Consider the following 72,089-nt stretch of genomic DNA (forward strand, 5'->3'; position numbering starts at 1 on the left):
TTTGGAGGGAAATTTCCCGCCCAAAGAGCTCCCGCTCAAAATTCCCGCCTCTGATTTGGCGCCCATAGTTTGCCGCCCTTTTGGTTTACCGCCCATTGCTTCCCGCCTCTTGGATTACCGCCTTTTGGCTTCCCGCCTTTTGGCTTAGAGGGAAAAATCCCGCCAAAAGTTGACGGGACGGTTGGGCTTCCAGACCGCGCCTATAAAAAGGGTCCTTGGCCATTTCATTTTACTCTTACGCGAAATAGCTTTCTCTCTCTAAGCTATTAAACTCTCTCACACCGTTTATTCTCTTGCTCTCTCAAACTCTCTCAATCACCAACAATGGGTCGTGCTTCGGCTTTGTTCAAACATATCATTCAGGTGGATTTTGAGGAGATCCGTCAAAACGGTTCGGTTGCGGCAAAGGAAGTTATTACCCGGATTTCCGAAGCCGGACTCCAATATTTTCTAGGCGGTCCTTTTGTTCTCTACAAAGAAGCGGTTGAAGAATTCTTCAAAACCGCATCTCTCTCTGGTGACAAAATAACCACAACTATTGGTGGCAAACAATTCGATATAACCGAAGAGTCGGTTGCGGAAATCCTACGTCTTCCAACAACATTCGAGGCGTCTTGCCAAATTCTCTCGGCAACAGGGGATCCGGTAAAAAGTCCTCACTGCGACCGGAATATATACCGCTTTGTGACATCTTCACTAAGTCGGTTCAAGCGAGAGGTGGAAATTTCGACAACCTCACCAAGGCCAAAATCGAGATGCTTATCGGTTTATTGGACGGTCTGAACGTCAACTGGGCAAAGGAGATTTTCGGCAATCTACAAGACATGGTGAAACCGGATTCCGCCCGGTCATGGGGATACGCCATCCCACTTGGGAAGATCATGCTCCATACCAACATCAACACCGGTCCTGGTGTTCTTCTCCCCTCAAGCAAAATAATTAGATCCCGCCAATTCCTGGAAAGGAAGTAGCCGGCGCCCGGCTCTACAGGTGGCCGAAGGAAGAAATCTACCGCCAAGACACCGGCTCTGGTAAAAGACAAGTCCGGAAACAAGGATAAGGAACCGATAGTATTCACGGAAACGCGCTCACAAACGCAAGATGAGGAAGACTCGGCTTCCACGTCTGAAAGAACCGGATCACAGAAAACCGATGACAATCCATCCGATAAAGAAGAAGGACCGATTGAAGAGGAACAATCGGCTACAAGTCCTGACAATGCCGGTGCGGCCGCAAGCCTTGAAAACACCGATGCCGGTGCAGACGGCCGTGGGGAGGAAGAGGTTCCCATTGACAACGACCAGAAGATAGCCGCGAACATTGTACGCAAAATCTTGGAGGAAATCGATCTACGAGCTCAAGCGGCTGTCGAAGTATACCATGAATGGTTCGGGTACCGATGCGACAAATTCTTCAAACACATGCTACCGGGCCTAACCGATGAACAAAGTTTCAGAAGGCTAAAGGAGATTGAAGAAGACGTTATCAGACTCACAAACGCCGAGGATCTTAACGAAGCCATGGACCGACACACAATAGTGAATCCGCGTGCTCGGCTACAAAAGCTAACCGTACACATACGAAAGCTTACAGAAAGGTATGTTGCGGGAACACCGAAGGCTAAGTTACAACTCCTGGTTTTGGAATTGCTTGAAGTCAAGAAAGGAGAATTCGTTGACGAGATAGAGCAGATTGAAGCGGTGCGCAGACAACGAGGTACATTGCACTCTCCGCGTCCTGAGACCGATGACGGTCAGAATCGAGGTGAAACACCTCCTTTAGCGGATCCGGTCATTAACGAAACCGACGAAAGGACATAACCTCCTTTCACCGGGCCACTTGAAACCGATCAACCTGGGGATTTAGAACCGGTTGTTACCGAAGAAAGAGTCAAGACTATTATTGAAGAGTTTTCCCAACAGAAAGGTTCGACCGTGGAGGAGGAAATTCAAGAAAGTCGCGCTTCAAACAATTACATTGGCCGAAACAACGAGGGATAATCTTGTGAAGGCAGAGGCCCGGATCACAAAAATCGAAGCCGACTACCGGGACGATACCATTCTGCACAATGAACATCTTCAGCGAACCGAAGACTTGGAAGATAAGACCTCCAAGATGGTGGATGACATGGATCGGTTTCAAGAGAAAACCGAACAACAGTTCACAAAGGTCGATGAGGATCTAGGGCGGTCAAGCGGCGAAGTCGGTTCGACAATTGACAGGGTCATAGATCTTAAAAAGAAGAATGCGAGTCTTGAGGAGCGCAACGACAAGCTTGAAGCCGACCTTAAGGCATTCACCGAACAGGTGGCTGAGTTGATAAATGCAAAGATTAATGCTGATAAAGCGGTTGAAGAGGCAAACGCTCGAGCGGCTAAGGATATTCAGGATGCTCTGGACGAAGAAGCGCAAACAGTAAAGGAGGCACCGCGATTGTCTGAAGAGGAAATAGCCGTGCGCGAACGAAACCTAGCGGCTAAAAATCCGGCACTTGCGAAGTCCATGGCAGCTCAAGCAGCCGAGGATGCAGATTGGTTAAATACTGAAAAACAAAGACTCGCCGAATTTGCAAACGCTCACAAGAAGTCCAAGGCGGCTTCTTCCTCTTCGGTTCCGGCAAAACGGAAAAGGAAAACACCTTCAAGGAAGGTTCAGGTAACCGGGATGCTGGAAAGGATCACCGATGACAAATATAGAAACTCTACCGCACCCGGCTTCCCAAACAGAGGACGAAATCGAAGAAAATCTTGAGCCGCGATCTACAAGAGACATCGAGTCTCCAATGCGGCTCCAATCAGCACGGTCGGTCAACCGCAAGCTGGAGGTTCATCTTCAAGAACGGCTCCACCGGATGAGGAACAACCAACCGATGATATGATGGAAGGGTTCCTGCCATCCGAATCAGAATAGGGGCTTTCTGTTCTTAATCTATGTTTATTTCGGTATCTACATATAATATTTTCCCCTTTTACGGTTACTTATATATATATATAAAGTTATTTTTGAAACCGGCCTATACTTGCAATCTTACATGGTTTTGATAATTTTAAATAAAATAATCAAAAAGGGAGAAATTGATAAGATAAAAAATTAGAATTCTCCAAATTTTTCTCAAAATTTTTCCAAATTTTTCGAAAAATTCTCCCAAGACAGTTTCAAAAATCCGGTGAAATAAGAACTGGCCTACGTTTGCAATCTTACATAATTTTGATAATTTTAAATAAAATAATCAAAAAGGGAGAAATTGTTAGATAAAATTAGACCGGTCAACAGAACTTAACAAAAATAAACCTTCCATGCAGGAACAAAGAACCAGACCAGTCAAAATAACCAACCGGTTTGAGAAAACCAACCGATCAGATAAATAAACCGGGTAAGAAGTTCAACCGGTCAAACTATCAAACCGACCAGAAACATGACCGCTCAAAGAAGGCCGAAAACACTAGACAACCGGTCACTCAGAAGCCAAAGCAATAACCGGAAGTCATCCGGTTAAGTCAAATGACTGACCAACATAAGAAGATACTTCGGGTATCTGTTGAGAATGATACCAAAGGAACAGACTGAACATTTCCATATTTATACAAGTCTGAGGAAAGTCTGTAGGCTGCAGAAGACAGTCCTACAAGATCTTTCCACTTCAGGATAAATCAGAAAGGCAATCTTCCAAGTACAGACAACTGTCTAACAGACAGTTACCACATTGAGTAAAAGACAAACCTAGCCGGTTTGTCCTATATACTGGAAGAACAGACTGCTAACTCTGTGAGGTTGACCGCTAGGTCTGAAAAGTTGATCGCCAAGTCTAAATCACTGAACCTCTGCTCAACCAATCAAATTCAAGGAAATGAAATATGACCGTTGGCATATTTCACCTATAAAAGGAGCAGCTGAAGAGGAGTAAATGTGGGACACAGTGAACAATTAATTTACAAGTGATAAGATTGTGTTCTCTCTCTAGAAAAGGCCTAAGTGCTAAAGTTGAAGTGTGTGTTTACAATTTCGGTGTAAATTGTACGGGTGTTATCGAGCAGGAAATAAGTCTCGATCGGATTGTATTTGTATTCCTTAGTGAATATCCTTCTCGCGGTTTCGAGAGGAAGGGGTGACGTAGGAGCTTTATCTCCGAACATCCATAAAAACTTGTCTTATTATTTATTTTCTGCCTGATTTACTTTATAACCGAGCTGTACTAACCGACCTACACCATCTTGACCGACTCTACACTATTTAAAACGAATCACCAAGTTACAAAAACCGACCCATCAATTTCCAAACATGTCCTATTCAAAACCGGTTATGCCTATTCTGTAAGTGTGCTGCTTCAACCTGAAACAAACCTCTTCCGCGCTTGAATATAGTTCAAGGGTTTGTGACAGTTTGTGTAGTATTGAAACCCCGGTGTTAATCTCTAACCGGATTAATCACCACCCTTTGAGTGAGACGCGCTAACCGGCCCAACCCCGGTCCCCCAACCGCGACCTAGATCCTAACAGGTACATTAAATCATTTTGATAATATTCAACCAAAAACCTATCTCTCAATAGGTACATTACATTTTTTTTATACGAATCAACCAAAAACCTATATCTCTCGATTTGCACATGACATCGTTTTTATACAATTAAACCAAAAACCAAACTCTCAATAGGGACATGACATAATTTTATTATTATTTTACCAAAAACCCTATCTCTCAATAGGTACATGATATCATTTTATACGATTCAACTAAAAACATATTTCTCAATAGGTACATGACATCATTTTTATACTATTCAACCAAAACCTAACTCTCCATAGGTACATATTATCGTTTTTTGATAATTCAATTAAAAACCCTATTTCTCAATAAGTATAAGACATATTTTTAAACGATTGAACCTCAAACATTATATATACGTAGGTACAAGCTGATAGGATCGGCTTTATCGATAGAGACCGGGGTCTGGCTAAGGATGAAGGATTATAAAAAACAGTTTGAAAGAAATTCTGTTAGGGATTTAATTCGCTTTTATTCTACGCAAACACTTGTAAACACTTGAAACAGATTCAAGGCAGAATTGTTTACTTGGGTTTGAAGCTCAAGAAGAAATATGAAAAGATGACAGAAATGAAAGAACACAACAATTTGTTTATGGATGTTCGGAGAAACTCTCCTACGTCACCACTTCTTCCAATCACCGAAAGGATTCACTATAATATGATTCGAATCAAATACAGTTTACACACACTTAGCTCACTATTGAACAGAACATTTTCTGTTCAATTACAAGATGAAGAATATCACTCAGCTAAAGGTGTTTTTGATTCTAGCTCTCTCTTGATTCACACACAGTACAATCAGAAAGCAACTTCACAATATGAATATTCAAAAGCTTGAATTCTCTCAAGATCGGCAAATTCGTAAGGTTAGCAGTTTTTATAAGGCAGATTGTCCGTTGTCCTTGAGATTTGTTAAATACTGAGAAGGAGTTAACGGTCGAATCTTTTATAATGATATGTGGCACTCTTCCATAAGAAAGCCTCCATTGTACACAGCAGGTTCTAAGCACAAGGATCGTGGTCGTACCTCACTAGTAGTGCGTCAAATATTCCATCAGGGATGTACCGCCTGGTCTAATAGAATTAGACTTACGTCTAACTTTCCAATAACCGTTAGAAGGTACGTCTAACTCCACTAAGTTAGACTACACGCCGAATTCCGGTTCTACCTCAGACTTGTCTGAAGGAGTTAGACGCACGTCTAACTTTCACTAATTAGACCACACGTCTAATTATCCAATAACCATTAGACGGTACGTCTAACTCCACTGAGTTAGACTACATGTCTAATTCCGCTTCTACCTCAGACTTGTCTGAAGCAGTTAGACGCACGTCTAACTTTCACTAATTAGACCACACGTCTAATTATCTAATAACCATTAGACGGTACGTCTAACTCCACTGAGTTAGACTACACATCTAATTCCGGTTCTACCTCAGACTTGTCTGAAAGAGTTAGACGCACGTCTAACTTTCACTAATTAGACCACACGTCTAATTATCCAATAACCATTAGACGGTACGTCTAACTCCACTAAGTTAGACTACACGTCTAATTCCGGTTCTATCTCAGAGTTGTCTGAAGGAGTTAGACGCACGTCTAACATTCACTAATTAGACCACACGTTTAATTATCCAAACATATTAGACTATTCGTCTAATTACAAGTCTCTTAGACTACACGTCTAACTCCGATGAGTTAGACTTTACGTCTAATTCTATGTATTAGACTTACGTCTAATTCCGTATATCTATTAGACTATCCGTCTAATTACACGTCTATTAGACTACACGTCTAACTCCGATGAGTTAGACAGTACGTCTAATTCTATGCATTCATTAGACTACACGTCTAACTCCGATGAGTTAGACTGTACGTCTAATTCTATGCATTCATTAGACTACACGTCTAACTCCGATGAGTTAGACTGTACGTCTAATTCTATGCATTCATTAGACTACACGTCTAACTCCAATGAGTTAGATTGTACGTCTAATTCAATGCATTAAATGCCAAAATCAGTGTAAGGACCCTCATTAGAGCCAAGTCTTATGAAATATTGTTTCAATACACCTGCATCAAAACTCATAAGTCATTTCATCATCAAAATCTCAGTGGTTAAATTATTTTAACACTTAGTCTAAATAATCTGACCCAACAATTTCCCCTTATACCAAAATATGCATTCATCATATAAATAAACAAAACCCTTGTTCACTTACATCATACATCCAAAACCAATATTTTGATAAACCATCAAAAAACATTGTTCGATAACAGTATAAGAAAAGAGATCATTGTTCTTCCCTTTTAACTCGAGGATCGGTTGGACTCATTTCTTTACTGGGAAGCATGTTAAGATAAGGAGGATAGCCGCGACCACCACGACCTCTTGTACTTGATCTTCCACCGCGTTCACCACCACTGGCACGTCCACCTTGATCAACATTGGATAGCCTACTCCGGCCACCACCGCTTCGACCTCCACCTCTCTTGGTTGGCCTAGGATTGACATCGGTGCTTGGGGCTCGCTTGAATCTAGTGCCGGTTGACACACCATCATTTCTTCTACTTGACTCGCCTTGAGCGGGTCGAGATTGAGCACCTTCAACATTGGCCATTGCATTCTCCTTTTCTTTAAACTTCCTTGCAATGGAGTCAGCAAACTCTTGTCGTTCATTACCATTCCTACTCAAGCAACCCTGAATTTCCACCATCTGATTCTTCACTAGACAGAATTCTTCTAAGGTTTCCTTGTGACGTTCATAATTGAATTTCCTTTCAATGTCTAGTAATTCAGTTTGACGGCTAAAGAGTTGCTATTCAAACTTTGAGAAGTTTTGATTTGCAACATGACTCTCATATGTGTTCTTCTTCAAAGTTTTGTCCAATTCAGTAATGACTTTGATAATCTTGCAAAAGCCCTCTCTTTCTTCTTCCTTAGAGTTCATGGCTTGTGTCATGGTCTTCTAAATCGATGAAAGCATAGACCTCATAGATCTTAACACCTTGTTTCCTCCGGCAGAGGATTGTTCATGAGATGAGACCTCTTCAGACTCTGCTTCCATGCTCTGAATTGGCTCAAAGTTTGTGTGAATCTGCAAGGATTGCTCCGGTTGATTCATTCCGGCTTTCCTAGCAGCTTCATCTCGCTCTTCTTCTTCTATATTTCTTCTTCAGCTCTCTGAAATCTCTCATACAGATTTCAAATGTAGTGAATAGGAATATTGATGTTTTCATGAATATTTCCCACAATGGTGTCGGGAATAGACGGGGCTTGATAAACGTTGCTTGTTGATCCTATTCCTCCTCAGATGAGGAACTTCCTTTTTCAACATTCTTCTCATTGGAGGGTTCCCCCTCAGATCTGACAATTTCTGGCTGAGTAACCTCGGCCACTTTCTCCTGAATAACCTCTGTTCTCGCAACAGGGGTTAACATCTCATTTTCTTCAATAGGAGCTTTAAAAGCATCCTTAGTCACATCTTCTATAAGAACTCCTTCTTCATTTATCTCAAGAGCTTGTTCAAGCTCTTGGACAATTACTTCTTCTTCATTAGGGATTTCTTGAATATGTTGATCTAGAATGCGTCTCTTTTCGGCAGAAAGATTTCCGAATTCGATCAAGAGAGCAGCATCTAGCTCATCAGCATCATTCTCAGCATCTGAAATGTCCATAGCTTCATCATCATTGAGAGGTTCTGCGCTAGAGCAATCGGCGCCATGAATGTATCGAGAAGCTACAGAGACATAACTATCCAGAATGTCGTTCATCTTTTTCAACACCTTCATTTCCACTTCAGATCCTTTCTCAGCAGGATTGAGATTAGCTTTCCTAGCTTCAAAAATTGGAAAAAAGAGCTTTTCCAAATATACAAGCTTCCACTAGTTCTCTTCTCTTCAGAGCCTCAGCAACCTCTGAAGTTCTTGCTCATTTCAGAACTTTCTTTTCGTTTGCCACCCGCTTCTTCCATTCTTTTGTTATAGCAAAGTTTGACTAAGATTCATTATACTTGGAAGATAGTCTCTCCACGGACCAAGATTCATAAATTTCCAGTTTCTTAGCAGTAAGAACTTTAACTTGCTCTAATATGAGGCCAACAATCCCTGTTGCCTCTGATACTCTTTCAGGAACTAGAGAAGCAATATCTTTACCTTTTACAACAACCTCCACGGGTTTTGGAGCAGGTCTTGGTTCACCGATCACGATTCCACCTGTCTGTCTTCTGGAACGCATAAGTTCAAACGCAGATTGAGGCTTCTTACAGAGCTCAGCAGAAAGCTCTATACGAACGACTTTCCCAGCTACCAATGAGTCTTTAGGAACTGGAATGGAAACTTCTTGTTTTGCAGATTAACCAGCAACAAGGGTAAGAACAACACTTTGTTCTGGTTGAGATGAATCTTTAGCACCAGCGGCTACAATATCAGTTTGAACAACAGGAGACTCAATCCTGTCAACAGTTTTATCATTTGGACCGGCTGACTCAACAACAGGCCCTTCAGCAGATTCTCTCAAGGGAGAGAATACAGATTCAGCTTGTTCCACTACGGGAACATTAAACATAGGCACAGCGACCAAAGATTTGGAAGACTTTACCTTTACAGATTTAGACGCGCGGGGAGCCTTTGTCTTCTTCTCCTTTGAGGCACAGGACCTCAAAGGTTTCCTCAAAAAGGTTGAGGGAGTGGATAATGAGGACATTGGAGTTGCAACAAGTACGCCTGGACCTTGCTTCAACCTTGAATCGACAGATTCAAAGTCCTTTTTGTTTGGACTCTTCAGACTGGAGGAACTGGCCTCCGATTCATTCACCGTTTTCGTTCTCTTTGCTCCTGTTGACAAAATAGAAGCAGAAGGCTTGGATCGCGTAGAAGGCTTTCTACCGGTTTGGTAACTCGATGCACTAGATGCAGATTCAAGGTTGCTCTTCAACCTCATCAGTGTTTTAGCCACTGTAAGAGCAGTAAATACTCTTGCAGAGTTGATCTGCACCGGTTCACCAACAGGAACCCCCAAATGCTTCAACAGATGACTCAGTTGAGCCGCATATGTTATGCTCTCCTTGTTCGTTTGACAGATTGAGAAGCACAAGTTCTGAAAGAGAGTATGAGCCCAGTTTACCTGGATTCTCTTTGAGATAGCACACATATAGTCAAAACGGTCTTGACTATAAAGATGGAAAGAGCCAGATTTCCCTTGTAGTGCCTTTGCCACCACGTCGTTTAGAAGAATGAAATGCGGTTTGAATGCCTTCTTGAGTCCATTCACATGGATCATCGAGCCGTCGACAGAAAAGGTTGTCTTCATCTCCTCAATGATTTCTGAAGAGAGGATCAAGTCGAATAAATGCCCATCCGTCGGAAGTTCAAAGAACTCCACATAAACTGCTTCATCGAAAGAAAACACCATTCCGTTGACGGTTGCTACGATGGAATCATCCATCATAGTTGCAGTTTTGAAGAACTCGCGAACTTCTTTTTCGTAGAATATGAACGGTCCGCCTAGATACTTCCTTAACCCAAAGTATTCTAGGGTTTGGAACATCTTCACCACCTCCGGTTGATCAAACGTGTATACAGATGGAAAATCCACCTTCAAAGTACAGTGACCCAGAGTGATTTTCTTCACCATTCTCGAAAGAATATGAAACGACACAGGATTTCAGAGAGATTTAGTGAGAGAAATGCGAAGAGAACTAGGGTTCTTAGGAGTTTCGAGGGATTGAAAGCTTTCAAAATTCATGCACTAATGTCCTTATATAGATGGAAGAGGGAAATTAAGAATAACCGTCTATTCTAGAGGTATGGCCCATTAATAAATGTTAGACGTCCTTTTTCAAGAAGTCATCATTAAAAATGAGGGTATATCAGTCATTTTCTCTAAACTTGAAAGACACGTGTCTTCATGTTAATAAGAGATGACTGTTTGATATTTTGAGCGGGAAAAGTAAATAACTCTCAATCGTGGGACTACTGTCCTTGATCAATCTAATCGGCACGTAGTTAGACGTTTTTCTTACTCCAAAAATCCATATAACAAAACGTCTATAAGATGGGTGAATCTATTAGACGCATACGTCTAATTCCGTGTCTAATGTCTATTAGACGTGTACGTCTAATTCCTCATAAACATCACGTGTTAGACGTGTGTTGATTAGACGTGAGCAACCTCTTGCTCGTGATGTAAAAACGTCTAACGTCTATTAGACGTGTCCGTCTAATTGTGTAGGTATAACACCTCAACATATAGACTTAGATGAATGGATTTTGAGCAAAAATACGTCTAAGTACACACTGTTTCTTTTAGACTCTCTTGTCTAATTAGACCGATTAAGGATATTCGTCTGGAGAGTATCTTTACTTTCAAAGTAATTTTCCCTCTCAGTATGTATATGGACATAAGAATGTAATAAATAATTTTTGTGGTCCAAAGACCAAAAATATTTTTAACAAATAAAAATATTTATTCCACTAGAATGGTAAATGCCACTGTTGATCTTCCAGGCTGTGTACGCAGATGAGTACTCTTCTAGCTTTCTTCCTGCAATCCTCCTGCATCACCTACAAAAGAAACTATTTACACATTTTGGTTCCCATACTCAATTGGGTCCTCAATCAATTAGTCCCTTAGGAATCCATATCTGAGTTATTCTGATGGACTTCCCATTTTGTGTTGTGATTAATGCATAAGATTTTGACTTAGCAGATGACTTCCTGCTAGCTACTGATCCTTTAACTTTTGAAGAAAGTTTTCTTTTAAAACTCCTTGACTTAGAGTCAGGTTTTAAATTGCCAGACCAGTTAGCTGCTTCTAGCTTATTCATAAGCCAACTAACAGTTGGCGGAACTTAAACTATTTCATTTTTGAAAGACACTTCTTCATGAATGGGATCAGATTCAATGTCAGTCACACTTCCTTTGACAAAACTTATTGGCTTAAGTTTGTCATATGGTTTTGACTTTTTACATGACAGGTTAGGGTGATTGCTATCAAATCCCAATCCGAATCTAGATCCAGCAGCTTTGAACATGCTGATCTGATATTTGACAGTATCTCCAGACCTTGTCTATGCACAAACAACATAGTTTAACCTTTTGTTTTCAGATGAAAGGGTTTAAATCTGTTCCTTGAGGATATCATTCTCAGATGACATCTCTTCAATCTTCTTTTCAAAATCATTTGACTCTTCACCTTTAAACAGATTTGGTTTATTTACATCTGATGAAGATTTAGTATCATTTAGGGATTCTGCTAGCTTTCTGTACTCGATGACCATGTCATCTAGTGCAACTACCAGTTGTTCCCTTAAAAACCTTTTGAAAGATAAGTCAAATACCTCAGTCTCCTGAGTTCTTTCTTCATCTTCTCTTGCCATGAAGCATGCCACCTCCTCTTCATCACTTTCACTGGATGAAAAATAGGAGCCATGGTTGCTTCCTCTGTTCTTCCCATCACCAGCCATAAGAGACTTCAGCTCTTTTCCATCATCCTTGGTATCTTCACGCTTTGGCTTTCGGCATTCCGATGCATAATGACCTTTAATACCACAGTTAAAACAAGTAACATTTGCTTTAGATTTTCTATTATCATTAGAATTTGTAGAGTTTGAGTTAGAGTTGCTCTTATTCATGAAGTCGCCAAACTTCTTCACAAAGAGAGACATGGCATCGTTGCTCAGCTTCTTAGCTTCCATATTCACATCCGGAGCGGTTGGTGGCTCTTCAGTAGTCACCAGCGCCTTGGCAATGATAACGGACGTGGGTTGATCTTCTAACATCCTACAGTTCAGCTCGAACTCATAGGCCTTGAGGTAAGCAAAGAGATCAAAAAGAGAGATCTTGTTAAGATCTTTGGATTCTCTCATCGCCATAGTCTTTATTTCCCATTCTCTTGGAAGAGCACGCATGACCTTGATAGCATGCTCCCAGTTGTTATAGGTCTTTCCTAGGATAGACAGAGAGGAGACGATCTTGCTGAATCTGGTGTCGAAATCGTTCATTGTTTCACCAGGACGCATCTTGAAGCTGTCAAACTGTTGAGTGGAAACCATGATCTTGTTTTCCTTAGTTTGCTTGTTGCCCTCACATAGTTGAGTGAGTCTGTCCCAGACCTCTTTGGCAGTATCGCATTCGATAATGTAGTTGAACATACTGTCATCGAGAGATCTGTATAGAACATCAAGAACCATGTTGTTGAGGTTGTTCTGCCACTCTTCATCAGCGGTCCAGTCAGCCTTCTCTTTATCAATCTTGATAGGACCTTCTGTGACAACTCTCCACATGTCATCATGAAGAGAACAAAGTTAAGCACGAACTCTTTTCTTCCAAACAATGTAGTTTTCTCGAGAGAAAGTTGGAATGGCTGTAGCACTGGCATCTTTGGATATGGTCGACATATTTTAGGAAAGGCTTGAGAATAGAAACAAGGCTCTGATACCAATTGATAGGATCGGCTTTATCGATAGAGACGGGGGTCTGGCTAAGGATGAAGGCTTATGAAAAACGGGTTGAAAGAAATCCTATTAGGGATTTAATTCACTTTCAATTCTACACAAACACTTGTAAACACTTGAAACAGATTCAAGGCGGAATTGTTTACTTTGGTTTGAAGCAAAAGATGAAATATGAAAAGTTGACAGAAATGAAAGAACACAACAATTTGTTTATGAATATTTGGAGAAACTCTCCTACGTCACCCCTTCTTCCAACCACCGGAAGGATTCACTATAATATGATTCGAATCAAATACAGTTTACACACACTTAGCTCACTTTTGAACACAACACGTTCTGTTCAATTACAAGATGAAGAATATCACTCAACTAAAGGTGTTTTTGATTCTAGCTCTCTCTTGATTCACACACAGTACAATTAGAAAGCAACTTCACAGTATGAGTTTAGTAAGCAAGATGATTGAGTAGTTTCTCTCTCTGCAAAATCAGATTGCTTGTTCGTTGTATATCATAAATTTGTGAGGTAGATTGTCCGTTGTCCTTTAGATTTGTTAATTACTGAGCAGGGGCTAATAGTCAAATCTTTTAGAATGATACGTGGTACTCTTCCATTGGAAAGCTTCCATTGTACACAGCAGGTTCTGAGCACAAGGATCGTGGCTGTACATAACTGGAAGTGCGCCGAATATTCCATCAGGGATGTACCTGCAAAACAAGTAATGTGAGGAAAATTCCCTTACGTGGCATTCCTTGGTTGGTTACATATAGCTGTTGTACTAATCTTCACTAGAAAGTGGAGCAGGAGTAGGGTACAGCTATAGCACGTGGGTAGGTGAAATGTTAGCTTAAAGCGTACTACTTAAACTAAGCATTAGACGTATTTCAGTTAGAAGGATTGTAAAATCAGTCTAATGAAATCACACATCACCTTTAAAATAAACACATCTATTAGACCGCCTGGTCTAATAGAATTAGACTTACGTCTAATTATCCAATAACCATTAGACGGTACGTCTAACTCCACTGAGTTAGACTACACGTCTAATTCCGGTTCTACCTCAGACTTGTCTAAAGGAGTTAGACGCACGTCTAACTTTCACTAAATAGACCACACGTCTAATTATCCAATAACCATTAGACGGTACGTCTAACTCCACTAAGTTAGACTACACGTCTAATTTCGGTTCTACCTCAGACTTGTCTGACGGAGTTAGACGCACGTCTAACATTCACTAATTAGACCACACGTCTAATTATCCAATAACCATTAGACGGTACGTCTAACTCCACTGAGTTAGACTACACGTCTAATTCCGATTTTACCTCAGACTTGTCTGAAGGAGTTAGATGCACGTCTAACTTTCACTAATTTGACCACACGTCTAATTATCCAATAACCATTAGACGGTACGTTTAACTCCACTGAGTTAGACTACACGTCTAATTCTGGTTCTACCTCAAATTTGTCTGAAGGAGTTAGACTACAAGTCTAACTCCGATGAGTTAGACTGTACGTCTAATTCTATGTATTAGACTTACGTCTAATTACGTGTATCTATTAGACTATCCGTCTAATTACACGTCTATTAGACTACACGTCTAACTCCGATGAGTTAGACTGTACGTCTAATTCTATGCATTCATTAGACTACACGTCTAACTCCAATGAGTTAGACTATACGTCTAATTCTATGCATTCATTAGATTACACGTCTAACTCCGATGAGTTAGACTGTACGTCTAATTCTATGCATTCATTAGATTATACGTCTAACTCCAATGAGTTAGACTGTACGTCTAATTCTATGCATTGAATGCTAAAATCGGTCTAATGAACCTCATTAGAGCTAAGTCTTATGAAATATTGTTTCAATACACCTGTATCAAAACTCATAAGTCATTTCATCATCAAAATCTCAGTGGTTAAATTATTTTAATACTTAGTCAAAATAATCTGACCCAACACCATACGTCTAATTCAATGCATTCATTAGACTAGACGTCTAATTCTATACATTTATTAGACTGCACGTCTAACTCCGTTGAGTTAGAATGCACGTCTAATTATATGCATTCATTAGACTACACGTCTAACTCCGCTGAGTTAGACTGCACGTCTAATTCTATACATTTATTAGACTGTACGTCTAACTCCGTTGAGTTAGACTGCACGTCTAATTCTATGCATTCATTAGACAACTCGTCTAACTCCGTTGAATTAGACTTTACGTCTAATTCTATGCATTCATTAGAATACACGTCTAACTCCGTTGAGTTAGACTGTACGTCTTATTCTATGCATTCATTAGACTACACGTCTAACTCCGTTGAGTTAGACTGTATGTTTAATTTTATGCATCTAATGCCAAAATCGGTCTAATGACCCTCATAAGAGCCAAGTCTTATGAAATATGATTTCAATACACCTGTATCAAAACTCATAAGACATTTCATCATCAAAATCTCAATGGTTAAATTATTTCAACACTTAGTCAAAATAATTTGACCCAACAGTTTCCCCCTTTTTGATGAAGAAATTGGAAACCTGCATATATATATATATATATATATATATATCAAAATATATATTCATCATATAAATAAAACAAACATTGTTCACTTACATCAAACTTCCAAAACCAATATTCAGAAAACCATCAAATAAACATTATTTGAAAAACTTAAATAGAGTAAAAGAAAAGAAATTATTGTTCTTCCCTTTTAACTCGAGGATCAATTGGACTCATGTCTTGGTCGAGAAGCATGTTGAGATAAGGAGGATAGTCGCGACCACCACGACCGCTTCCACTTGATCTTCCACCACGGTCACCACCACTGGCACGACCACCTTGATCTACATTGGATAGCCTACTACGACCACCACCACTTTTTCTGCATCCACGATCACCACCACTTCGACCTCCACCTCTCTTGGTTGGCCTAGGATTATCATCGTTGCTTGGGGCTTGTCTGAATCTAGTGCCGGTTGACACGCCATCATTTCTTCTACTTGACTCGCCTTGGGCGGGTCGAGTTTGTTCTCTTTCAACATTAGTCTTTGCGTTCTCCTTTGCTTGAAACTTCCTTGCAATGGAGTCAGCAAATTCATGTCATTCACAATCATTTCTATTCAAACAACCCTGAATTTCCACCATCTGATTCTTCACCAGACTGAATTCTTCCAAAGTCTCCTTATGACGTTCATCATTGATTTGCCTTTCAATGTCTAACAATTCAGTTTGACGGTTGAAAGGTTGCTTTTCAAACTTGGAGTAGTTTATATTTGAGACATGAGTCTCATACGCGTTCTTCTTCAAAGTGTTGTCCAACTCATTGAGAACTTTGATAATTTCAGTAAAGTCTTTCTTTATTCTTCCTGAGTAGTCAAGGACTTTAGCATTCTCTTCTGAAGAGATGAGAGCACAGAAGTCATAGACTTCAACAGCTTGTTACCATCAGCAGAGGATTCTTCATTTGATGAATTTTCTTGAGACTCTGCTTCCATACTTTGAATCGGCTCAAAGTTTGTATGAATCTGCAAGGATTTCTCTGACTGATTCTTCTCGGCTTTCTTAGAAGCTTAATCCTTCTCTTCTTCTAACAGTGCTTCTTCAGCTCTTTGAAATCTCTCATATAAATTTCCAGAGTTGTGAAGAGGAATGTTAATATTTTCGTGAACATTTCCCACAATGGTGTCGGAAAATAGACGGGGTTTTTTATAAGTTGCGTGTTGATCCTGTTCCTCCTTAGATGAGGAACTTTCTTCTTCAGCAACCTTCTGTTTGGAGAATTCCCCCTCAGATCTGATAATTTCTGGTTGAGTTACCTCGGCCACTTTCTCTTGAGGATATCACAACAGAGGATATCACAACATCTTCTTCCAAAGGAGCTTGATCAGTCTCCTCAATCACATCTTCTGCAAGAACTTGTTCTTCATTTGTTTCAAGGGCTTGTTCAGGCTCGTGAACAATCAATTCCTCTTCTTCTTGAGGAATCTCTTGAATAGGTTGATCCAGAATGCGTCTCTCTTCGGCAGAATGATTCCCGAATTCGATCAAGAGAGCAGCATCTAGCTCATCGACATCGTTGTCAGCATCAATAATATCCATAGTTTCATCATCATCGAGAGGTTTTGCGCCATCCATGATGTCATTCAGATTCTAAAAAACATTCATTTCCACTTCAGATCCTTTCTCAACAGGATTGAAATTATCCTTTCTGGCTTCAAGAATTGGAAAAAGGGCTTTTCCATACATGCAAGCTTCAACGAGATCTTTTCTCTTCAGAGCCTGAGCTACCTCTGAAGTTCTAGCCCATTTAAGAACTTTCTTTTCATTTGGTACCCGCTTCTTCCACTCTCGAGTTATCGCAGAATTCGACAGAGTATCCTTGTACTTGGACGACAGTCTCTCTAGGGACCATGATTCAAAATGAGGTCAACAATCCCTGCTGCCTCCGATACTTTTTCAGGAACTGGAGTCGCAATCTTCTTACCTTTTCCAACAACCTCTACGGGTTTTGGAGCAGGTATGGGTTCACCGATCACAATTCCACCTGTCTGTCTTGCGGAACGCATCAGTTCGAATGCAGATTGAGGTTTCTTACATAGCTCAATAGGGAGCTCTACCCGAATAACTTTCCCGACTACCAATGAATCTTTAAGAGCGGGAACAGAAGATTCTTGTTCAGCAGATTTACCAACAGTAAGGGTAAGAACAACACCTTGTTCTGGTTGGGATAACTCTGTAGCACCGGTGGCTACTAGATCAGGTTGGACAATAAGAGACACATTCCTGTTAACATTTTCATTATTTGGACCAGCTGACTCAACAGCAGGCCCTTCAGGAGATTCTCTTAAGGGAGAAAATACAGATTCATCTTGTTCCACAATATTAACATCAAACTTAGGCACAGCGGCCAAAGATTTAGAGGAAATTACCTTTAATGATTTAGAAGCGCGGGACGCCTTCGTCTTCTTCTCCTTTGAGACACAGGATCTCGAAGGCTTTCTCAAAATGGTTGACATAGTAGATAGAGAGGACATCAGAGTTGCATCAGGTACGCCTGGACCTTGCCTTAACCTTGAATCGACTGATTTAAAGTCCTTTTTGTTTGAACTTTTCAGACGGGAGGAACTAGCCTCCGATTCATTCACTGTTTTTGATCTTTTTGCCCCTGTTGACATGACAAAAGCAGAAGGTTGTTTGGATCGGGTAGAGGGCTTTCCACCAGTTTAATAACTAGATGCACTAGAGGCACATTCTAGGTTGTTCTTCATCTTTATTAGTGTGCTCGCCACTGTAATAGCAGTGAATACTCTTAGAGAGTTGATTTGCTCAGGTTCACCAACAGGAATCCCCCAAATGCTTCAACAAATGACTCAGTTGAGCCGCATACGTTATGCTTTTCTTGTTCGCCTAATAAATCGAAAAGCAGAGTTTCTGGAAAAGGGTATGTGCCCAGTTTACCTGGTTTCCCTTTGAAATAGCGCACATATAGTCAAAACGATCTTGACTATAGAGATGGAAGGAACCAGATTTCCCTTGTAGCGTCTTTGCTACCACGTCGTTCAACAGACTAAAATGTGGTTTAAGGGCCTTTTTAAGTCCATAAACATGGATTATCGAACCATCAACAGAAAATGTTCTCTTCATCTCCTCCATGACTTCTGCTGAAAAGATCAAGTCGAACGTGTGCCCCTCCAGTGGAAGTTCAAAGAACTCCGCGTATACGGCTTCATCGAAGGAAAACATCATGTCGTTGACGGTTTCTATGATGGATTCACCCACCATAGTTGCAGATTTGAAGAACTCGTCAACTTCTTTCTCATAAAATATGAACGGACCGCCGAGATATTTCCTCAACCCAAAATATTATAGGGTTCTGAACATCTCCACCACCTCCGGTTGATTGAAAGTGTACACTGATGGAAAATCCACCTGCAAAGTACAGTGACCCAAAGTGATTTTCTTGTTCACCATTTTCGAAAGAATATGAACCAACACAAGATTTTCATAGAGATTTAGAGAGAGAAAAGCAAAGAAAACTAGGGTTCATAAGGATTTTGAGAGATGAAAACTTTCAAACTCATGCAATAATGTCCTTATATTGACAGAGAACAAAAATACAGAGTAATCTTCTCTTCTTAAGGGTATGGCCCATCATTAAATGTTAGACGTCCTTTTTCAAGGAGTCATCATTAAAAATGAGGGTATATCAGTCATTTTCTTTAAACTTGAAAGACACGTGTCTTCATGTTGGTAAGAGATGACTGTGATATTTTCAGCGGGAAAAATAAATAGCTCTCAACGTGGGACAGTTGTCCTTGATCAGTCTAATCGGCACGTAGTTAGGCGTTTTTCTTACTCCACAAATCTATATAACTAAACGTCTATTAGACGGATGAGTCTATTGAGACGCATACATCTAATTCCGTGTTATAATAATCTGTCTAATGTCTATTAGACGTGTACGTCTACTTCCGCATAAACACCATGTGTTAGACATGTGTTTGATTAGACGTGAGCATCCACTTGCTCATGACGTAAAAACGTCTAACGTCTATTAGACGTGTCCGTCTAATTGCGTAGGTATAACACTTCAACATATAGACTTAGATGAATAGATTTTGAGCAAAAATACGTCTAAGTACACACATTTTGATATAAACTTCAACATATAGACTTACATATTTTGGTACCCATGCTTAATTGGGTCCTCGATCAATTAGTCCCTTAGGAATCCATATTTGAGTTATTCTGATAGATTTCCCATTTTGTGTTGTGATTAATGCATAAGATTTTGACTTAGTAGATGATTTCCTATTAGCCATTGATCCCTTAACATTTGAAGAATATTTTCTTTTAAAACTCCTTGACTTAGAGTCAGGTATTAGATTTCCAGACTTGTTAGCCAGCTAATAGTAGGCAGAACATAAACCATTTCATTTTTGAAAGCAACTTCTTCATGAATAGGATTAGATTCAATGTCAGTCATACTCCCTTTGACAAAACATATTGGCTTAAGTTTGTTAGATGAGTTGGACTTTTTGCATGACAGGTTAGGGTCATTCCAATCAAACCCCAATCCGGATCTAGATCCAGCAGGTTTAACATGCTGATTTGATATTTGACAGCATCTCCTAACCTTGTCCATGCACAGACAATATAGTTTAACCTTTTGTTTTCAAATGAAAGGGTTTGTATCTGTTCTTTGAGCATCTCAATCTCATATGCGATCTCTTCAATCTTTTTTTCAGAAACATTTAACTCTTCAGTTTGAAATAGATTTGATTTTTTTACATCTGATGAAGATTTAGTTTCATTTAGGGATTGTTGAGTCAAATTATTTTGACTAAGTGTTGAAATAATTTAACCACTGATATTTTGATGATGAAATAACTTATGAGTTTTGATACAGGTGTATTGAGACATTATGTTATAAGACTTGGAACTAATGAGGGTCATTAGATCGATTTTGATTTTCATTTGCATAGAATTAGACGCAAGTCTAATGAATACACGGAATTAGACGTAAGTCTAATAGAATTAGACATACAGTCTAACTCATTGGAGTTAGACGTGTAGTCTAATAGATGAAAAGAATTAGATGCAAGTCTAATGAATGCACGGAATTAGACGTACAGTCTAACTCATCGGAGTTAGACGTGTAGTCTAATAGATGTAAAGAATTATACGCAAGTCTAAAGAATACACGGAATTACACGTAAGTCTAATAGAATTAGACGTACAGTCTAACTCATTGGAGTTAGAAGTGTAGTATAATAGATTTAAAGAATTAGACGGATGGTCTAATGAATGCACGGAATTAGACGTAAGTCTAATATATTCGGAATTAGACGGGTAGTCTAATTGATATTCGGAATTAGACGTACAGTCTAACTCATCGGAGTTAGACGTGTAATCTAATATATTTGTAATTAGACGGGCCGTCTAATTGATGCGGAATTAGACGTGCCAGTCTAATGGTTATTGAATAATTAGACGTGTGGTCTAATTAATGAAAGTTAGACGTGCGTCTAACTCCTTCAGACAAGTCTGAGGTAGAACTGGAATTTGACGTGCAGTCTAACTTAGTGGAGTTAGACGTGTCAGTCTAATGGTTATTGAATAATTAAACGTGTGGTCTAATTAATGAAAGTTAGACGTGCGTCTAACTCCTTCAGACAAGTCTGAGGTAGAACCGGAATTAGACGTGCAATCTAACTCAGTGGAGTTAGACGTGCCAGTCTAATGGTTATTGAATAATTAGACGTGTGGTCTAATTAATGGAAGTTAGACGTGCGTCTAACTCCTTCAGACAAGTCTGAGGTAGAACTGGAATTGGACGTGTAATCTAACTCAGTGGAGTTAGACGTACCGTCTAATGGTTATTGTAATTAGACGCGAGTCTAATTCTATTAGACTAGGCAGTCTAATAGACGTTTTCCTATTAGAAGGAGATGACTTATTTCATTAGACTGATTTTTACAATCCGTCTAACTGAAATACGTCTAATGCTCAGTTTAAGCAGTATGCTTGAATCTAGCATTTCTCCTACCCACGTGCTATAGCTGTACTCTACTTCTGCTCCACTTTCTAGTGAAGATTAATACAACAGATATACGCATCCAATCAAGGAATGCCACGTAAGAGAATTTTCCTCAAATTACTTGTTTTGCAGGTACATCCCTGATGGAATATTTGGCGCACTACCAGTGATGTACAACCACGATTCTTGTGCTCAGAACCTGCTGTGTACAATGGAGGCTTTCCAATGGAAGAGTGCCACGTATCATTCTTGAATATTTGACCGTTAGCTCCTGCTTAGTATTTAACAAATCCTAAGGACAACGGACGAAGCACCTTACCAGTGATCTTGCGCTTTAACAAGTCTCACGAACAAGTAATCTGATTACAGAGAGAGAAACTACTCAATCATCTTGCTTACTGAACTTATTCTGTGAAGCTTCTTTCTGATTATACTGTGTGTGAATCGAGAGAGAGAGCTAGAATCAAAACACCTTTAGCTGAGTGATATTCTTCATCTTGTAATTGAACAGAAAGTGTTATGTTCAATAGTGAGCTAAGTGTGTGTGTAAACTGTATTTGATTCTAATCATATTATAGTGAATCCTTCCGGTGGTTGGAAGAAGGGGTGACGTAGGAGAGTTTCTCCGAACATCCATAAACAAACTGTTGTGTTATTCATTTCTGTCATCTTTTCATATTTCATCTTGTGCTTCAAACCCAAGTAAACAATTCCGCCTTGAATCTGTTTCAAGTGTTTACACAAGTTTGCGTAGAATAGAAAGCGAATTAAATCCCTAACAGGATTTCTTTCAAACTGTTTTTTTCATAAGCCTTCATCCTTAGCCAGACCCCCGTCTCTATCGATAAAGCCGATTCTATCAGGGATTCTGCTAGCTTTCTGTACTCGATGACCATGTCATCTAGTACAGCTACCAGTTGTTCCCTTGAAAACCTTTCGGAAGAGAAATCAAATACCTCAGTCTCCTGAGTTCTTTCTTCGTCTTCTCTTGCCTTGAAGCAAGCCACCTCTTCTTCATCACTTTCACTGGATGAAAAGTAGGAATCACGGTTGCTTCCTCTGTTCTTTCTGTCGCTTGCCATAAGAGCCTTCAGCTCTTTTCCATCATCCTTGGCATCTTCACGCTTTGCTTCCGGCATTCCGATACATAATGACCTTTAATACCATTGTTAAAACAAGTAACATTAGCTTTAAATTTTTTATTATCATTAGAATTTGAAGAGTTTAAGTTAGAGTTCCTCTTCTTCATGAATCGCCAAACTTCTTCACAAAGAGAGACATGGCATCGCTGCTCAGCTGCTGAGCTGCCATCTTCACATCTGGAGCGGTTGGTGGCTCTTCAGCAGTCACCAGCGCCTTGGCAATGATAACGGATGTGGGTTGATCTTCTTCCATCCTAGAGTTCAGCTCGAACTCATAGGCCCTGAAGTCAGTAAAGAGAGAGATCTGGTTAAGATCTGGTAGCTGCACTAGATGTCATGGTCATCGAGTACAGAAAGCTAGCAGAATCCCTGATAGAATCGGCTTTATCGATAGAAACGGGGGTCTGGCTAAGTATGAAGGCTTATGACAAACAGTTTGAAAGAAATCCTTTTAGGGATTTAATTCGTTTTCTATTCTACGCAAACTTGTGTCAACACTTGAAACAGATTCAAGGCGGAATTGTTTACTTGGGTTTGAAGCTCAAGAAGAAATATGAAAAGATGACAGAAATGAAAGAACACAGCAGTTTGTTTATGGATGTTCGGAGAAACGAACATCACCCCTTCTTCCAACCACCGGAAGGATTCACTATAATATGATTCGAATCAAATACAATTTACACACACTTAGCTCACTATTGAACATAACACTTTCTGTTCAATTACAAGATAGAGAATATCAATCAGCTAAAGGTGTTTTTGATTCTAAATCTCTCTTGATTCACACAGTACAATCAGAAAGCAGTTTCACAGTATGAATATTCAAAAGCTTGAATTCTCCTAAGATCGGCAAATTCGTAAGGTTAGCAGTTTTCTTAAGGCAGATTGTCCGTTGTCCTTGGGATTTGTTAAATACTGAGCAGGAGCTAACAGTCGAATCTTTTAGAATGATACGTAGAACTCTTCCATTGGAAAGCCTCCATTGTACACATCAGGTTCTGAGTACAAGGATCGTGGCCGTACCTCACTGATAGTGCGCCGAATATTCCATCAGGGATGTACATGCAAAACAAGTATTGTGAGGAATATTCTCTTACGTGGCATTCGTTGGTTGGATGCATATAGCTGTTGTACTGATCTTCACTAGAAAGTGGATCAGGAGTAGGGTACATATATGTTAATAGGCACATGACATCATTTTTATACGATTGAACCAAAAATCTATCTCTCAATAGGTACATGACATCCTTTTTATACGATTCATCCAAAAAACACATCTCTTAGTAGGCACATGACATCCTTTTTATACGATTCAACCAAATACATATCCCTCAATACGTACATGACATCGTTTTTATACAATTAAGAAAAAACCTATCTCTTAGTATATACATGACATCATTTGTTAGGATCTAGGTCGCGGCTAGAGGACCGGGGTTGGACCGATTAGCGCGTCTCACTCAAAGAGTGGTGTTTAATCCGGTTAGAGATTAACACCGGGGTTTCAAAACTACACAAACTGTCACAAACCCTTGAACCAGGTTCAAGGCGGAAGTGGTTTGAGTAGGATAGGTTTGGAGATTGTTGGGTCGGTTTTGGGGATTTAGTAATCCGGTTTAGATAATGTAGAGTCGGTCAAGGCAGTTAATGTAGATCGGTAATAAAGTAAAATAGGCAGAAAGCAAGTAACAAAGCATATTTTATGGATGTTCGGAGATAAAGCTCCTACGTCACCCTTCCTCTCGAAACCGCGAGAAGGATATTCATTAAAGAATACAAACACAATCCGATCGAGACTTATTTCCTGCTCGATAACACCCGTACAATTTTAACCGAAATTGTAAATACACACTTCAACTTAGCACATAAGCTTTCTAGAGATAGAACACAATCTTATCACTTGTATATTAATTGTCCACTGTGTCCCGCATTTACTCCTCTTCAGCTCCTCCTTTTATAGATGAAATGTGACAACTGTCACATTTCATTTCCTTGAATTTGATTGGTTGAGCAGAGGTTCAGTGATTCAGACCTGGCGGTCAACTTTTCAGACCTGACGGTCTAGTCTTTCAGTATGTAGGTCAAACCGGCTAGGTTTGTCTTTTACTCAATATGGCAACTGTCGGTTAGGCAGTTGTCTGTACTTGGAAGATTGCCTTTCTGATTTATCCTGAAGTGGAAAGATCTTGTAGGACGGTTTTCTGTAGCCTACAGACTTTCCTTAGACTTGTATGAATATGGAAATGTTCAGTCTGTTCCTTTGGCATCATTCTCAACAGATACCCGAAATATCTTTTTATGCTGGTCGGTTATGTGTGTTAACCGGATGACTTCCGGTTATTCCTTGCCTTCTAAATGACCGACTGTCTAGTGTTTTCGTCCTTCGGTTTTGATCGATCTTGTCTTTCTTGTTTGGTTAGGTTTTTGGTCGGTTTGATGACTTGTCCGGTGGAGTTTCTTAACCAGTTTAGTAATTTGACAGGTCCGGTTCTTTGTATGTTCCTGCATAGGAAGTTTGTTTGTTAGGTTCTATTAACCGGTCTAATTTTATCTAACAATTTCACCCTTTTTGATTATTTTATTTAAAATCATCAAAATCATGTAAGATTGTAAATGTAGGCCGGCTCTGTTTTGGCCGGATTTTTGGAAACTGACTTGGGAGAATTTTTTGAATAATTTTGGAAAATTTTGAGATAAGTTTTATCTTTTATCTTATCAATTTCTCCCTTTTTAATTATTTTATTTAAAATATTCAAAATCATGTAAGAGTGCAAATGTAGGCCGGTTTCCAAAAATAACTTTATATATATATAAGTAAAGATAACCGCAAAATACTATATATGTAGAAACTGAAAAACATAAGTAAAGATAGAAAGGAGAGCCCCTATATCTTCAATTTGGACGGCAGGAATTCATCCATCAGATCATCTTCTGTTTGTCCCTTAGCTGGTTTAGCCGGCCTTGAAGAAGAACCCCCAGCTCCTGAGGTGTCCGTGTGAGAATGGATCGGTTGACCGACCGATCTGATTGGAGCCACATCGAAAATCCGCTGTCTTGTGAGTTGCGGCTGGAGATCTTCTTCGAAGTCATCCTCGGTGTGCAAAGCTGGGTTGAGTGGAGGGTCAATAACCGTCTCGGTGATTCTGTCCAACATCTCGGTGACTTGAGCCTTCTTTGAAAAAGCTTTCCTTTTTCATGTCGCCGGAACCGAAGAGGAGGGAGCCACCTGGGTCTTCTTGTGAGCTTTTTCGAAATTGTGGTATGTGTCTTGTTGATCCTTTAACCGATTGGCCTCTTCGGCTTGTTTGGCCGCCATGGTTTTTGCGAGTTCCGGATTTTTGGCCGTTAAATGTCGTATGTGTTCGGCAAAGTTCGCTTCATACCATGCCGCCCCCTTCTGTGTCCGATTCTGCTCATCCAGCGCATCCTGAAGTTTCTTAGCCGCCTGAGCGTTTGCCTCCTCAATCGCTTTATCAGCAGCCAGCTTGGTCTTTATTAACTCAGTCACCTGCTCGGTGACCGCCTTGAGGTCGGCTTCAAGCTTGTTGTTCCTTTCCTCAAGACTTGCATTCTTCTCTTCAAGATTTGTGACTCTGTCGAGTGTCGAACCGGCCTGAGTACTTGACCGCCCCAGGTCCTCATCGACCTTTGTCAGCCATTGCTCGGTCTCTTCTTGAGACCGTTCCATCTCTACTACCCTTTGGCTAACTGACTCGAAGTCATCCACCAACTTCGAGGTCGTATCCTCCAAGGCTATGGTTCGCTTAAGATGAGCGTCGTACAGAACATCGGCTTGACCGTAGTTGGTTTCGACCGACGTGATCTGCTCCCGTGCCTTGCCAAGATCATCCCTTATTGTCTCGGCCAACCTAATTGCTTGAACCGTGACCTTCTTAGTTTTCTTCTTCCAGGGCTTAACCGCGTCGTTGACAAACTCTTCAATGAGAGACTTGACTCTTTCTTCTGTGACGGCCGGTTCTGAATCCCCAGTTTGAACAGATGCGCGTAGGCCGGTGAGAGGAGTCTCTGTCCTTTCGTTGGTTATGTTGATGGTCTGATCCGCTAGAGGAGAAGCTATTCCTGTATCAATTGGATTATGACCGTCAACATTCTCATGAGGCGGAGAGTGCGTTGTATTTTGTTGTTCGGGTACCGCTTCAAGCCGCGCCACTTCGTCGATGAACTCTCCTTTCTTGACCGCAAGTAACTCCAACACCAAGAGTTGTAGTTGAGAATTCGGTGTTCCCGGAGTATACTTTTCTGTTAGGCGTTGAATATGTTCGGCTAGCTTTTATAATCGAGCACGCGGTTTCACTATTGCGTGTCGGCTCAAGGCTTCGTTTGGATCCTGAGCTTTTGTTAGGTTGATGACTTCCTCCTCCATCTCTATCAACCTTTCAAATTTTTGTCCAGCGGTTAGGCCCGGTAGCATTTGTTTGTAAAATATATCATTTTGGTACTGAAACCACCGTAAGAATACATCGGATACCTCCTGGGCTTGATTATGGATTTTCTCCATGATTCTGCGCATGATTTTCTCGGCCATCTCCTGGGTGTTATCGTGAACGTTTTCTTCCTCAGGGCCCTCTGCACCGGTATCGGCGTGTTCAAGACTGGTCGATTGTTCCTCGTCCATCGGTCTTTTTCCTTTACCGGACTCATTTTCTTCGGTATTCTGCGAAGCGGTTCGGTCAGAGCTAGAGGCCGAATCGTCCTCATTTCGCGTTTCGGATGGAGGATCTGCGAATTCTATCGGTTTTTTGCTTCCGGATTTCTCCTTTACCGGAGTTGCCTTTTTAGCGCCTATCTTCTTTCGGCCACTTTTAGAGACCTTCCTGTTGCTCGTCCTTTCCTTGAATTGTCGAGACCTTATGATTTTGCTTGAAGATAGAATAACACCTGGACCGATGTTGATGTTGAGATGGAGCATAATTTTCCCGAGTGGGATGGCATATCCCCATGACCGGGTGGAATCCGGTATCACCATTTTCTTTAGGTTGTTGAAAATCTCCTTCGCCCAGTTAATTTTGATGCCGTTTAGAAAACCGGCAAGCATCTCGATTTTTGCCTTGGTGAGATTGTCAAAATATCCCCCTCTCGCCTGGACCGACTTGGCGAAGATGTCACATAGCGGTATGTATTCCGGTCGAAGTGATGATTTCTTTCCGGAGACTTCTACAATAACCGCGGTTGCCGAGAGAACCTGGCAAACCGCCTCGAAGGTTTCTCGATCTAGATCCGCCGAAATGTTGCTTCCTTTTGTTGGTAGGTGTAGGATTTCAGCGACCGACTCTTCGGTTAGGTCGAACTGCTGACCGCCGACGGTTGCGGTTATTTTCTGCCGGTGAGAGATGCGGTTTTAAAGAATTCCTCAACCGCTTCCTTGTAAAGACCAAACGGACTACCTAGGAAGTATTCGAGTCCGGACTCAGAGATCCGGGATAGAACTTGCTTTGCCGGTGCCGAACCGTTTTCTATGATTTCTTCAAAGTCTACCTGGACGATATGTTTGAACAATGCGGAATCACGACTCATTATTGATGATTGAATAGAGAGAGCAATAGAACCGTTTTGAGAGAGTTTGAGAAAGTTGAGAGCTAGAGAGAGAAAGTCGAATCGCGTGAGAATGAAATAAAATGACTAAGGACCCTATTTATAGGTGCGGTTTGGAAATCCAACTGTCGCGAACCGTCCCATCACCTTTAGGCGGGAATTTTCCCTCCAAGAGTATTGGGCGGCAAACAATGGGCGGCAAGCCAAAAAGGCGGCAATTAAAAGGCGGCAAAATATTGGCGGCTATTTAAAGCGGGAAACCAAGGGCGGGATATTGGAGCGGGAATTTTCCCTCCAAAGATTTCGAGTGGTCTTTTGATTTCAATTTTGATGAGGCGGTCCCTTTTCAAAGCCGTTTATGAAGAGATGTGATTTATTAACCGCGAAGATGCGGTTTATGACTTTAACCGGATTTTTTAATGAAGACAAAGTGATTTATTGATATTGACCGGTTAGTTAGATGGATGTTCAGATTTTGCAACTTTTGACCCGGTTATTAAACTGAAATAGATTTTTATTGAAGAAAGAGTACATGATAGAAACCGAAAAATAGATCGGTGTAAAAATAAACATACATAAGAGAGAAAGATACAACTTATGTAATAACTACCCTAGAAAGCTTTTCTTCCACCCCATCCATATCAAGAAGGTTCGAAGGAGATTCAAGTGTGCCCGGTCAAAATCTGGATGGTACTTGAGAATGAGCCGACTGATGTGAGGAGCATAACCGAGACCTTTCTTGGTCATCACCATAGTTTTCAGATTTTGGAAAATGACCGATGACCAATTGATAGGCGTATTGCTAACAATGTATGTCATCATGTCAAATATTCTTTTCGAGTAGCGTTGATTAGGAGATTGACAGATGATAGATCGGTTAACGATCTCATAGAGGAGTTGGATGTGGTGGGCAAGGCGGGTTTTCAGCCCGTAGTTGTCCACCGGTACATCGGTTCTGGAGAAGAATTCTGAGTAATCGGTTGCTACATTTCCCACCCGAGTTGGGAAGTCGGAAAACCCTTCTGTGGGCAGGTTGAACATTTGAGCAAATTTGGCTTCATCTAGCCAGAAAGTGTGATCTCTCACTGTGGAAACAATGTAGTTTCCTCTTATGCAAGCACTTCTGAAGAAGATCTTGACATCCTGAAGGAGTATGGGACCGGATTCTTCGAGAAAGGTGCGAAGTCCGGTGTCAATGAGAGATTCAAACATGACCTCCTTGGTTTTTAGATCCCAATGTTCCATACAGGAATATAATCGATGCTCAGGAAGTTGCCTAGAGTTCGGCTCAGCATGATTCAAACTTTGCTAAGAGAGAGAGTTCAAGAGATTTAGTTTTTTTTTTAGATGTGTTAAGTTGATTAGGGGGAGGCTCCTTATATAGATCTAGATTTGGAGGGAAAATGTTAGCATTTAATATTGAAGATCAGTTTTGTCTTATTAAGGAAGAGAATATTTATGTTTCCAAAACGTATTGGGAAGAGGTTACTTTTGACCGGTTACGGAGCTCGAGGTAATAATCTAGTTGAAAAGTAACCAAGTTAGTTGGATAGTAATTGCTCACGTAGTTGGGAGTTACTTCATTAATTGAACGTTACTTTTCATTAATGAAGGATGTTATAAAAAAAGTAACCGATTGAAACCGAAGAATACATAAGCCAAGCCGAAATGAGCATAAGATAGTTGAACAGAGATACAACGGGTTCGTGCAGCAAAATGACCGGTTGTAGAAAGGAGTGACTTAATATCCGTTGGTGTTGGTGTGACCGTTGGAGTGGATGTGGCGGTTCCTCCTCTTCCAAGCCCTTTCAAACCGCTCATAAAATGAGTCGGTGACTTCCTTGGTGAGTACCTCGGCTTGGTTCAACCCTTCGCCCGGACATGTTGGAACCCAAGCTCCAGAAGCAGACAACTTAGTTGAGGAACGAGACCGATTGTTCGAACGCCAATCATCCAGATTAGGACGTCGAACAACACCCTTGACCAGTTGACCGCTGTACCTGTGGTTATAGCGGCCATGATGTTGAAAGCAGCGGTACAATAAGTGTTAGTCACATCTCTACCTAGGATGCCTCGACCGATCACGTTGTGGAGAAGCTGATATTCAGATTTCAACAGTGACTTGGCACCGTGGTCATCAACTGGTTGATTTGACCGGGCAAGGGCTAAGGAGATCTCGGCTTTTAGTTGAACCGGTACATTAAGATCGATCAGCCCTTGCTTCGGTAGATCGAAATATCTTGCGAAGTCATTTTCGGTGAAATCGAATACAATCCCTCCTACTTTTGATTGAATGTGTGTGTCAAAGTGAGGAGTTCCACGAAAAACCCTGGCATTGTAGAAGAATTCCATGACAGATTCCGGGTAGATGACATGTTTGTCATCTAGAAAGTGCTGGAGGCCGGTGTCTTCAAGTGACTTAATCATCTTGAAGACATCGAAGTGTTTAGTACTTAGAGCAGATTTGAAGTCCACTTGAAGGATGTTTGGAAACTGAGACATTTTGTCTTAGTGAGAGAATGAGGTATATCTTGTGATTGTTTTGTTTAAGGTTTGCTTAACTTATATACTAGTGGATAGAGGATCTTATTATCCAGTGTGTCACAGGTAATAATGTCTATTAACCATAAGATAAAGTGTTTTGCATGAAATAAGCATATCTACAGCCTAGGATGTTGGTCATAGACCTGGACCATGAAAGATATCAAATCTTCACGTCTTTTGAGGTGTGACCATTTTACTTTGAAAATGTAATTTTTCAGGACAGATAAGTTTAAACAGAGGTAATTATTCCACTTTTGTTCGAAGATCAAATAATCTGAGTTAAACTATTTTCGAACCGGTCAGTTATCAGTTGTTCGTCCCGATGCGGTTATTTGTTGCATGCACTAAGTAACCGGTCGGTTTACTCTAACTGAAAGACCAGGCGGTTCTTCCATAGATACCTTGGGAAATTTGAAATCCGACAATTTAGGAGGAACTACCGGTTTTGTCTGTCCGAACCGATTTCCCTTTTTAAGCATCCTTAGGAATAATTTGATTAATATCGGTCAAACCGAGTGTGAGTCTGAATTGAGAAAACTTAGCTTCCTGCAGGGGCTTTGTGAAGATATCTGCTACTTGTTGATCTGTCGATACGTATTCCAGCCGGATATGCTTCATCATGACGTGTTCTCGAATGAAGTGATGCCTTATGTCAATGTGCTTGGTTCTAGAGTGTAAAACCGGATTGTAGGTGATCGCTATGGCACTTGTGTTATCACAGAAGATTGGAGACTCTTCGGCTGTGATACTAAAATCCTTCAGTTGTTGTTGGATCCAAAGAAGTTGTGAACAGCAGCTTCCGGCTGCCAGATATTCAGCTTCTGCGGTTGATGTGGCAACTGATGTTTGTTTCTTGCTGTGCCATGAAACAAGCCGATCACCTAGGAATTGGCATGTTACGCTGGTGCTTTTTCTATCAACCTTGCAACATGCATAGTCTGCATCTGAATAACTTGTTAGGTTAAAAGATGAGTCCTTTGGATACCACAAGCCGACGTCAGTAGTTCCCTTTAGGTATTTCAAGATTCGTTTTGCGGCTGTGTAGTGGGATTGTTTTGGGTTGGCCTGGAATCTTCCACGCACACCGACTGCAAATAGAATATCCGGTCTACTAGCTGTCAGGTATAGAAGAGAACCGATGATGCCTCGGTAAACGGTCAGTTCTACTGCTTGACCCTCATCATCTTTGTCCAATTTGACCGATGAGCTCATTGGAGTAGCGGCTGAGGAGCATGTATCCTTCCCAAATTTCTTTAACAGTTCTTTAGTGTACTTGGGTTGACTGATGAAAGTTCCTTCTTCGAGTTGTTTAACCTGAAGACCTAGGAAGAAACTTAATTCTCCCATCATACTCATTTCAAACTTGTTAGTCATCAGGGTTGAGAATTTATCACATAACTTAGGATCGGTTGAACCGAAGATGATATCATCTACATAAATTTGAACAAGTAGGATATGTTCCTTTTTCTCAAACTTAAATAATGTTTTATCCACCGAACCGATGGTAAAGTCATGTTTTAACAAAAATGCGGTTAGTGTGTCATACTAGGCTCTAGGAGCTTTCTTTAGACCGTATAAAGCTTTGTTTAACCGGTATACATGGTTGGGTAGTTCGGCATTTTTGAAACCGGGTGGTTGTTCAACATATACCTCTTCACGTAGGTCACCATTCAAAAATGCACTTCTAACATCCATTTGGAAAACCTTAAAATTTTTGAATGCAGTAAAAGCTAGAAAGATCCTAATAGCTTCAATCCTAGCTACAGGGGCAAATGATTCTTCAAAATCAATGCCTTCTTCCTGTTTGTATCCTTGTGCCACTAATCTGACTTTGTTCCTCGTGACCAAACCGTCTTCATTGAGTTTATTTCTAAATACCCATCTTGTTCCTATGACCGGTTGATCTTTCGGTCTAGGGACTAGGTACCAGACTTTGTTACTCTCAAACTGGTTTAACTCTTCTTGCATTCCCAAGATCCAATCCGGATCTGACAATGCTTCATCCACTCTTTTCGGCTCAATCTGGGATATAAAAGCGGATTTAAAGTATTCCTCCAGGATTTGTTGCCTAGTTCGAACAGGTTCTGAAGGGTCACCTATGATCAACTCAGGAGGATGCTTAGTGTTCCTTTTGAGGTTCGGTTCAGGGATGTCTACTAAATCACCGTTTACTTGATCAAGGCTAGACATATCGGTAGGCTGAGTAGGGGTGTCAGACCGACCGATTTCTTCAGTTTGGACCGAAGTATCAGCTTCCTGTCGTGGGACAGCTTGATCCGGCTGGGTTTCATCATTACCCATTTGGTCATGGACAAAACGCCTTAAAACTGGAATTTCATCTTCATTATCAGAATGGATATTGTTATTTTCCAATCTGTTGTGTAGATCAAAGCATGATGTAGTGTTGCTTTCAAACGATTCATCGAAAACAACATGAAGTGATTCCTCCACGGTTAAGGTTCTATTGTTATATACTCTATATGCTTTACTCACTGCTGAGTAACCTAACATGATCCCAGTATCGGATTTTGCATCGAAAGCAGATAGATAGGTTTTACCATTTATATGAATGTAACATTTACAACAGAAAATCTTAAGATACTTGAGGTTGGGAACTCTATCAAAATATACCTCATAAGGTGTTTTGTTGTGAAACTTGTTAATCAAAGATCAATTTTGTGTGTAACATGCAGTATTGATAGCCTCAGCCCAAAATTTTTGAGCAATACCCGAGTCAGCTATCATGGACCGTGCGGCTTTCTTAAGAGTTTGGTTTCTTCTCTCTGCCAGGCCGTTTTGTTCAGGGGTCCTAGCACTAGACAACTCGTGTCTAATACCAGATTTATCAAGAAATTCGTTTAAAGCACTATTTGTAAATTCGGTACCTCTATCACTTATAATGCTATTAATGCGTGTTGATATTTCATTTTGCAAACGTTTAAGCAGTGTGATCAAATTTGATGCGGTTTCACGTTTGGATGGTAAGAATATTACCCATGTATATCTAGAATAATCATCAACAACTACCATAGTGTAAAGCATACCTCCTAGGCTGATGACCTGAATCGGTCCAAATAAATCCATGTGAAGAAGAGATCTAAGCATCGGTTAGATTGAATGTGTCCTTTATTCTTAAAGGTTGACCTAGTTTGTTTACCCATTTGACATGCTGAACAGACCTTATCCTTATTAAATACTATGTCAGGAACTCCTTCGACTAAATTTTTACCGCGAATATAGTTTAAGGTTTTCATGTTTAGATGGTTTAGTCTCTTATGCCACAACCAGGTTTGATCGGTTTTATCTATCATGCATATAGGATATTCTACTTTATTATTCCAATCTACTTTGTAGATGTTTCCTAACCTATTTCCTGTTAGTAGTGTAATACCTTGAGAATTCTTAACTAAGCATGCATGTTTAAGAAATTCTACAGTGTATCCAACATCACACATTTGACTAATACTTAGCAGGTTAAAACGTAGGTTTTTAACTAAGAGTACATTATCAATTGTTAAGTTACCATGGACAATCTTACCCTTGCCCACAGTTCTACCTTTTGAGTTGTCACCAAAAGTGATTAATGCATCGGTTTCTATTTTGATGTCGGTTAGAAGATTGTTGTTCCCGGTCATATGCCTGGAGCAACCGCTATCCAAATACCATTCAGAGTTTCCTAGCCGTTTCTTTAAATCCTGCAAAATGTACATATTTACAACTATTTGGTACCCACATTTACTTGGGTCCACAGGCGATTAGTCCCTTGGGTATCCAGACCTTGACAAACCGGACAGCTTTCCTGGTCAATGTCTTAACTATTTTTCTTGCACTCGGTTTTGAATCTTTCTGTTTTCCTAAGAAGGCCTTGTGTGGGGATGATCTTTGGTTTGTCCTATGCGGTTGTGGGTTGGCTTTCCTATTATTGAGCTGGTTTGCTTTTATTTTCTCAGGGTGAAGCCATTTCTCAGAATCGGTTGGACCTATATAGGTTAATTTGTCTTCCATATAATAGGCAGTTAGTTCCTCTTCAGCGGTTAAGGAACTTCTTATAAAATTACAAAGGGAAGATCATCCTTTGTGAGCCTTACTTTGTCTAAGTGTTTTTGGCTTTGGGATCTATTGTTTTTGTAACCTAGACCAAACATGCAAGTATGGTGTCTTTTATAACTACATATTTTTCTTACCATTACACTAGATCTCTTCCATGCGGCCATTCTATACTGGAGTCGGGTATTTTCTTCCTCGGTCAATTCTTGAACTGGCTCATTGAGCTGTTCGGTTTCAGAGGATAGTTCAGGTGCTGACTCGGTTTCTAAGATAGGGGTTTCATTAGGTTGTATGATCTTTGGTTCGGTTAGAGTGGGTACTATAAGGTCGGCTCTAAAGTTGGGTTGCTTAGGTAATAGAGTTAGTAGGTTCTTATACTCTGCTACCATATCATTCAATGCATTATATAACTCATCTTTAGTAAATTCTTCACAAGGAGAATCAAATACAGGTTCCACATTTTCCATGAGGCATGTGAGTTCATCATCACTATCACTGTGAGCCCATAAGTTACCTCCATCATCGGCTATCAGTGCTTTCTGAACCTCACTTCCTTCACCGGTTTGTTGATAGTTATTTCGGTTATTTTGATTATCCGGTTTCCGGTCATCCCTCCTCGGTTTTCTGTATTCCCACTTAAAGTGTCCCAAATAGTTGCAGTTATAGCATCTTACATTAGATTTATCACCATAGTTGCACTTAAAGTGTCGGTTGGCTTCTTTTCATGAACCTCCCAAATTTCTGTGCAAGCATTGCCATGGCATCCTCGGTGAACTGTTCAACGGTTCTGATTGGTGCAGGTGCAACAGGTTATGTGGATGTGATCAGTGCTCTGGTTGAGGTTGAAGCCGAAACTTCTTCTTCAGTCCTAGATCTCATTTCAAACTCATATGCCTTAAGATCTTCGAATACATCATGTAGTTTCATCTTGCTTAGGCAGTTTGATTCCCTCATCATCATTGTCTTTATATCCCATGCACTTGGAAGAGATCTTAACGCTTTCATGATAACTTCCTTGTTGTCATACCTCTTGCCAAGAGTTGCTAGCTCGTCTATCACACTTGTGAACCGGTCACTGTATTCTCTCATTGTTTCTCCCGGTCTCATCTTGATGTTTTTAAACTTCTGAGTAGCCACCATTATCTTGTTTTCCTTGGTTCTTTCATTTCCCTCATGAATCTGAATAACCGTTTCCCATGTTTCCTTTGCTGTTTTACAGTCTCTGATCTTGCAGTACGTGTTTCTGTCCACACCGTTGGAGATGCGGTTTCTGGCATGGTTATCCAGATTGTTTCTTCTGCTATCTTCAGCTGTCCAGTCCTTTCTGTCCTTGTCAATGATTATCGGTCCTTCGGCTATGATGAACTGAATTTCGACATCCATGGTGATTAAATGCAGGGGCATTCGTGCCTTCCAGTTGGCAAAGTCATCACCTTCTAGTATTGGGGGCCTATCGAAAGACATGCTTGCTTGAGTGTTGAAACTAACTACTCTGATACCAATTGTTAGGATCTAAGTCGCGGCTGGAGGACTAGGGTTGGACCGGTTAGCGCGTCTCACTCAAAGAGTGGTGTTTAATCCGGTTATAGATTAACACCGGGGTTTCAATACTACACAAACTGTCACAAACCCTTGAACCAGGTTCAAGCGCGGAAGTGGTTTGTTTCAGGTTGAAGCAGCACACATAGAGAATAGGCAGAACCAGATTTGAGTAGGATAGGTTTGGAGATTGTTGGGTCGGTTTTTGGGATTTAGTAATTCGGTTTAGGTAATGTAGAGTCGGTCAAGGCGGTTAATGCAGATCGGTAATAAAGTAAAATAGGCAGAAAGCAAGTAACAAAGCAGATTTTATGGATGTTCGGAGATAAAGCTCCTACGTCACCCCTTCCTCACGAAACCGCGAGAAGTATATTCACTAAGTAATACAAACACAATCCGATCGAGACTTATTTCCTGCTCGATAACACCCGTACAATTTTAACCGAAATTGTAAATACACACTTCAACTTAGCACTTAAGCTTTCTAGAGATAGAACACAATCTTATCACTTATAAATTAATTGTCCACTGTGTCCCGCATTTACTCCTCTTCAGCTCCTCTTTTTATAGATGAAATGTGCCAACGGTCACATTTCATTTCCTTGAATTTTATTGGTTGAGCAGAGGTTCAGTGATTTAGACCTAGCGGTCAACTTTTCAGACCTGGCGGTCTAGTCTTCCAGTATGTAGGTCAAACCGGCTAGGTTTGTCTTTTACTCAATATGGCAACTGTCGGTTGGGCAGTTGTCTGTACTTGGAAGATTGCCTTTTTGATTTATCCTGAAGTGGAAAGATCTTGTAGGACAGTTTTTTGTAGCCTGCAGACTTTCCTCAGGCTTGTATGAATATGGCAATGTTCAGTCTGTTCCTTTGGTATCATTCTCAACAGATACCCAAAGTATCTTTTTATGCTGGTCGGTTATGTGTGTTAACCGAATGACTTTCGGTTATTCTTTGCCTTCTAAATGACCGACTGTCTAGTGTTTCCGTCCTTCAGTTTTGACCGATCCTGTCTTTCTTGTTTGGTTAGGTTTTTGGTCGGTTTGATGACTTGTCCGGTGGAGTTTCTTAACCGGTTTAGTAATTTGACCGGTCCGGTTCTTTGTCTGTTCCTGCATAGGAAGTTTGTTTGTTAGGTTCTATTAACCGGTCTAATTTTATCTAACATCATTTTTATACTATTCAACAAAAACTCTATCTCTCAATAGATACATTGTTAGTACATGACACCATATTTAAACGATTGAACCCAAAACCTTATCTCTCGATAGGTACAAGACATTGTTTTTATATGATTTAATAAAAAACTATATCTCTTGATAGATACATGACATCGTTTTTATACAATTCAACTAAAGACCTATATCTCAATCAGTACATGATATCGTTTTTATACGTTATAACCAAAAACCTATCTCTCAATAGATACCTGACATCATTTTATACGATTCAAACAAAAACCTATCTCTCGATAGGTTTATAACATTATTTTTCTTATATTTCAACTAAATTCCCTATTTCACAATAATTACATGCCATCATTTTTAAATTATTGATCCCAAATCCTTATCTCTCATTATGTACGTGACATCATTTTTATACTATTTAACCAAAACCCTATTTCTCAATAGGTACATGATATCGTTTTTTTAATAATTCAACTAAATATCAAATTTCTCAATAAGTACAAGCCATTATTTTAAACGATTGATCCCAAAATCTTATCTCTCAAAAAGTGCGTGACATCATTTTTAAACTATTCAACCAAAACCCTATCTCTTAATAGGTACATGATATCGTTTTTTAATATTTAAACTAAAAATCTTATTTCTCAATAAATACTTGACATCATTTTTAAACATTTGAACCCATAACCTTATCTCTCGATAGGTACAAGACATTGTTTTTATACGATTCAACCAAAAATCCTATCTCTCAATAAGTACATTATATCGTTTTATACGATTCAACCAAAAACATATCTCTCAATAGGTACATGATATCATTTTTATACAATTAACCAAAACTTAACTTTCCATAGATACATATCATCATTTTTATACGTCTGAACCAAAAACCTTATCTCTCGATAGGTACAAGACATTGTTTTTATACGATTCAACAAAAACCTTATCTCTCAATAGGTACATGATATCGGTTTTATACGATTCAACCATAAACATATCTCTCAATAGGTACATGACCCATTTTACACGATTCAACCAAAAACATATCTCTTAATAGGTACAAGACATTGTTTTTATATGATTTAACCAAAAATCCTATCTCTTGATAAGTACATGACATTGTTTTTATACGACTCAACCAAAAAACCTATCTCTTAATAGGCACATTACATCGTTTTTATATGATTCAATCAAAATTGTATCCCTAAATAGGTACATGACATCGTTTTTATACAATTAACCAAAAACCTATCTCTTAGTATGCACATGACATCATTTTTATATTATTCAACAAAAACCCTATCTCTCAACAGATACATTACATTGTTTTTTTTATAATTCAACTAAAAACCCTAATTCTAAATAAGTACATCACACCATATTTAAACGATTGAACCCAAAACCTTATCTCTCGATAGGTACAAGACATAATTTTTATACGATTTAAAAAAAGAAATAATATCTCTCGATTGGTACATGACATCATTTTTATACAATTCAACCAAAAACATATTTCTCAATAGGTACATGACATCGTTTTTATACATTTCAACCAAAAACCTATCTCTCAATAGATAAATAACATCATTTTTTTATAATTCAACTAAATACCCTAATTCTCAATAAGTACATGCCATCATTTCTAAATGATTGATCCCAAAACCTTATCTCTCATTAGGTATGTAACATTATTTTTATACTATTCAACCAAAACTCTATCTCTCAATAGGTACATGACATAGTTTTTTTTATAATTCATCTAAATATCCTATTTATCCATTAGTACATGCCATCATTTTTAAACTATTCAACCAAAACCCTATCTCTCAATAGGTACATGACATCGTTTTTTATAATTCAAGTAAAATCTTATTTCTCAATAAGTACATGACTTCATTTTTAAACGTTTGAACCCAAAACTTTATCTCTCAATAGTTACAAGATATTATTTTTATACAATTCAACATAAAACCCTATCTCTTAAGAAGTACATGATATCATTTTTATACGATTCAACAAAAAACATATCTCTCACTAGGTATATGACATCATTTTTATACTATTCAATCAAAACCTAACTCTTAATAAGTACATATCTTCGTTTTTTATAATTCAACTAAAAACACTATTTCTCAATAAGTACATGACACATTTTTAAACGATTGAACGTAAAACCTTATCTATCCGTAGATACAAGCCATTGTTTTTATACGATTCAACCAAAAACTCAATCTCTCAATAAGTACATGACATTGTTTTTATACGATTCAACCAAAAACCTATCTCTCAATAGGTACATGATATCGTTTTTATATGATTCAACAAAAAATCTATCTCTCAATAGGTACATGACATCATTTCTATACTATTAAACAAAAACTCTATCTCTAGATAAGTACATGTCATATTTTTTTTATATAATTCAACTAAAAACCCTAATTCTAAATAGGTACATGACATCATTTCTAAACGATTGATCCAAAAACCTTATCTCCTTATAGGTACAAGACATTGTTTTTATACGATTTAACCAATAATCCTATCTCACGATAGGTACAATACATTGTTTTTATATGATTCAACCAAAAACATATCTCTCAATAAGTACATGACATTATATTTTTATTATTCAACTAAAAACCCTATTCTCAATTAGTATATGAAAACTTTGTTAAACGATTGACCCCAAAACCTTATCTCTCGATAAGTACATGGCATTGTTTTTATATGATTCAACCTAATAACCTATCTTTAATAGGCACATGACATCATTTTTATATTATTCAACCAAAAACCTAACTCTCAATAGGTTCCTGACATAATGTTAATATTTTTCAACCAACACCTTATCTCTCGAGGTACATGACATCATTTTTTATAATTCAACTAAAAACCTTATTTCTCAATAAGTACATGACATTATTTTTAAACGATTAAATCCAAAACTTTATTTCTCGATAGGTACAAGACATTGTTTTATACAATTACACCAAAAACCTTATCTTTAGTTAGGTACATGACATCATTTTTATACGATTCAACCAAAATCCTATCTCTCAAATATTTATATATTATCTATAATATATTAGTTAATATAAGAAATAATAAACATATTAATATTATTTAAATAATTATTCTTTTAATGTTTCATATATATAATTGTTATTTTTAAATGTAAATTATTTTTAATTATAATTTATTTTTATTTCATTTATGTTTACACTTTTTTTAATATTATCTATTTTTTATAAATGTACTTAACAATGTTAATTAATAAATTTAAATAAAAAATATTAACTATTTTTTTATAAAACATAATTTATTAATAATATAGGATAAAATAAATTTATTTTCTTCTTATTATAATTTTCAATATGAGTAATAATTTAAAAGTAACACAAATAAATAAAACAATTATTGTTAATTTTTATTTAATTTCATAATTTTAAATATATATTTTTCATTTGTGAATAATTTACAATTAAAAATGATTAAATTAATTTGTTTTATCTAAGAAAAAAATTATAACACAAATAATGTAATAATATTTAAAATGGTAAGTTTATAAAAATAAAAATCCAAAATATTATTAATCCTAAATAATATTTTAAATTATTGTATATTTCTCATATTTCTCATATTTATTTAATAGATGTGTACAGTAAAAAATCTAAGAAATATATGTTATTGGGATATTAACAAGTAAATATATATAGGATAAACTCATTATTTTGGAAATTTTATTTTATACGATTAATATATTTAAAAAAAAAATCTTAATTATTTACTAAATAAAGGTTAATTATATCCTAAATAAATAAGTAATTATAATAATTTTATTGAAAACATTTTAATTTATATAAAATTCTATTTCTATTAAATTTAATTTTGAATAATTACTAAAATATTACTAAATAAATAGTAAATAATTATAATTTTGAAATAATAATTTTATTTTAAAATCTGATAATATGATTAATAATTTTTTATATATATGTATTTATATAATATATTATTAAAATATGTAATCATTTTTTAATATTATAAACTTAATCAATTAAATTTGAAATATTATTTAATACAATGAGTTTCAAAATATTAAAACAAAATGAAATAACAATATTAATAATAAATTATATATATTAATCACAAAAAATATTTGAAAATAAAATTATTATATTAAAATATTTGATTCTAAATTATTATTATTACTTAATTTTATATTTATTTATTAAATATTTTAGTAATGTTTCAAAATAAAATAAATTATAAATTTAATTTTGTATAAATTAAAAGTTTTGTACAATTTTTTTATTTAAAATTGTAATTAATTTTATTAAATAATTCATAATTTTAAAATATTTTATAAGAAATTAATTAATATTAAATTTTGTTAAATACAAATAGATAATTAATTATTAATATTAATTAACTATTAAATAGAATTTAATTATGTTAATTTAATCATTTGCAGATTAAAGAAAACCGAAAAAAAAGATACCCAGTATTTGATTAAAGTCCTCTATGATCAAAGTTCAGTATTATACAAATAGGACTTCGGTATTATATGCAAAATAAGCATTTTACAAGATCGACAATTTATGAAGATATGCTTGTTCTATATTTTACGAAGATCGGTAGTTTGTTAAAGCGTAACCAGTAGTTTGTAAAATCGACATTTTACAAACACGTAACCGATATTTTATCTCAATTTGGCTTTCTACAAACACGGAGCCGATAGTTTGCACTTCGGTTTATATTAAAGTAGAGTCGGTATTTTTCACGGAGCCGATAGTTTGCACATCGGTTTTATATCAAGGAACGCGACAGGTATTTTTCAAATCGGTATTTTGCATAACACACGTTCGGTATTATCTTTCGGTATTATATAACTTCAGTTATATAAGAAGCGCGCCCGGTTTTTCAATAAAATCAACATTTTCGTATAAGCACTTTCTGTATTTTCCTACTTCTCACAATCTATCAGCCTTGGTACCATATAAGGACATTTCCGGTAGTTGCAGACATCAACTTTATGTGTCCTCAGTATTTTGTTTCCATTTTGGTGCAAAAACTGATGAAAAACTTTTTGGCAGTAGAAAAGATATGCTAAAAGAACCAAAGACAAGTCAAAACTTCTAAGATATACAGACAAGATCAAAGAATATATCATCTGATGTTTTATCCTAAAACTCAACCAATCAAGATCAAGGCATATGTCTTATGAAGGAAAATATGTCTGTTGAGAAGCAAAATATTTCCGTTGACATTTTTCTTCTTAAAAAGACACAGAACAACTCACACCGGTTTTTCTGAAAAATCCTTTTACAAACCTTAAACCATCAATTCTTTCAAGCTCTAAAAGTGTCATAAGCCTTCAATTGTGTTAGAGATCTAAATTGGTACTACAATTCTACCTATTATGTGTGAGTTTGATAGAATCTATTTCTGTTTAATAGAGCGTGTGTGCTAAGAGTTCGAAAACATGCAGTAACTAAGTCATGGGTGATCGAATGGGTTGTGTACAAGTACTGTATTCAATCAAATATTCTAGTGAATATCCTTCTCAAGGTTGAGACGAAGGGGTGACATAAGAGCTTTATCTCCGAACATCCATAAACATCCTTTGGTTCGTGTGTTCTTTCCTATTGCATTACTCTAATCTTGTTGTGTTGCTTCAAGTCGAAACGAACATTTTTGCACTTGAACTCGGTTCAAGAGTTTGTGACGTCTTGCAAAGAATAGAAACTTATATTAACTTCTAACAGAATTAACATCAACTGAAGCGTGTGTAAGCGTTCAATAATAGTCAAACCATAGTCTATATTCTTGATCCCGATCCTAACAAGTGGTATCAGCACATCTAGTTTCTATTCTCAAGCACTTGAATATCATCATTACTTCTTTCACCAATCCTCCTATGTTCAAAAGTGAAGATTTATTGACTAGAAGTTACGTATGAACGTGTATTTAACATCGCTAGATGATGACATGTGGTATGTCGTTACTGACGGCCCAATCAAAATTGAGAAGGAAAGATGCGATTGGACCAATGATTATAGAAGGAAGAACAACCTTGATAACTTAGCTAGAAATACTATATACGATACTCTAGATAAGAACACTTTTACAAAGATCAAAACATGTACCACTACCAAGAAGTATGGGAGAAGATCATCCAAATAAATGAAGGCAATGAACAAACCAAAGAGAACAAAATTATGGTGGCCACTCAGAAGTTCGACAACTTCAAGATGCACCCTGGAGAAACGATGAACGAATTTGACGAACGCTTCATCAGCATCGTAAATTAGCTTGACATCTTCGGAAAGGACTATGGGAATAAGAAAATCATAGTCAAAGAATTATGGGTTCTTCCAGTGCATGGGAGGTCAAGACAACGGTGATGATGGATTCCAGAAATCTCCACAAAATGTCGCTGCATGACATGTTCGACGACTTAAAAGCCTATGAGTTCGAGATGAACTCAAGGAATGAAGATGAACCATCATCCTCGAACATAACCAAAGCATTGGTGACATTTGTAGAACTAGTGGCTCCCATGTCTATTAAGTCAGCTAAGCAGTTCAACGAAGATGCAATAGCCATACTTGTCAAGAAATTTGGCAAATTTATGAAGAAATCCAACTCATCCTATCACAACAACAACATCTACTCTTATGATTACAAGGCTAACATTCATTGTTTTAATTGTGATACTTTAGGTCACTATAGGACAAAATGTTGGAAGACAAGGGGAGATGACAAGAAACCAATCGATCAAAAACCCAAGGGGGATCATTAACTATCCAAGAATAATAAAGATCAGAAAGAAATGGTGGCAGAAGAGAGCAAAAGAAAATGGACTCAAAGTAATTCGAATAGTGATGATGAAGAAGTAATGTGTATCATGGCCAATGAAGAAGAGGTATTTGACTTTGCTTCTGAAGAGTTCACTCGAGACGATCTAGTTACTACACTCAATAACATGGTCATTGAGTACAAGAAACAGTTCGTCCTAGCTTCAACTCATCCAGACAATACAATCTAGGAAACAAATGAACTATCCTCTAAGAACGAGAAGGTCAAGGAGACAGTTCAACTACTAACAAAGGAAAACGAAAGAACAAACTACGTGATTGCTACATGGACTAAGTCTAGAGATGCGGTCAACCAGATGATGAATCATCAAAGGCCTACCAAATGTAATTTTGGATTAGGATATGAAAACAGCAACCCAGACAAGTCGTGCAAAGAGTTGAAACCCATGAAAGGAAAATTTCCTCCCATAAATGTTTTCAAGGGTACATCAACCAACATTCAAGTAAGTCACAATGTAGATGAGTCAATAACTAAAAGGGAAATAAAATATGTGGAGCCAACCGATATGTCACGGTGTCTTAGTCCTGAGAGAAGGAAAGCCAGTCGTTCGGCTAGAAATAAACATGGCAATCACTCAAAGAGGTGTTATAAAAATTCACCCTCAAGACACTATGACTCATCTGAAGGTAGACAGAGAGATGACAAGCCTAATGTAAGCAGATTTATTAAGACTAACACGGGGAGACTCGTCAAGATAACATAAGTATGAATCTCCAAATGACTAATTAACCGTGGACCCAATTTAATGTGGGTAACAAAAGGTGTAAATAATTTTATTTTGCTAGGTAAACAAGTTAGATACCTGGAGGATTCAGAATAGTACTTGGATAGTGGATACTCCAAAAATATGGCCGAAATGGAAAGCTTCTTACCAACATTGTAAAGGAATTTGGATCAAGTATCACATTCGGTGATAACTCTAAGGGTAAGACTGTGGACAATGGTAAGATTTTTCATGGTAACCTAACCATAAACAACATTCTACTTGTTGAAAATTTTTATTATAACCTTCTTAGTATAAGCCAAATGTGTGATATAGGATATACTGTTGAATTTCATAAGCAAGCATGCTTAGTTAAGGATCAACAGGGAAGTACCCTATTTACAGGGCATAGGATAGGTAATGTTTATAAGGTTAACTAGAAAAACAAATCCCCTAATCCTATTTTCATGATAGCTAAGAACGATCAAAATTGGTTTTGGCATAAGAGACTAAATTATTTAAACTTCAAGACCATTAAATCTATATGAACTAATGAGTTAGTTGTAGGTATGCTTAATTTGAAGTTTTTTAAATAGAAAGTTTTCTCTTCTTGCCATATGGGTACATAGATCAAGTCAACTTTCAAAAGTAAAGGAAACATCCAATCTGAAAGATGTTTAGAACTTCTACATATGGACCTTTTCATCCCAATTAGAGTAATCTGTTTAGGAGGCATGAAATATACATTATTAATTATTGATGACTACTCTATGTTTACTTGGGTTATTTTCTTAGCTTCTAATGTTCAAGCTACTTCTAACTTGATTAAAATGCTTAAAAGAGTACAAAATGAGAAATCGGTAAGTGTTAATAGAATTAAAAGTGATGGGGTACTAAGTTTACTAATAGGACTCTTTCATGTTATATTGAGGAATTTGGTATTAGACACGAGTTTTCTAGTGCCAGAACCCTTCAGCAAAACGGATTAGCTGAAAGTAGAAATAGAATCCTTAAAGAAGCGACCAGATCTATGATAGTTGACTCTAGAGTGACATAAAAGTTTTGGACAGAGGCTATCAATACAACATGTCTTACTCAAAATTGGTCTGTTAGGATCGGGATAGCCCTTGGAGGACTGGGGTCCGACTTTTAAGGGTGAGCGCTTAATAACACAACACACACTAGTAATAGTCCGATTAGAGAGTAAAACCACTTCTTAACACTACACAAGCTGTCATAAACCTCTTGAACTGGGTTCAAGTGCGGAAGTGGTTTGTTTCAGCTTGAAGCAACACATACAGTTCGGTTTGGAAGGTATTTAGAAGGATATATCGGTTTAGTGGGAAAACCGGTTTGAGTTTAGGAAGTTATTAGTTATTTCGGTTCAGTTTAGATATTTCGATTAGATTTGAGTGAGTAGACCGGAATATGAAAGTAAAGAACACAAGACAGGATTATATGGATTTTCGAAGTTTAATCTTCTACGTCACCCCTTCTTCTCAAACAGTGAAAGGGATATTCACTAAGGAATATTACACAACCACAACACACAATCCGAACGAGTCTTATTTACTACTCGTCGGTTACACCACTCACAATGATGTAATACAATACTTTTTACTCAATAGTAAAATACACACACAATACAAAACCACTTTCGGGATTTTCAATCACTGTTCGAGGTCGTGCGTAAGATCTTATGTTGTTGTTACTTCTCTCTTGTATGATCTTTTTCGTAGTGATCTCACCATGAGCTTCTATTTATATGGAGAATATTAACGGTCATAATTTTCTCTCCACTGGATTGGTCATCTGAAGCCGCGCCGGTCAGGTTCAGAGGATTGTGTGTACGCTTTGTCATTTAGGACACTTGGAAATCATGCACTTAGGCCGGCTTGCATTTTGGACACATGGTATACATGCACTAGGTCTGCTGCCTGAATCAGATGTTGCTTGTAGATTTAGATAAATAGTTCATCATTGTTTTCGTTGCATGCTTCTGATCCGGATCTTTTCTTCTTGTGCATTTCCAAGAAATCTCTATATCAATATATTACGTCATCTTCTCAGATTCATCAACTTTCAAAGTTTTTCATTGAGCTTTTGTGATCTTCAATACAGAGTGAGTCAGCCGGATGAATCAGACGGATGATGACATTTTTATTAGTCGATCTGGTTGAAGGAGTTCAGCCGGTTTCACAGACTATGAACGGATCATTGAGTCATGTACTTCGGCCAGTATGATGCGGCTTGATCTGTACCTGCACAGGAAGATTGAGATTGATTAAGTTCTTTGGCTAATTAAAATTAATCTACTTAATTTTTCTAACATGGTCCCTAAATAATAAAAGATTTAACAAAATATCTTATGAGATCTTAAAATTTACCATATCAAAGTCCTTAATATCCGATATTTTAGAAACTTTGATTGTAAGTGTTATATTCATAATAATGGAAAAAACTATTTGATCGCTTTTAATGCCAAATCTAATGTTGGTATTATGTTAGGATATTCTGAAGTCAGTAAAGCGTATAGAGTATATAATATTAAAATTTTAACCGTTGAGGAATCATCCCATATTGTGTTTGATGAATTTGTCGAAAGTAACACTTCAACAACCATTGATTTGTCTAACAAAATGGAGGATGTTAATCTCCAATCTAATAGCGAAGATGAAGTCATAGTCATCCGAAACATTGTTTCTGACTAGACGGTTTAGAATGTTGAAACTCAACAAGACCAAACCGCAACTCAACATGCTACTGAAAGCCTAGTTAACTCTGAGAAAACTGGTCGATTAGATCTTGATCAACCAACTAGTTTATCAAATCTTGATCAAATAACTGGTTATTCTAAAAATGTTTCGGGACCAAATTTCAAATAGAACATCAATCATCCTCCTGAGCTAATTATAGGTGACCCCACTACCCCTCGTAGGACTAGACTTCAATCATTAGATGAATTCGTAAACTCAGTTTTCATCTTCAAGATTGAATCTAAGAAGGTTAATGAAGTAATACTTCATCCAAATTGGATGCTCGCAATGCAAGAGGAACTAAACAAGTTCGAAAGGAACTAAGTATGACATTTGGTTCCATGAATAGTTAATCAATCTATCATTAGAACCAAATGGGTCTTTCGTAATAAACATTGTTAAGATGGTTTGGTAACGAGGAACAAGGCTAGACTAGTGGCTCAAGGCTAAAGGCAAGAGGAAGGCATTGACTTCGAGGAGTCATTTGCTCATGTTGCCAGAATTGAAGCTATTCGAATATTTCTAGCTTTTTCTACGTTCAAAAACTTCAAAGTTTTTAAATGGACGTTAAGAGCGCCTTTCTTAACAGAATAATCAATGAAGAGGTCTATGTTGAACAGCCTCCATATTTTAAAAATCTCGCATTAATAAGTTATGTTTTTAGATTAGACAAAACATTATATGGTCTTAAGCAATCACATAGAGCATGGTATGATACTCTTACTAAGTTTCTATTTCATTATGATTTTAATATAGGATCTGTTGATAAGACACTTTTTAAATTTAAGAAAGACATTCATATCTTACATGTACAAATATATATTGATGACATTATTTTTGGGTCAACTAACCCCAAACTATGTGAGAAGTTTTCTAAGATGATGACAGATAAGTTTGAGATTATCATGATGGGTGTGCTAAGTTTCATCCTAGGTCTTCAAGTTCGTTAATTTGAAGAGGCACCTTCGTCAATCAAGAAAAGTACACAAAGGAGTTACTAAAGAAAATCTGCATGAAGAGTTCCTTGCTGCCTCAACTCCAATGAGCTCATCAATAAAGCTTGATAAGGATGAAGATGGTCAAAGTGTTGATATAACTACCTATCGAAGAATCATCGGATCATTGCTCTATCTAACAACAAGCAGGCCAAACATTTTATTTGTTGTTGGTGTTTGTGTGAGATTCTAGGCTAATCCTAAACAATCTCATTATGTTGCTACTAAAAGAATCTTAAAATATCTTAAAGGCACACAATGGAACTGTGGTATCCGAAGGATTCCAGATTCAATTTGATCAGCTACTCTGATGCAGACAATGCAGGTTGTAAGGTGGACAGGAAAAGTACTAATTGGACATGTCAATTCCTTGGTGATTGACTTGTTTCCTGGTATAGCAAGAAGCAAATCCTCCATAGCAACTTCAACGGCTGAAGCAAAATATCTTGTGTCTGGAAGTTGTTGTGCTCATCTATTATGGATCCATCAATAATTAAAAGATTTCGGTATCCAAGCTAAGGAGTCCCCAATATTCGGTGACAACACCAGTGCCATTGCCATAACATACAATCCGGTGTTAAACTCAAGGACCAAGCATATAGACAGCAAACATCATTTCGTCCAAGATCATGTGGCGCATAAGCATATTTGGCTGGAATATGTCTCAATTGATTAACAAGTGGCTGATATTTTCACCAAGCCACTCCAGGAGACTAAGTTTTCTTACTTTAGACATATTTTAAGTCTTGTAGACATTAACTGAATTTTTCTAATATACGACATGCATTCAGAGAGAACCTCCCTCTTTTTTCAAAATGTTTTCAATGCATATATTTTCATACAAAACCTAGTATGCATTAAGGGAGAAGATGTTGTTTCTCAAAAAGACTTATGCGAAAATTGTTTTCATAAAAATACTATGCATGGATTTAGGGAGAAGCTGATGCTCCTTAAATATATTTTTATTACATGATACTTGTTTGCATAAATTAAGAGGGTAAATAAATTGATAAATCATTCGGACAAATAAAACTGAATGGCTTTTCTACGTTTGAAACCGACCAGATCACTCTATTGAAATAACTATAGATAAACCAAACAACTTAAGTAAACTGGATATTAATCTGATCGGTTATTTAGAAAAATGAATAAATACTGCTCGGTAAAATTTTCGCTTTACGCGGAAGCGGTTTTTTCCTCAAACTCAAATAATCGATGCCTTACATGCCGAATTTGCAGATAACTACTTCGGTTATTTACATGAAATGACCGGTAGTTTCATTCTCGAATCAAAATGGGACACCTGTCTAGTTTATCATTATTTGTCTGAATATATTCCCTCTTAGAAATTAAAATGTCATTCCTCAAAAAAACGTGAAGACTTGTGTCTTAACGTTCAAAAGAATGACTAACAGACATGTAACAGTTACTTTCTTTTGCCCAATAGACCTTAGGATAACTTCCTCCTATTTATTGATGCCTTTATTAAGATTAACCCACACATTTGAAGCATATAAAAATTCCTAAAAGTTCTCTTAAGTTCTATCTTCATCTTCCAATCTAAATCTCATTCCTCACAAAGAAAAGTCCATCTCTTCTCTCTAAAAAAAAACAAGAAATGGATTCGGCTTTTGCTCGCAATACTTTAATCATTGATTTCGATTTTGTACTATCCTATGGGGATGAAGAAATCATCTCCATGTTTCGATCTCTGGAAATCTCAGGTTTGAGAAAATTTCTCAAAGGCACGCCTATACTTTATTTACGATGATATCGTTTTCGAATTTTTGAAAATGCAAGAGTTATTGATGATTCAATTCTCTAGGAAGTGGTAGGAAAATAATTCTTTCTTTACGAAGAAGACTTTTCTCACTCCTTCGACATTCCCACGAAAGGGTTCTATGATTTCCCTCCTTCTCTAGAAACATTGTCTACGAAATGCCACTTCATTTCTCAAACACCTCTACACGTATTGAAACCCATGGGGTTAAGTCATTGCTAAAAACCGAATTCCAAATTCTCAACAACATCATTAAAAAATCTATTCTAGCAAAAAAATCCACTCATATCTATTCCAATAAAGTTTTTGAAAAGATGGTTGCGATAATTAGAGGAATTCTAATCAATTGGTCGAAGGTCATCTTCGACAACTTAAAGAAAATAGTTTCCTCTCCAAAAATTATGATCGGTTATGTCATTCAACATTGCCAAGTTTTCTTTGACATCAATTCCTACATGGGAACCGGAACTAGTAAGACCTTCCCATGTCCTGACCAAAGACAAAATCTATAGTTGGATCGATAGGGTAGAAAAAGCGAAGGCTAAGAAAGAAATGCAGCTAGGATCCCCAAGACATTAGTTTTAGCATTGTCTTCTTTAATATTGTTAAGTATGAATCGGAAAATATTATTAATACGAACCGGTTATTTTGAGTTATGAACTGGTCATTTAAATTTCTATTACTGAGATTGTGGGTTATTAAATAATATGTGCATTTATTGTTATTCTTAGTTACATTTTTAATTTATAATCGTTGTAAAACATTTATGTTTAAAAATAAATTTTTGTCTTGGAAATATATCCTTTCAAAAAGGCATCATTTTTCCTCTTTTAATAGGGTGTGGGTACACGCGTTAGAAATATGACGTTACAATATCCTTTTATTTCGAATTTTGAAAAACAACCTGTCATATCCTTATTTAAAGGCAATGCATGCCGAAATTTTGGGTTCACGTTCTACAAACCCTAAAATATCTTTATTTTGCTTTGCTCTCTCTATAGAACTCATTCTTCATCTTCTTCCGTTTTTCTAAAACTACAGATATGGTTGAGGATAATGCATTCTCTAACAATATCATGCAGGTGAACATCAATTCCATTAACAAATCTGGAACATTGGAGATGTGGACGATGTTCGTATCTATTGAGAACTCCCGCCTCAGACATTTTCTAGAAGGTCCATTCATCTGCTAGATTGAAGTTGTCTGGGCATTCTTGGATTCCGCGAAGTTGGTCGATGACCCTATTTCCGCCAAGGTGAACGGTGTGGAATTCACTATTACTGAAGAGTTGCTCGCCAAAGTTCTGAAACTTCCAACAAAGGCTTGGGACTTTTCTAAAGCAATGTCTCCCAATGCATTATCTAACTTGCAATACATATTTTCCGATAGCGTCGTTCCAGTGACCGTTAGTGGTAAGAAGAAAGATCAAAATTGTGAATATCGCATTCTCTGCGATATTGTCGCTAAAGCACTACAGGGAAGATATGGAAACTATGACACCATCACCCAATTTAAGTTCGATATGATGGGTGCCATTGTTAAGGGTGATAGCATCAACTTTGGACTCGTTCTGTTTAACACTTTGTGCGTAAAAGTATCTCCTCACAAAAAACGAAGCCTCGGATTTGAAGTACAGATAGGATGGATTCTAAAGCATCTATATGTACCTACCAATCTAGGTACCTCGTTAAACTATAGCAATATTATGACTACTGTCACTATTGGTCAATATATTACTAGGATTAATAAAGCCAAAGATTCTAACTCCGAAGCTTCCAGCCAACAGTCAAGTGGCGGGAAGACTGCCTGTGTGAAATCGGCAGGAGGAAGGTCAATGGGCGGCTCGAAATGTATAAATCCCTCCACTTGTGCCACATCATCAAAAAGACATAGATCAAAAGTTGAGTCTACCGCTAGCACAAACAGCGTTGTTAGAAGCAGACCTAAAGAAACATGCAAAATTACGTCTTCTCGAAAAGGACCTCAGCGCGAGGTAAATATCCCCACTCCTCCTCTCTTTAGTTCCGCGTTAGTGTCGGCAATTATTCAAGTTCAGGAGGAAGGTCATGTACTTCCTACCAATACGATTGAGCTTGCGACTTTAGAGGTTCAATCGTTAGTCATTAATGATACAACCATGATTGCCGATTGATCAGCCAGCTCTCATTCCGACTAGCTAAATGATGTTTCTCAAACTGATCGGTTATTTTTTGCTAAAACCGATCGGTCCGACGCTGCTCAAATCTATCAGATTGATGCTTTGCAAACCGGTCAGCCAAAGGTGGCTGCAACTGGTCAAACCAATCTTGATCAAGTTTTTCAAAAGGAAATTCCATCTACCTATAAAAGAAGGTAGTATATTTGTCTCCCAAAAAAGTGAACTTTTCTCTAGACTTCTACTTGAAGAAACTCTCTTCCTTTGAGTAGAGTTCTCTGAAACTTTCCAGAGATTCTTTCTCCTCAATTTGATTATTATGTAGGTTCTGCATCCTCAAGATTTTAATTTAAATATTCTCCAATTTTACTCATGCTTCTTCTACACATTTCGATATATCGCTACAATTCTTCCTATCGAACTTGTTGAGCTTACATTTCAGGATTTTGAGCTTTTTGTAGACTCTTAACATCTATGTCCCGTTTATACTGGTATTTAAGGTTATCATTAGTACTCCTTTGAATTCTTCGTCTTACATCCAGAAATTAAAGAATTTGAAAGATTTCTTCAGTAATTTTTCCCTTTTCTAGAAAAAATTCAACCGACAATGATCAGAGATTCCTATATGTAGAAAATGTATCTAGATTCTTAGGTAGATATCTGCCCATTTCTCGTAGATCAACCCAAGATATATGCGAATCTTTCTTATTTCATCTGATGCTCTAGTAGCTGACTAGGATGATAAATTACCTACACTTGAAGGTTCAATATAGTTTATGTCTTTAATGCATTATTTGAAGTCCAGCATGTCTTGCATGATCCCCATTTCCAGTTCTCTTTCCTGGATGAATCAAGTGACATTAACGTCGCCCATTAGGACCCAAGGATCATCATCACTTACTCTTGAGCTCTCTCCATAACTGCCTTTTTTCACTTGTTGCATTCTTCCATGGTTAGAAGCAAAGTAATATTTTCCCTTTGTTATCCTACTAACAATCTCTATCATAATGACCTACTTACTATCGAATAACTTCTTGACCTCAACTAGGCTATTATCACATCTAATCCAGATTCTGCTTTTACACTTATCTAAGTTATGAATATAAGACTAATCGCTTTAAAAACAGTCTTTACTGACAATATCAATTTGATTGTGGATGACTCTCGTCTCTAGTATACCCTAAATTTTAGGATCGGGATCGCCTAAAGAGACTGAGGTCTCACAAAGGTGAACACTTACACACACACCGGTTAATAATAACCTTATTAGAGGTTAATATCGATCTCTATTCTTCGCAAGTTGTCACATATTCTTTAACCGAGTTCAAGTGCAGAAGTGTTTGTTTCAACTTGAAGCAGTAGATGGTCAGTTTGGAAGATACAGAAAGTAAAGAACACAAGACATAAGGGTTGTTTATGGATGTTTAGAGTAAACTCTTCTATGTCACCTCTTCTTCTCGACCTCTAGAATGATATTCACTAAAATATTCGATCTGTTTACAACATGTACACAAACTTAGTCAACAACCAAGGATTAATTACTGACTATTTTCGACCTTTCAATAAACTCACTGTATTGAACAAATTGTTTTTTGTCAACTTACAATGCTCACCACTCACACAGAATAGATAATAATGTAATATACTTGAGTTTCTAACACACTCTTTGAGAACTTGTATGTTTCGAAAGCTTGAACGATTTGATAGCAATGGTTCAAGATGTTAGGAAAAAGGTTCAAAAGTAAGTTGATGTCCTTAAGCAGATGACATATGCCTTCTTAAGTAGGAAAATAAATCAATGGATATATTTGTGACTTCAACGTCTATGTCTACTTTAAGAAACCACTATTCTTCTATTTGATTGGTTGAAGTGCAGAATAGTACAACATATGAGATATTCTTTTATCTTGCTTGTACTTTGATTATAAAATTTATTGAATTATCATTTCGTAGGAGCATACAACAAGGACAATTTGTCTTCTGGTGTTCTTAACAGTCTGAACTTTGCTGGAAGACACTTCTATGAAAAGGTCTTCCTCAGACTTGCATCAAAATGGAAATAAAAGGTTGAGGTAATATAAAGCTGATTTCTGCAATTACCGAATATGCATATAACAATGTTGGGATACATACTACTGGCTCCGCTTTAGAGAAAACTGATTAGGATACTACTGGCTCCGCTTTGGAAAGAACTGATCGAGATATTACTAGTTACGCCTCTTTCTAATGCCGATCTTGAAATACTACCGATTTCGAGATATTATTGGTTTTGAGATACTACTGGCTACGCATAGATAAAACCGATATAGAGATACTACCGGTTACACATAGATAAAACCAATATAGATATACTACTGACTACGCATAAATAAATTGATATAAATATACTACCAGCTATGCTTAGATAAAACCGATATAGAGATACTACCGGCTACGCATAGATAAAAACGATATAGAGATACTACCGGCTACACATAGATAAATCCGATATAGAGATTATACCTACTACGCTTAGACATAATACCGAACATACTACCAGTTTCTCCTTTGTGTAAAACCGAACATACTACCGATTTTGATATATTACCAATTTTATATAGAGCCGATTGTATGTCTGTATAATACCGATTCTGCAGCCGACTTAAAAGAAACCCAGTCAGCTTTACTTCTAGTTTTCTTTAACTTGCATGAGATTTAACTTGATTAAGTTCTTTATTAATAGTTAATTAGTACTAATAATTAATTACCAATTTTTATCTAATAATTTCTCCCTTTTTGATTATTTAATCTAAATATTCAAAACCTTGTAATTTTGTAATCGTTGGTTGATTATTCTAGATTAATTTTTTATTTTAATCTAACAATTTCTCCCTCTTTGATTGTCTAGAATAAATTATCAAATCCAGTTAGATTTATCGAAAATAGTAATCGAGTTCCTTACAATTTCTTCCCTTTTGATTGTTTTAACCTAAAACTATCAAAACCAGTCATAAATAGCAAAATAATTATCATAAGAGCATCCATGTTTGATAAATAGAAACCAATGTTGTTAGCAACAGGAATATAGCCAAAAGTTCAACAAAAATAACTCTAAGTGTGAAACGCATAAATTAGAGATCAAAGATAAGGAAAGAGTTTCAGCGTCTCCCTCTTTTCGGTTGCAGGTCTTGTTCTGCAAGGTCGTCCATGAATCTTGTTATGAAGCCCTGACTTGGTTCCCCCAGAGTATTGACTTCAGAACTCCTTGCCCTCGGTTGATCAAGTACCTCGTCAATACTAAGTCCACTAGCTCGTCGTAGCCTACGACCTCACCTGTTGTTGTGAGGGATTTTTAACTGCCTTAGTCTTTTTGGTAGTATTTTTAACTGCCTTAGTCTTTTTGGTAGTATTTGCTTTCCTGGTAGGATTGTCTGCATTATCTTCCGCCTGAATACGTCGGGCAACCTCTTCATTTTCTTTGATTTTCTCAGCATCAGCTTGTTTAGCGGCCTCAACATTTGCGTTCTCTTCATCTTGAATACGTCTGGCAGCTTATTCATTTTCTCTGATTTTTTCAGCATTAATAGCATTCTGGGATTTGGCCATCTCGAAAAGTTGCGATGATACAACTTCAAGAGCAATGAGTGTTTTGTAGACCATGGGTTTTATTTGTCCTATTTCCTGCCTCAACTCCTGCCTTAACCATGCCAGTTCCTAATTATGAGAGCCTGAAGAGGATGATTTCTTTATTTCCATTTCATCCATTCGAGCATTAACAAATGTTTTTCACGGAGCTAGATCTTTCAATATAATCTGCCTGATGTCCTTCCTTGGAGTTTCCTCAAAGTCGGACCGAGTTGAGATGTGAGAACCAAGAGGAACAAGTTGGATAGGTTGAGTTTGATGAAAGCAAATTTGAATTGATCTTTCCGGACGAGCCGGTCCTTCAACATTATCATTCATGTTCTTATGAACATGATTAGATAGTTCTTTAGGCTCAGAAGACTTACTCGATTTAGATTGAGCAGGGGTTGATGTCTTGGCGAGTGGAGCTTCATGTTCCTCTTGAAAGGGTGGTTGTGCTAGGGGTGGATTAGAGTTAGTTGTGTCTTGGCCATCCTCGTTTTCATATTCATCACAGGTTGTTCCCAGTAGGCGAGATTCTGTTACATCAGCCGAAGTGACTTTCTGTCCTTCGGTAGCCCGTTCAAAATCTTGTTTAGACATTCCAAGATATTTCTCTTTAATGCACCGTCCTTTAACTTCATATCCCTCAAATAGATCTTGTTCTTCAGAATGAGTCCATGTTGTCTTTGAAGTTTAATCATCTTCAATACACGTTTTCTCGGTTACGATAATTTGGAATTCACCTTTAGAACGGGGCATTTCTTCAATAAAAACCAAAGGTTCATTTACATCATCATGATTTAAGTTGAAACACTGATGAAGAATGCCGATACTTTTTGATGTTTCTCCCCCATCAATATACCGAAGATAGTCAATACATACAACTCTAGTAGACATGTTAAGTGATTGATTACTTGTGCATCAGTCTTTGCTGTTTCGGAGGAGGGATTATAATTAGACTGATACACCTTTATAGTCGGAAATATCGCACAAACCTTCGCATAAGCCTCCATATATTCACCCCTTTTGAGAGCCGCATCAACGGTTCTTGTCTTAGTGTTAGAGAAAACAGACTTCTCCAATGCCAACAACGTTGCCCATTTTTGATTGAATGCTAAGTCTGGGAATACTTCATCAAAGTTATTTTCCAACCTGATATTTTCCAAATAGTTGAAAGTATCAATTTTAACCATTGCTTCAGCTTCAACTTGATCGAGGATTAGCTGGATAAACGTATGTGCTTCAGGAGTTACATTCAAAGGTGGTTCAGGGGAAGAAGTAGCATGACCTTTGTCTGTGTTCCCTTTGTTTGGGTTATCTTTGATAGGATCTATTTTGGGCTCAACAATTTCCTCTAGTTCGGGTTCTGGAATAGGCTCTCTAATCTCAAACTGCCCCGAAGATCTCATTACAGCAAACGAAGAAAAGGATTCAACTGGTGCTCTTTTTAATGATTGTTTGTTTGGAGGAGGCATGTTCATTAGTATTCCTAGAGGAAAATTCGGTTTTGGAATAAATCTTTAATTATTGATTTTCGTATGTGTCTGACAAGCAGCGTTTGATAGATTCATTATTGGAGTTGTAGACTATTTGTCATGATTAAGATCGTACTAACCAGTTATGACCACTTCGGATCGATCGACCTCGTCAACATTGGCTGATAGACCAGTAGCATTAGGGTCGGCTTGTTGTGCAGTAAGCTAATCTGTTTGAACATCTTCGAGCCGGTCGGTTTGTTGTGCCTTTGCCAATCGCTTTGCAAAACAGACAATCGGTCGGTTTGAGGACTTTATCCTACCAGTCATTTTGTGAGCCTTCCAACCGCTCGTCTTCAGAAATGTTTGACTAACTAATATTAATATGGACTGCCGATTGAGCCTCTAAAACTGTAGGCCTAATCTTAGTGTTTTGAAGAGTGGCATCTTCCACGAGGGCTAACAAAGCATTAAATAGAGGAGTAGGAATATTTACCTCAGACTGGGGCTTCTTCCGTGAGGATGTGATTTCATTTGTGTCTCCTTTTCTTGGTCCAGCAATACTTGTAGTATTAGTAGTGGACTCAACGACTGATCTGAGTCTTCTAGAAGACTCTGCACAGGTGGAAGTCTTGATGCGTTTCGAACCTCCTGCTGTCTTTTCACTAGCAGCCTTTTTGTCGTGTGTTGTTGACTTGAGGCCTCGGAGGTAGACTCATTGTCCTTGCTTATCCTTGTAAAATATCTACCAGTCATAAGGGAATTTATGATCTTACTGGAAATCAATGGAGTTTCTGGACCGGTAGATACATTTAGATGTGTTAATATCCAACCAATCTGCATCACGTACCCAAGACTTCGACTGTTGTGAGGGGACACTATTTCACACAGGGTGATGAATAGAATAAGCCCCTAATTGATTCTATCGCCTTAATAATGGTACCCATCATATCAAACATGGATTAGGTTATGTAGTTAAAGTTTCTTCCCTTTCCCTGTAGGACTTTAGCGGTAATGTCGCTCAGGACTCGATATTCACATTTCAATTCGTTCTTCTTCTTGCTAATGCTTACTGGAATGTCGCTTTCGGAAAATAATGACTACAATCCGGATGTAGTGGATGAGGATAGCGCTTCAGAGAAATCCTCCCTTGGTTGGGAGTTTCAGAACTTCAGCGAACATCTCTTCGTTGATGGTGAACTCCATACCGTTTATTTTGACGACAATAAAACCTTCGACCAACTTGGCAGAGTCGAAAAACACCCGAACAACTTCCGGATAGTAAGTGGGCGATCCTTCTAGGAAGTATCTCAGGTCGGATTCTTCAATGGATCGTGTTATTATCTGCATATCGTTATTTCCCAAGTCATTGATGGATTGAAAATCTACTTAGTCTCTTGGAGTGTATTGGTGAATATGTCGGTCACTAGCTGATCGGTTGACACACATTCTAGCCGAATATGCTTCTACTTCACAAGTTCCCGAATGAAGTGATGTCGAATGTCGATATGTTTAATCCTCGAGTGCAACACTGGATTATATGTTATGGCAATAGCGCTAGTGTTGTCACAGAATATCGGGGACTCCTCAGTTGTAATACTAAAATCCTTTAACTGTTGTTGAATCCATATAGTTGAACACAGAAACTGTCGACTGCAAGATACTCTGCTTCTGTCGTTGAGGTTGCAACAGATGTTTGTTTCTTGTTGTACCAGGATACAAGTCGGTCACCTAAGAACTGGAAAGTCCCATTGGTACTTTTTCTGTCCACTTTACATCCTGCATAGTCTATATCAAAATAGCTTATTAAATTGAAACTAGAATCCTTCGGATACCACAGTCCTACATTTTGTGTTCCCTTAAGATAATTATTATTTTTTAGCAGCAATATAGTGAGATTGTTTCAGATTAGCCTAAAATCTCGTGCAGACTCCAACTGCAAACAGGATGTCCGGTCGATTTACTGTTAGGTATAGGAGAGAGCCAATGATTCCACGATATGTAGTAATGTCAACACTTTGACCGTCTTCATCCTTATCAAGTTTAATAGAAGAACTCATTGGATTTAATACAGCAGAACAACTTTCCAAGCAAAACTTCTTTAATAGATCCTTTGTACACTTGACCTAATTGATGAAAGTGCCTCCTACAATCTGTCGAACCTAAAGGCCTAGAAAATAGGTCAACTCCCCCATCATACTCATTTCAAATTTGTCTATCATCATCTTGGAAAACTTTTCACACAGTTAGGGATTAGTTGACCCAAAAATAATATCATCAACATAAATTTGTACAAGTAAAATATGCTAATCTCTCTAAAATTTAAATAGAGTCTTATCCACGGATCATATGGTAAAATTATGATTAAATAAGAATTTTGTAAGTGTATCATACCAAGCTCTATGAGCTTTTTCATGGCCATAAAGAGCTTTATCCAATCTAAATACATGACTAATGAATGTAGGTCTCTTAAAACTGGGCGGTTGTTCAACATAAACTTCTTCATTGATTATACCATTTAGAAAAGCACTTTTAACATCCATTTGAAAGACATTGAAATTTTTATATATAGAAAATACTAGGAAGATTCTAATAGCCTCGAGTCTGGTAACATGAGCAAATTACTCTTCAAAGTCAATGCATTCTTCCTTTTTGTATCCTTGGGCCACTAGTCTAGCATTGTTCCTCATAACAAAACCGTTTTCATTGAGTTTATTTCGAAAGAACCATCTAGTTCCAATGAAAAAATTATTAGCTGGTCTTGGAACAAGATGCCAAAGTTTGTTTTTCTCAAACTGGTTTAGTTCCCTCTTGCATTGCTAGAATCCAATTTGGATCAAGCAATGCTTCATCCACTTTTTAGATTCAATCTGTAAAATGAATGTAAAATTTGCATATTCTTCTAATAGTTTATGCCTTGTTTTAATGGGTGTAGAGGGATTACCTATGATTAGCTAAGGAGGAGGATATTTATTCCATTTGAGGTTTCGTCCTAAAATGCTTTCTGACTGACCGATTATTTGATCAAGATTTGACTGATCGTTTGGCTTATCAATGTCTAACCGACCGGTTTCCTCGGCAATATCAGAGGTGTCAACTACTTGTTGTGGAACAGCTTGATGTTGCTGAATTTCAGTGTTATTAATCATTTGGTCATAGAGAAATCTTTGGTAGACCTGAACTTCATCTTCACTATCAGATTCGATAATAATATTTTCCAATCTGTTAGAGATGTCAATGGTTATTGAGGTGTTACTTTCAACAGATTCATCAAATACAACATGAGATAATTCATCAATAGTAAGACTTCTAATGTTATAAACTCTATATCTTTTACTAACTATAGAATATCCTAACATAATACCAACATCAGATTTGGCATCAAAAGCGGTCATATAGTTTTTGCCATTGTTGTGGATATAACACTTACAGAAAAAGATCCTAAAATTCAGGATATTATGAACTTTGTCATGGTAAACCTCAAAAGGACCGATTTAGATTATGACATGCAGTATTGATAGCTTCTTCCCAACGTTTTTGAGCAACACTTGAATCAACTATCATTGATCTGGAAGTTTCCATAAGGGTTCTGTTTCTCCTTTCAGTTAAGCCATTTGTTGAAGGGTTCTAGCACTAGACAACTAGTATCTAATACCAGATTTTTCAAAATAAGAATTTAAAACTCTATTAGTGAATTTGGTGCCTCTATCACTTCTGATTTTATTAACACGTACATATTTATAATTTTGTACTCTTTTAAGCATTTTAATCAAATTTGGGGTTGCTTGATCTTTGGAAACTAAGAAAATAACCCAAGTAAATCTAGAATAATCATCAATAATTACTAAAGTGTAGTTCATTCCTCCTAATCTAGTTATTCTAACTGGTCCGAAGAGATCCATATGTAGAAGCTCTAAACATCTTTTAGATTGAATGTTTCCTTTACTTTTGAAAGTTGATTTGATTTATTTGCCCATTTGGCAAGAAGAGAAAACTTTATCTTTTGAAAAGTTCATGTTAGGAATACCATGATGAACTAACTCTTTACAAATATAGTTGATTGTTTTATAACTCAAATGATTTAATTTTTTATGCCAAAGCCAGTTTTGGTCACTTTTAGTAATCATACAGATAGGGTTACCAGATTTTTTTTTTAGTTTACTTTATAAATGTTTCCTATCCTATGCCCTATCAACAAGGTACTTCCTTGTTGATTCTTAACTAAACATGCTTGTTTATGGAATTCAACAGTTATCTTATATCACATATTTGACTTATGTTAAGAAAGTTATAATACAGATTTTCAACAAGTAGGACATTGTTTATAGTTAGGTTTCTATGGACAATCTTAGCGTTGCCCACAGCCTTACCCTTAAAGTTGTCACTGAAAATGATCTTTGAACCAAATTCTTTCACAATATCGGTTAACAACTTGTTTTTGCCTGTCATGTGCCTTGAACACCCAGTGTCCAAGTACCATTATGATTCCTCCAATCGTTTAATATTTTTAACCTCTAAAATACAACTATTTACACATTTTGGTACCCACATTTAATTGGGTTCTTGGTTAATTAGTCCCTTGGGAATCCACACTTGAATTATCTTAATGGATCTCCTAGTGTTAGTCTTAATAATACTACTCGCATTAGGATTGACATCTCTTTGTCTGCCTTTGATTGATTCATCGTATTTTGATAATGAGTTTTGATGAACCCTTTCTGGCCTTTTGTCTTGTTCTTGCCCAACCGCCGGTTGGCTTTTCTTCTCTCAGGATTAAGCCACTGTGATTTATCAGTTGGCCCTACATACGTTAGTTCTTTTACCAGTTTATTTGAATCATGACTTACTTCATTATTGGTTTATGTACACTCAACAAAGATTATGAAAGGAAGTTTGTCTTTATCGAGTTTCAACTCTTTGCATGATTTATCTAGATTCCTATTGTTATATCCTAGACCGAACTTGCAGTTGACAGGTCTTTGATGACTCTTCAACTGACTCACAACATCTCCTAATTTTGTCCATGCACCAATCACATATTTGATTCTTTCGTTTTCTTTAGTTAATAATTGAACTGTCTCCTTGAGCTTCTCATTCTTAGAGGATACTTCAACTATTCCACCAGTTTGGTTATCTAGTTAAATTGATACAAGATTAGACAGATTCTTGCACTCAATGACCAATGACCATGTCATTGAGTGCAGTAATCAGATCTTCTCTAGTTAATTCCTTAGAAGTAAAGTCGAATACCTCTTCCTCATTTTCCATGAGACATCTGACTTCTTTATTGTCATTATCTGAGTCGCTTTGATCCCACTTACTTTCACCATCATCAGCTAGCAATGCCTTTTGAATCACCTTATCGTTCTTGGATGGTTGATAGTCCTCCCTTGGTCTCTGATCGATCGACTTTCTGTCATCTCTTCTTGGCTTTCGACACTCCGACTTGTAGTGACCTAAAGCATCACAGTTAAAACACTGAACGTTAGATTTATTACCGTTTGAGTAGTTGTAGGAATTGTTGGGTTCACTCTTCTTCATAAATTTTCCGAACTTCTTGGCAAGCATAGTCATTGCATCATCGCTAAACTATTTAGTTTACTTAATAGGTACTGGAGCTGTCGGTTCCATAGAGGACACCAAAGCTCTGGTATCTGTTGAAGTTGAAGGCTCATCTTCATTTCTTGAATTCATCTAGAACTCATAATCTTTCAGATCTTCGAAGACATCATGCAACCGTATCTTATGAAGACTCCTTGGTTTTCTCATCACTATAGTTTTGACATCCCAAGCATTTGTAAGAACTCTTAGCGCTTTGACGATTTTCTTTTTATTGTCGTAAGTCTTTCCCATAAGTGAGAGTTCCTTCACAATACTTGTGAAACGATCACCAAATTCTTTCATGGTTTCTCTAGGGCGCATCTTACCATTTTCGAACTTTTGAGTGGCCACCATGATTTTGTTTTCGTTGGTTTGCTTGTTTCCTTTGTTGAGCTGGATGATTGTCTCCCATACTTCTTTTTTAGTAGTGCATGCTCTGATTTTTGCGAACGTTTTCTTGTCCAAGGTGTTGTAGATGGCGTTTGATGCTAGGTTTTCAAGATTATTCCTTATTTTGTCCTCATTCGTCCTCCCACTTCTTTCCTTGTCAATCTTTATTGGACCATTAGATAAAATGTACGTCATGTCATCCACTAGTGTAGCTAAGTGCACTTGCATTTGCAGCTTCCAATCGATGAAATCTTCACTTTCGAGCATTGGATCTTAGTTTTTGTTCGACATGCTGATGTCTGGTTGCTTGAGAATAGAGACTAACCGCTCTAATACCACTTGTTATGATCGGAATCGCCAAAGGAGACTAGAGTCTCACAAAGGTGAATGCTTACACACACGTCGGTTGATAATAACTCTGTTAGAGGTTAATATCGATCTCTATTCTTCACAAGTTGTCACAAACTCTTGAACCGAGTTCAAGTGCAGAAGTGTTTGTTTCAATTGAAGTAGTAGATGGTTTGTTTGGAAGATACAAAAAGTAAAGAACACAAGACACAATGGTTATTTATGAATGTTCGGAGTAAACTCTCCTACGTAACCCCTTGTTCTGGACCTCCAGAAGGATATTCACTAGAATATTCGATCTATTTACAACACGTACACAGACTTAGTCGAATAACCAAGGCTTAATTACTGCATGTTTTTGACCTTTCAATAAAATCATTATGTTGAACAAAAACAAATTATGTCAACTTATAATGCTCAGCACTCACACAAAATATGTAATATTATAATACACTTGAGATTCTAACACTCTTTGAGAACTGGTAAGTTTTGAAAGCTTGAGCGATTTTATAGGAAAGATTTAAGATGTTGGTAAAAAGGTTCAAAAGTAAGTTGAGGTCCTTAAGAAGATGACTTCTATTTTCTTAAGTACGTAAATAAATCAATGGATATATTTGTGACTTCAATGGCTATGTCTACTCGAAGAAACCATTTTTCTTCTCTTTGATTGGTTGAAGTCCAGAATAGTGCAGCATATGAGATATTTTTTGATCTTGCCTGTACTTTGATTATAATAAGTTAAGATGTCATTAATTGGATTATCATTCCCTAAGAGCATATATCAAAGATAATTTGTCTTCTCGTGTTCTTGACAGTCTGAACTTTGTTGGAAGACACTGCTATAAAAAGGTATTCCTCAGACTTGTACCAAAATGGAAATAAAAGGCTGAGGTAATATAAAGTTGATTTATGCAATTATTGGATATGCATATAACAATGTTGGGATACATACTACCGGCTCCGCTTCAGAGAAAATCGATTAGGATACTACCAGCTGCAGTTTGGAAAGACCCATCGAGATATTATCGGTTACGCCTCTTTATAATGCCGATCTTGAGATACTACCGATTTTGAGATATTACTAGTTTGGAGATACTACCGGCTACGCATAGATAAAACCGATATAGTGATACTACCGGCTGCGCATAAATAATACCAATATATAGATACTATCGGCTACGCATAGATAAAACCGATATAGAGATACTATCGGCTATGCATAGATAAAACCTATATAAAGATACTACCAGCTATGCATAGATAAAACAAATATAAAGATACTACTGGCTACGCATAGATAAAACCGATATAGAGATACTACCGGTTATGCTTAGATATAATACCGAACATACTACCGATTTCGCTATTGTGTAAACCGAACATACTACCGATTTTGATATATTACCAATTTTATATGGAGTCGATTGTATGTCTGTATAATACCGATTCAGCAGCCAACTTAAGAGAAACCCAATCAGCTTTACTTCTGGTTTTCTTTAACCTACATAAGATTTAACTTGGTTAAGTTCTTTATTAATAGTTAATTAGTACTAATAATTAATTACCTATTTTTATCTAACACGTAATTGTGTTTTTTTTGTCTTTCAATCATTCTTCTAACTTCCTTCCTTTTGATGGGGTCTTTGAGCCCACTAATATTCCAAGTAATTATATTCATAAAGAAATGTTGACAATGTGCTTATTCCTTTTCCTTGCAATCTTCCACCATATTTTTGGTTTGTATGGAATTATAGGTCTAGGATGTGGCCTACCTCTCGACTGTGTTGGGGCCTGAACAATTTTGTTAGAAGAGAAGTTGGAAGTTCCTTCGCCTATGGTTTCTTTGTTTCCTGCTTCTTTTGGGATCTGCTCTGTTTTCGAGTTTCCCTTCTCTGCATTTTCTGTTTCCTTTGGTGCTTCGACTTGCCCTTCCATATTTTCCTTTCCTATCTTGCATCCCACTTCTTGTGTTTGATTACCTTTTGTTCATTGACCTGAGTTCTGAACTGCTTTTACTTTGGCATTTCTTTCTTTTATTGCTTGTTTTTCCACCAAAATTTCATTTTCACTAGAAACCTTTTGTTTCTCAATGATTTAGGGCATCTCACTATAGAATGTTTAAAGGTATTGCAGTTCACGCATCTGTACGGTTGCCATTCATAGTGTATGCCCATATTGGTAGCATTTTCTTTTCGATCCACTATTGTAATTTCATCGGGGAGGACGCTCCTAGGTTGAACTTCAACGCTCATCCTAGCGTATGTGAGATTTTCACTTTCCTCAGTAATTTTGTCCATGTATAGAGGGTTTCCGAGAAGGCTAGCAAAATGGATTAAGGATTTTGTGTTGTACATGTAGGGAGGAATATTTCACAACTTCAAACAGATTTGAACTTCCATTTTCGAGCTTCATGCATTCTTTCCGCACGTGCGTATGTTCCAACTCCAGAATTTTCTCAAGATTGGCCTCTTGGTTGAATTTCAAGATATACATGACGTGACTATTAGATATGACCTTCATCAGACCAACTTTTCCCCGTTGCTTCATGAGTTATTCCTTGGTGGCTTGAAAAGTGGTTGATTCTTTCTTGATATATTAACCCACTATCACATGTTACCATGATAGAACACATTTTTCTTCCACGTTAGATGGTAGATTGAACTCAAAGGGATTTTCCAATTTTCCACCTTTGATTTGAACGCACCCATGACAATTTGTCTATTTTCTGGAATTTTTCTTTCACTTTCCTTTGCTAAGTTTTGTGCCTTCTTTGTCTCTAGATTCTTCTTACGAACTTGATCAACTTGCTAATTTGGGTTATTCTTCAAAATATAAACCTTTGTCTTGGTACATTTTGTCAACCCTTTCATTGTGTTGACAGACCAACTAACAATAACGTCACACTCATCTTTCTTTAAATGGTTCCAATCTTAAAGGTAATGCAAATTTAGTTGAACAATGATTTGTTGACCACTTTAATTGTTGAGAACCATTTCCCATTCTTAGTTTGCATCATTATCTTTAAAATCTGGTGTCTTAGCCCTTTAAGGTTTGCCCTCTCATTTAAACCCATCCTCCATTTGCCTTTTGCTTTCTCTTCGGTTTCCCTTGTTTCTCTTAATTTCTTGTTGTCTAAATTATTGTGACCTTTCATTACAACCCTCTTTTCTTCCAGACCAACATTGTTTTTATTTTGTTCTCCTGTGTTTTCCTTCTTCTTGATGGTCCCTCTATTTTATTATTCTTTACTTTTCTTACTCTATGACTTACCCGTTTTCTCGTATTGATTCTGATAGTAAGAAATTCATTTGATTTTTTTTATTTGATTAATCAGTATGCATTTCATTTTTGTTGTTATCTTCGTTGACATTTATCTTAACAGAATTATCGAATGTTATAGTGGAAGAAGGCATTTCTGAAACTTTTCCAGAATTTACATCGTTGTTAAGTTCAACAATAAAATCATATAAACCTAAATTAATTTTAGTTTAAATATGTTGTTGACTTTTTATTTTTGTAATTAGGTACTTTTAATGCATTCTTCTACCATTACATATTAATATAAGAAAATAAATATTATAATGATTTTCTTAATAAACTAAAAATTAAATAAAATTGAAAAAACATTAATTTGATTTTTTTTTAAAATTTTCGGTTTTATTGTTTATAAAATATTAAAAATATTTTTAGTTATAATAAAAAATAAATTAATCCTAATACATCATTTTCAAAATTATAAAATATAATTTATTATAAATCATATTCAATTATTAATATTGAATTATTACATATTTATAAAATAATTACATTATTATTAAAATAATATATCATTATTAATAGGAAAACAATTAATAAAATAATTAAATTTAAATAATAATAAGTTAATCTTTTATAAATTTTGTTTATAGTGCAAATGTGATTATTTTTAATAGTGTTTTTTCGTTCTTTACGTCTTTACATAAAATTTTTTTTTTTTGTCTTTTAATAAGTTTTTTTCTCTCATTTTTATATTTTCGAAATTATATTAAATACTTATACTAATAGTATTAATGACCAACACAAAATAGTATTTAAACTTGTTTAAACAAAGAACAACTTATAAATTTATATTTGTTTAGATGATATAAACAGATTGATATTTATAAATAAAAAATTATATTAAAATAAAAAATAGATTAAAAAATTAGATTTGAGGTGGAGTTTAAACAAATTTATGATACTTGAATATAATGAAATAAAATATAAAATATAAAATATGTTGTAAATAAATGTTAGGATCGGGGACGTCCTTGGAGGACCGGGGTGTTTCCGGTTTCAGGAAGGGTGGCCTCTTACAACACACAACACACTTTGGTGATAGTCCGGTTAGAGACTAAAACCGTTCTCAGCAATTCGCAAACTGTCACAGACTCTTGAACCGGGTTCAAGGGCGGAAATGTCTGTTTCAGTCTAAAGCAACATATGCGACTTAGATGATGTTTTAGAAGGAGTAGGTTTTGGAGATATGAGTGGACCTGTTTTTGATATACGGAATAAGATTGATTTTGGTTAGGTTAGGTGAGTAAGTAGTTAAAATGAAGGAAATAACACGAGACAAGATTTTTTATGGATGTTCGGAGCAAACCCTCCTACGTCACCCCTTCTTCTCAGGTTATGAGAAAGATCTCCACTAACTTGAATGTTACAACACTCACACAATGCCGAACGAGCCTTAATCGCTACTCGTCGGTTACACCAATTCACTTTTGATGTAATACACAAATACAACATAAACACACACACAAAGCTTCCGGTTTATGACACACCAGTTTTGGATCGTTCGTAAGATTTCTTTATCTCTCTAAGATTTTCGTAAATTGATTCGCTTGATCGTTCGTTGTGTTCTCTGCGTCATTAATGAGGTCGCTTCGTCTTCCTTTTATAGCAAGGACGATCCCAACGATCATATTCTTCTCTCACTGTGGGATTGGTTGATCCAGCATCACGCCGGTGCAGGGAGGTTGCTTGCACGCTTCACCTTCCTCAACACTTGGCAAACATGTATGGACTCCTCAGGTAAATGTGACGTTGCCGGTTTGCAGATTCGGACACGTGTCAAGCATGCACGTTCCGGTTGTCAACGTCGGATCAGTAAATCATAATTTCTTTCATCGCATGCTTCTGATCGGATCTTATCTTCTTTTATTCCTTCGAGACACGTCTATTTCGTCATATTACGTCACTTCTGCAGATTGTAGTTTCCGGTTTGTTTCTTACATAGTATAGTCCGGCTGGAATGTAAACTTTGTCTTTGCTAGCCGGTCTCTTGAGAGAGTTAAAACCGGTTCCTCTGATCTTGACTTGATCACTTGGAACTGAATTTCTTTGAAGTGTTTCAATAGCCGGTTCATGAGGCTCCAGCAGGTTTATACGATTTGATCTGTTCCTGCACATAGAAGTTAACAATTGTTTAGTTTTTCTAGCCGGTTCCAAAAATTAACTTTACTTAATTTTTCTTATCAATTTCTCCCTTTTTGATTATGTAGAATAAATATTCAAAACGTGTAATGTATGGCCGGTTTGAAAATTAACTTACTTAATTTTTCTTATCAATTTCTCCCTTTTTGATCATTTAGAATAAATATTCAAAACTTGTAATGTATGGCCAGTTTGAAAAATCTCTGTTTAGCAAAGTAATGTTTGGCCGGTTTGAAAAATATGTAGAAACTAATAAATTCAAAATATGATAAAACGATTGAGTTCTGAAACCAAATCAAACATAAAATGTGCTTAAGGAAAGAAAAGGAAACTAAGGCTTGGATGGTCCCCCTTTTCAAGTTCTTTTTCCAGTCTCCTTATTTCTTCCTCTTCCCCTGCCTTCCATTCCCTGGCCCTTCTTGCAGCGTCAATTTTCCATCCGTCAATTATGCTTGATATGCCGGGAGTTCTTTTGCCGAATCCAAAACCGGTACAGACTGGTTTTGGTGGTCGAGATGTTTGAGCAACGATTGGTCTTGATCCTAGGGTTGCGGTTGAGGTTTCGACCGCTTTCTTCTTACGCCAGTTGAGTTCTTCAATGTCCTCTTCTTCTTCTTCATCAAGAGGTTGCACGTTCAGCCCGACTGGTTCGTTCACTCTTTGACTGTTTTGTTCTGCCCGCTTCATCACCTCTGCAACCGCCTTCCTCTTGTTCTTGTTTCTCGTCTTCATAGTGTGCGAGGGTTGAGCCGGTATGGGTTCCTGCATACCTGCCTGTTCTTCCTCATTACACTACTGGGCAAGCGCATGATCTTTGTCTTAAATTTCCTTCCTTAACCGTTCCCTCTCCCTTTATTCGTCTTGTAATTTCTTTGCTGTTTCGGCGTCAGAATTGATTTGCTCCTGAGTTTTGCTCACTTGGAGTTTGGACAACTCCCCAATCTGAACGGCCATAGCCTGTAACATATCGACTAGAGGAGCGGTTGTGGTTTGGATGGATTCTGTGATCAATGATTTGACAGAAGTTTGCACAGCTTCATCTATCATAGATCTGATCGTTGTTTGAACGGTGTTGGCCATTTCGGTTTGAACTGATCCTCGGATGGTATTCGACAGGTTGGCTTTAGCTGTTGCAATCTTCTCATCGGTTGCAATGCTGTAGTTACCAAGGCAAGATTCAATTGTATTGATCACCACCTGTTTTACCTGCTCATGTTCCGGAGCCTTATTAGTTTGAGGAGGATCACTTCTCCGGTTTTCTGCTGTTATGGATGTCTCCCCGGCAGCAAAGAAAGGTTTGCTTTGATATAAGTCGGCATTGATTAATTGATGTCTGCAGTTGTTCCTCCATTGTGCATCGAGCCGGTCAACACTTTTAAGGAGCTTTTCCCGTACTGGGTGAAACCGTTCAGTCATTCTCGATTCAATAGGAGTTAACGCTGCTCCTTCTGCTTCCCTTAATGCATCTTCTACCGCTTGTAACCGGGCGTATTCGTGGATTACCGCGGTTTTGCTGAAAGCGGCTTGGATAATATTGGTATTTTCCAGCTTGAGAGCCAACTCTTCTAATTCTAAGAGTTTCTCCCAATGTTTGTTACCGCTCATCTCCGGGATCATATCTGACAACTTTGTCTCACAACGAAGCTGTACCCATAGAAGGTATGGTGATATTAATTCACTAACATCTTTGTTCATGTCCTTAATGAGCCCCTCAAACATCTCCTCCTCTTCTTCTGCGGAAAAGGCGACCTTGGCCTCGGTTATAATCTCAGGTTGGGAGCCGGTTTACAGAACACTTTTTCCCTTTGCCGTGGAATCTTCGAATAAAACCTCTTTGCCCTTGTTAACCCGAACTGGAGAAGACTTGTTCCCTGCTGAACCGGATGGTTCCTGTTCTTCAGTATTGCCCTCCTGAGCCGGAGGGGTGATGTGCGCAGTTTTGGTCGTTTCTTCGACCGAATGTTTTTCACGTTGACCGGGTATCTCAACCTGATCAGCTGGCTTAAGACGACTTGACACATCGTCGTCGGTTTCCTTAGCAATGCTTTGGACTACGTCCACAATGGCTTCCGAGGTATTTAAACCTACGTCAGCCATGATTTCGTCCATGTTTTTGTTGGGGGATTTGGAGTTTTCAGAGTTAATACTAACCTCTGCTTCCTCCTTTGATGCTGACTCGGTTTCGTAGCTCCCCGAGGGTTCGGTTTGCCTTGGTGGTTGAGAGTCAACAGAGATGGGGCGAACGGTGTTGATGGGAATGGGTTGGAAGACGTCTCTGGTTCTCTTCGGCGATTTGTCCGAGGAAAGGGTTTTCTCGGAGTCAGCTGTTTTGTTGCAGCTCTTCTTTGCGGAAGACTTCTTCCTTCCCTTCTTCTT

The sequence above is a fragment of the Impatiens glandulifera genome, chromosome 4 (genome assembly GCF_907164915.1).
Source record: "Impatiens glandulifera chromosome 4, dImpGla2.1, whole genome shotgun sequence".
Lineage (NCBI taxonomy): Eukaryota > Viridiplantae > Streptophyta > Magnoliopsida > Ericales > Balsaminaceae > Impatiens > Impatiens glandulifera.